The 72,089-nt window shown below is 36.7% G+C and overlaps 3 long non-coding RNA genes across 3 annotated transcripts; 2 read left to right on the top strand and 1 right to left on the bottom strand.

The window, feature by feature from the left end:
* The first annotated feature begins 21,668 nt into the window (after positions 1 to 21,668).
* On the top strand, positions 21,669 to 22,436 carry LOC145813759 (uncharacterized). Its single transcript, XR_014357011.1, has 3 exons — positions 21,669 to 21,848; positions 21,964 to 22,236; positions 22,348 to 22,436. It is a non-coding gene; the product is annotated as an uncharacterized LOC145813759 (long non-coding RNA).
* A 22,844-nt stretch (positions 22,437 to 45,280) lies between these two features.
* LOC114255942 (uncharacterized) lies at positions 45,281 to 51,002 on the top strand. Its single transcript, XR_014356226.1, has 2 exons — positions 45,281 to 45,588; positions 50,409 to 51,002. It is a non-coding gene; the product is annotated as an uncharacterized LOC114255942 (long non-coding RNA).
* Positions 51,003 to 63,192: 12,190 nt separating this feature from the next.
* LOC145813570 (uncharacterized) lies at positions 63,193 to 64,168 on the bottom strand. Its single transcript, XR_014356723.1, has 2 exons — positions 63,529 to 64,168; positions 63,193 to 63,494 (listed from the first exon to the last, which is right to left on the bottom strand). It is a non-coding gene; the product is annotated as an uncharacterized LOC145813570 (long non-coding RNA).
* Positions 64,169 to 72,089: the final 7,921 nt, after the last annotated feature.

The raw sequence follows: 72,089 nt of genomic DNA, 5'->3' as shown, positions 1-72,089 counted from the left end.
TCTGACAAGAAAATAATGCAGCAAAATGAAGAGGATGTTTGCAGAATTATGAAGGACGAAAATTAGAGTTACCAAATCCAAATGAGGGCTGTCCTATTTATAGATGTAATGGTGGCTGTAGGTTTTGAATTGAATAGGTATGAAACCTGTTGGTTTTGAATTCAAACAGATTTGAATCTGTTGGATTACAACCAGTTTAATTCCGGTTTAAAACCGGGAAGGGCCATGTTTGGATGTACAGTAAAACCAAACCAGTTTAATTTTGAATTCTGGATTTTATTTTACCAAAAATAAAATTAAATTCAAATATTTTTTGCCCAAAAAGATTAATATTGGGCCGAACAAACCCAACTCAACCACACACCACGCACCCGCGCCCAAGCCCAGGCCCAGCCCAGCCCGCCCGGACGAACGGCGGCGGCGACGCGCGCGTGCGTGTGTGGTTTTTGGGTCTAATGGGTCTAACCCATTTTGCCTATAATCTCTCCCTCTAAAACACTTGGGTACCCCTTGGGGCACACCTCAAGTACCAAACCCAAGCCTTATAAATCCATTCAAAACTTCCCACCAAATCAATGTGGGACAAGCCATTTTACAACTTTAAGGAATTTCCACCAAAATTTCATTTCCATGGAGCACACTTTGGCTTCAATTTTTCATTCACTCGGTAATGGTTTTGAGCAACCAAATATACCACGTGAATCACAACGCGGCATAGAACGCGTTACCACTTTGACCCGTGAAAATCGACACACGGGGCCCACCTAAAAAATAGACCGAACTTAGGATAAAATTCTGGTTTTATCTAGAATTTATAACCATTTCCAACAATCCCCCACATGAATGGAATTTGATGACAACAGAAATGCAACAATATGCAAATTTATCGAAAGAGTATAAGTCGAAAATATCTTGCATCAGGATAGGTAGTTTTCGGCCTTGAACCTTCCCTAGTGATAACCTATCGAACTTACTAGCTAACCAATGGACGCGATGCCTTGAATTGTTCAGCCGTTTGTGTAAGCCAAGACAATAGATTTCACACAAAATATCTTCTAACACATCGTGGTTCTTACTGTTGTGTTCATTTTGACCTTGAACGCTCCTGGTTTTCATGAATGTTTCTAGAGAATTTAGCCTTTTTATTCTCATAGAACCGGCCCCAGATCAACACTCACATAGGTAATTCTTATTGTGAGTATCTCCTTATACTCGTCTTGATTTTATGCCTTAATCAAGATATAAGTAATCATTAAAAGCAAAGCTTATCCTTATACCCCTGCATACAACATATGTTGCAGATATCACTCTCACCATAGGAATGGGTAGGAAATTTTGAATCCCTTAGTGATTTCTGGCGAGCCATACCTAACTTAGTTGTCCCTTTGAACTTAGTTGTTGGGATCTCCAGTCATATAAGTAGGGTTACCATTATGACGACTCTTATGTAATAGGCTTTAATCCCATCCCCTTCGATGAACTATACACTAGCTGTTTTGTCAAACCTTTTGTTAACAGATCCGCAATATTTTCTTTAGATTTTATATAATCTATTGAGATTATTCCATTTGACAACAATTGCCTTACGGTATTATGTCGACGACGAATATGTCGTGACTTACCGTTATACATATGATTCTGTGCCCTGCTTATTGCAGATTGACTATCACAATGAATGCAAATAGTTGGCACAGGTTTTGGCCACATTGGAATGTCTTCTAAGAAGTGACGAAGCCATTCGGCTTCTTCTCCTGCTTTGTCCAAAGTAATGAACTCGGATTCCATTGTGGATCGTGCGATGCATGTTCGTTTCGTGGATTTTCAAGAAACAGCAGCGCCTCCTAGAGTAAATACATATCCACTAGTGGATCTTGAATCTTTAGTATCCGATATCCATTTAGCATCACAATAACCTTCAAGTACTGCTGGAGATCGAGTAAAGTTCAAACCATGATCACAGGTGAATCTTAGATATATAAGAACCTGAATGATCGCTTTCCAATGGTCTTCTCTGGGGTTACTAGTGTACCTACTCAATTTACTGATAGCATATGCTATATCAGGACGAGTACAATTCATTAGGTACATCAGGCTTCCAATGATTTGGGAGTATTTTAACTGAGACACTGCATCACCTTTATTTTTCGATAAATAAAGATTGACGTCTACAGGTGTTCTAACTAAATTCATATCATCCTTGATAAATTTACCAAGAATTTTCTCAATATAATGTGATTGAAATAATGCATATGCGTCAGATGTTTTAGTAATTTTCATTCCTAATATAACATTTGCGACCCCCATATCTTTCATATCAAATCTTTTGTTAAGCATCTGCTTAGTTGATTTGATCATGTTTTGATTGCTTCCAATGATAAGCATGTCATCCACATAAAGACAAACTATGACATATCCTTGGTCAGTGTTTTTAACATAGACGCATTTGTCACATTCGTTTATCTTAAACCCATTAGTAAGCATTGCATGATCAAATTTTTCATGCCATTGCTTAGGTGCTTGTTTTAATCCATAACGGGATTTTACAAGTCGACAAACTTTCTTTTCTTGCCCTGATACTACAAACCCTTCGGGTTGCTCCATATAGATCTCTTCATTTAGATCACCGTTTAAGAAAGCTGTCTTAACATCCATTTGATGTATTTCTAAATTAAACAACGCTGCTATAGAAATAAGCATGCGAATGGATGTTATTCTTGTCACAGGGGAATATGTGTCAAAATAGTCCAGATCTTCCTTTTGTCTGTAACCTTTAACTACAAGTCTTGCTTTATACTTGTCAATTGAACCATTTGCTTTCATTGTTCTCTTGAATATCCATTTATATCCAAGAGGTTTAGAACCTGGTGGAAGGTCCACTAATTCCCAAGTATGATTTTGCATAATGGATTCTTAACAGCCTCTTTCCACAAAGGTGCTTCAGGACCTGTCATTGCTGCCTTAAAGCTTTGAGGTTCAGTTTCTAACCGGTATGTCAGAAAATCTGGACTAAAGGATTTTGATGTTCTCGCTCTCTTACATCGTCTTGGTTCATCATCAGTTAAATCCTGTTAGTCGAGACCATTACTAGTCTCTTGTGTTTGATTGTCATTAGTCTCTTGACTTTGTATACAATCATAAGTTCTTTTCTGTGAACTTAATTCCTGTCCTTTCTTGTAAGGAAAGACATGTTCAAAAAACACAGCATTCCTTGACTCTATAATAGTGTTCACATTTATATCAGGTATTTCTGATTTATAAGTCAGAAACCGATATGCACTACTATTCTGAGCATAACCAATAAACACACAGTCTACTGTTTTTGGTCCAATCTTAGTCTGTTTAGGAACAAGAACTTCAACTTTTGCCAAACACCCCCACACTTTTAAGTATTTGTAGGAAGGCGATCGACCTTTCCACAATTCATAAGGAGTGCTGTTTGTTTTCTTGTGGGGTATTCTGTTAAGAGCATAATTAACAGACAATATTGCTTCCCCCCACAAGTTCTGTGGTAAGCCTGAACTTAGTAATATGACATTCATCATTTCTTTTAGGGTTCAATTCTTCCTTTCAGCAATTCCATTTTGCTGTGGAGAATAAGGGGCTGTAGTTTGGTGAATAATGCCATGTTGTGCACAAAATTCATCTAATGATGTATCATATTCATCACTCCTATTACTTCTGATATAAATCAATGAATTTCAAAACAAATTCAAGAAAAAACCAAAATAATTATGACTACTCAAGCCAGAATTAATGTTTTGACAAAATCATATCCTCACAAAAAATTTTGCCTGAGAATCAAACAATTCAAAAACCCATTTAATTGTATACATTCTTGCAACTCAATAACAAATAAGTGTCACTGTCATAAAAATATTTGCGACAGAAGAAAATTAAATTATCTCAACTAATGCAAGAGATACACCCTCATATTAATAAAATGGTTCATGGTTTAACAAATTCTACTACGTAAGTAAAATAATTATTAATGACATCTCATGTCACATAATTCAAAATAAACTAAAAATCAACATAAAAGATTTCTTAAATTTACTTTCCAATTAAATGGAACGATATAACTACATACATTTTCATGATTAAATTTCTCTGGTGTTTAAACACCCATTCAAAATTGATTGAAAAAACACAAATTAATCAACATATCAATTTAACATTTCAAATCACATGAAATTTTTATTAAAAAATAACTTGAGTTGACATCATACATGCATATCAAACGCATCAACTAAAAATAATGAATTAACAAAATAAATTAATCATGCATGATCTCAAAATTTGCATCATGAAATAAAAAGATTCTCAACTCATAAATAAAATTCAATGCGTTTTGAATTTTAAATTCCAAAATGACAAAACATACATTCATTTAATAAGTTTGATTTGTACATAAATAAACTAATTAAATATGCATGCAAAAGTCCTTGTGAATATATATATATATATATATATATATATTATTTCGACTCATATGCAGAAACTATTCACGACTACAAATTCACAAACAGAAATGCAAAAATGATTCAAAAAACCAATAAAGAAACTAAACTTGCCACAAAGGTTTCTTTGTAATAAAAATGAAATTTGTTTGTAAATTAATATTTTACTCCAGAAACAAATTCTCTCATGTACTACGATAAAGTCAAAAGAACTATGATAAATTAACAAAATTAATTTTCTAGTTACTAAAACCAGAAAATAAATTATAACATAAAATAATTTTATTTTTCTTGTTACTAAAATTAGAAAATACTGTAATTTTATTTTCTTTGTTACTGAAACTAGAAAATAAAATACCACAAAACTATCTGATTACAAAAATCAGAAAAAACACAAAATAATTTTCTAGTTACCAAAACCAGAAAATAAATTAAAATAGAAAATAATTTTATTTTCCTTGTTACTAAAACTAGAAAATAATATAATTTTATTTTCCTTGTTACTAAAACTAGAAAAATAAAATACCAAAATAATTTTCTATAACACCAAATAATATTCTGCAATTGTTAATGACACAAGTGTATTACTACTAGTTGTCAAAGAAAAGAGACAGTATATTACTACTATCTGTCAAATTGCATAAATCATTATTTATTTTTCCAACCAGAATATTACTTTGAAAACACAGAAAATTAAATACAATGAAGATACCAAAAACAAAATACGATTCTGTCTTAAGATTGTTGGGCAATATTCACTGTATTTAAATAAATTAAATTTTGTTGTGTACTAAACAACAACCAGAATATAAAGAAATAAAGGAAATGAGAGAATATGTTTGATTATAAAAATCAAACTCGAAATAAAAATAAATAAATAAAAACAGATTTTATTTTGTTACAAAAACAAAATAAAAATCTGATTTAAATAAATAATAATAACACTAAAAAATAAATTAAATAACTTACTTGATTTAATTTGTTTGAATTATAATTTGATCAAGTCCAGTGTTTGACACTGTGTCCTTAAGACAGATTCGTCCTCTCCACGATACTTTCAGAATTTGGACGTCTATCTTCCAAGATAAATTGATCTACTACAAATAATAGCAACACTACAAATTGTTTGCCTAACGAACACACTAAGTGTCTATACTCTCTCTGACAAGAAAATAATGCAGCAAAATGAAGAAGATGTTTGCAGAATTATGAAGGACGAAAATTAGAGTTACCAAATCCAAATGAGGGCTGTCCTATTTATAGATGTAATAGTGGCTGTAGGTTTTGAATTGAATAGGTATGAAACCTGTTGGTTTTGAATTCAAATAGATTTGAATCTGTTAGATTACAACCAGTTTAATTCCGGTTTAAAACCAGGAAGGGCCATGTTTGGCTGTAATTAAATTCAAATGTTTTTGGCCCAAAAAGATTAATATTGGGCAGAACAAGCCCAACCAAACCACACACCACGCACCCGCACCCAAGCTCAGGCCAGCCCGCCCGGACGGACGGCAGCGCGGGTGTGGTTTTTGGGTCCAATGGGTCTAACCCATTTTGCCCATAATCTCTCCCTCTAAAACACTTGAGTACCCCTTGGGGCACACCCCAAGTACCAAACCCAAGCCTTATAAACTCATTCAAAACTTTCCACCAAATCAATGTGGGACAAGCCATTTTACAACCTTAAGGAATTTTCACCAAAACTCTATTTCCATGGAGCACACTTTGGCTTCAATTTCTCATTCACTCGGTAATGGTTTTGAGCAACCAAATATACCACGTGAATCACAACGCGGCATAGAACGTGTTACCACTTTGACCCGTGAAAATCGACGCATAGGGCCTACCTAAAAAATAGACCGAACTTAAGATAAAATTCTAATTTTACTTAGAATTTATAACTATTTCCAACACTGAGGTGGTAGTGTTGTAGGTGGCAACAAAGATAGTGGTGGTGATGGTCAGAGGTAGAGGTGGTGCTAGGTTATGATTTCAAAGGTTACATTTGAAGGTTATGAATAAGATTAAGATCAAAACTTTACATTATAATAAAACAAATATTGAGAGACGGGAGTCTAAAAAGGTTGGTTAAATTACACTGACGCCTCTAAAGGTTTCTGTTTAATAAAGATCCTTCTCATATTTGAAAAATTATATTTATCTCATTGTCAGATTAAAATGACATATTTTTTCTTTACCCTTTATATATATAAAATAATAAAATAATGTGGATATTTTGTTCATGTCATTTTAAAGGAAATAACAATCATTTTCTTTGGTTTAATTCACACAAAAAATTGAGTTTTTTTTTTAAATTTTTTTTTACTGAATTTTTAAAAATATTTTAAGCAATTTTTTGTTTTTTTATTTTTTAGATACACCTAATCTAGATATACTTAAGAAGTATAATATTTTGGGTTTTTTTTTTTAAAATTCACCAAATACAAAAAAATAAAAAATATATAAAAATTCAATACATTATCTTATTTTGTTATATTGAATGAATCTTTTTTAATTTTTTTTGGTACAAATTTTTTATTTTTTAAACATATCTAGATTAAATTGATCTAATCTAGATATAATGGTGGAAACAAAAATGAAAAATTATATTCATATATAAAATATCAAAAAAATATTGTAATAGTGATATTGTTGTAAATATAAATCATGTTTACGAGTGTTTTGTTTTAAACTGAAAGGTTACCATTAAGTTATATCATTGTGTTTGAAAATTTTAAATAAAATTTATGTTTGCATGTCATCATTCAATAAGAATATGTTTAGGTAGAATTTAACACTACAACAAAAACACACTTTAGTGGCACTACACTAGTGGCATATTTTTTGAAATTGCCACAAAAAATAATATTTGGTGGCACGTTTTTTAAAAATGCCATTAAACGGCAAACATAAAGACTCTAGTGACATTTCAATAAATAAGTGGCACAAAATGTAACGCCCTCAAAATAATACATAAAACCCATCACTTTAGACATGCATTGATATAAAAGAAACTAACCATTTCTATTTATCAGAGTAATTCTTACAACTGTATTACATGTTAACAACAAAAGTAAATGCCTTATGGGCTTACAGCTTTCCAAGTTAACACTTAGTTACAAAAAGGAGAGTGCTAACTCAATACATATTAAGCCCTTGGTTAGAATTTACAAGTAATACATCAAAATAAACAAAAAAGAGTCTTCAACCCTCATCCTTACCCAAGCTATGTCCTTGGAGGTGGCATACTACCTGTACCTGAAAATAATGTCCCATAAAGGGTGAGCCAACGCCCAGTAGAGATATGCTAAACACAGTATGAGCAATAACTAAGACATTAGCAATTGATAAATGTTCAATTTCCATAAAACAATTCATAACCCGTTTCCATTTCTTATTAGTTTCACAATTTACATTAACGGCTCAGAACCTGGCCAACCACTTATATGAGACAATGACTCATATTAAACATTTCCCACTTTACAATAGATAAACATATTAGTTGTATCAACATCTCAACAGATAAGCGTACAAGCTGTATCCACAGTTCAACAGATATGCATATTAGCTATATCAATACTTCCAATGATAAGCATATGAGCTGTATCAACACTTCCAAAGATAAGCATATGAGCTATATTAACACATTATCTGACAAGCATATGAGTTGTATCAGTGGAGTCCATCCCCTATCTCCTCCCAAACAACATCTGGTTTAGAGGTTCATCCCCTATCTTCCCCTAAACCGTAGAGTACATCCCCTATCTCCTCCCACACACACAACGTATATACACAAAGGTCATATACACAATCAATCAATACATAACGTTAATGTATTCTATCAACCATCATACTCTATGATATATCCAATGGATTAGTTTTAGTTTGCCTAATCATCATGCATTGTCTACAACAATCAAAACTACCCTCCACCGGTAGCCCAAGCAATTATTTCTAAACAGATAATAAAAGCTCCAACAGATAAAATATCAATGTTTTCAAAAGTGAGCGATTAATAAATCCAACTCCACTATTCTACCATACAATGAACCAATTTCATTATTTCCAACTCAATTCCATATAGCTACAATTTTCCCAAATTAATTATACCAATTAATTTAAACAACAAATTAGGGCTTTTTCCCCCAACTCTCAATATCACCTCAAAGGTTCAAATATCACCAACCAACAACTATATCATCATTTTGAAACCCAAATTACATATTATGAGCCCAAAATCACAAAACCCTCTTTAACACATTTTGAAATCCTAAGTCCCAAAATCAACCATTTAAATAATAAGCTCAAAATCTAGGTTAAAACCCATAAGAGTGAGTAGGAATCCCTACCTGAAATTCGGAGCTCAAGGAAAGAAGATGGAGAAACTCGACGTGCTCCAAAACTCAATATACTCGGATTAAAACGTAGCCCTCGACGATCAACCCAACTCTTACAAAGGCCGAAGGAAGAAGAAACACTCTAACTAGATTAAACCCTAGAGAGAAGGGAGTTTCTAGAGAGAGGAACTCTCAAAACGGCTTTTTAGAAAGTAAGAGAGAGAGATGGAGAGAAAGTAAAAAGTGAATTTAAAACGCCCAGCTGCCAACTGATATACGACATTCCCGCTCGAGCGGAGAACACAACGCTCGAGCGTCAAGAACAAAAAACTAGGTACGCTCGAGCGCAAGAGGGCCCGCTCGAGCGCCAAGACACAAGAATAAAACACATTCGCTCGAGCGCGAAAACCAGTCCGCTCGAGCGTAGATTTCCCCCTCCCAGAACTTACACCAAAAGGTACTTCCCGCTCGAGCGCTAAAGTACCCGCTCGAGTGCCACCGCTCGAGCGTAAAGAAACCCACTTGAGCGTGAAAAACATGCCTGCAGAATTTCTGCAGCGCACCAAAATACTGAGAGCGTGCAATCTCCGCTCGAGCGCAAGAAGACCCGCTTGAGCGGGACTCCTAAAAACTGGGCAACAAAGAATTGAAACCAAAGCTTAACCAACCTGTAACAACTCTGCCCAATACATCCTAAAACTCAATCAAGCGGAATTAAAGGACGACAACAAGATAGATGCAACTACCAACTTCACGGAACTGAGTCCGGAATACAACAGAACAGTAAAGGGACAACCGGGATCGCTATACAAAATTAAAACAAAAACACATTTTAGTGACACTATATTAGTGGCATGTTTTTAGAAAATGCCACGAAAAAAATATTTGGTGACACATTTAGAAAAATGCCACTGAACCACAAACATATAAGGCTCTAGTGGCATTTCAATAAAGAAATGTCATATCAATTTTATGGCATTTTATAAAAAGAATGACACAAGAAATTTGTTTAGTGACATTTATCAACAGATGTCACTAAACTTTAGTAGCAATGTCATTTTCTTAAAAATGTCACTAAGCTAGGTAGGTGCAAGTTACTTTTTATGGCATTAGGCAAACAGTGTCATAAACAATATTTATAGCATTTTGAAAAATGCCACTAAGCCAAAAACTTTCCAAGCTATATAATGGCATTTTTTGTAAAACAAAAAATGACAATATATTTTAAAAAAATTTAAAATGAACAAAATAAATTAAACTCAATATAACATATTTTTTTAACTGTACTTGTTACATGTATAAAATTGATCAACGACTTTATATGACTAAACAGGAAAAAAAAATCCAAATTGTTCTCTTGTACAATGATAAAGTTTCATGAATTTTAGTCCCTCTAATTTCAATTAACTCGATTTTCACTCTGAAATTACGAATTTATCTCAATTTCTTTCAATTGCTTATAATTTTTGGGTAAATTACATCAATAATCCTTACATTTTGTTCTTCCATATAGTTTTAATTGATTCACTTTTGACACTTAATTTTAGATTTTACCCAACAATTTAGATTTATAATTGTTGGGTAAATTAATTATTTTTTATTTCTTAACCAAATTAATTTTTAATTTTTAAATTTTCTTTCTAAAAATCAAACTGTACGTAGCCTAAGAATCTTTTGATAAGTCATTTCTTACGTTGGTAACTTATTTAATTATTTGTTAATTTTACCACATTTTTATCATCTGAGGCTTGTTTGGTAACCATTTCATTTTCAGTTTTCAATTTATATTTACAAAATTTAAAAAACTGTCATAAAAACTTGTTTGATATTTTTTTTTTGTTTATAAATTGCTGTCTCAGTTTGTAAATTTGAGAAAAAAACGTAAATTCAAAAAATGAGTTTATGTTGATTTTTAAACATAAATAAAAAAAATTTACTAACAAAATATTTTTTCAAATAATTTTTTTTTTCAAATAATTTTTTTCCCAATTAAATTTTTTTTCCAACTAATACTAAACGAGGGGGCAATTGGTAATGCTACTTTAAACCTTAGGGAGAGGATTATAATTTCTAAAATGTGAGGGGTGTCAATGTAATTTACCTAGTGAGGGCAAAATTGGTATTTAAAAAAATGAAATTGTTGAGGGGGAATCTGTAATGAAACTTTAAATCTCAAGGGGAAGTGTAATTTCCAAACAGTGAGGGGGAGCTGTAATAAACATAAATCTCAGGGGGGGTGTCAATGTAATTTACCCATATTTTTAAATGACAAATATGCATATAAGTGACATATGTCATACTTTAAAATAATAAATTTGCTCAACTTGTTAAGTTAACCACAACAAATTCAGTGATAATTTTTTATTAAAAATATTAACAGTATTATTAATTACACTAAATTGACACAAAATTAAAAATTACAAGTTACAAGTGATTCAATAAAAAATATAAGGACCGAATATTTACTTTTTAATTTAAGATAAGTTTTTTTCCCTTCTATGTTATACAACAAAGTAAATAACGAAACTGAAGAAACAAACCAAATTTGATACAGCAAAATCTGCACACCAGATTGACATAGAGACAGAGAAGGAAGTCCAAAAATTCTGAAATTGGTGAAGTAAATTTGATTTTGGCGGGTTAAAGAGGCGGGAGCCAAATCATGAAGCAAGGGTTTATCAAATGCCATCGTTATCTACCATCTACACCACAAATTTCCTGTGTTTTCATCTTCTACGATCAGAGTTCATTAGGTATTCTTTCTCTCTTTCTCATTCTCATCAAACACACACAATACCTCTATCTTTCTTACTTATTTATGATCTTCTTGTTTTAGCCATATAACTTGATACAATCTGAAAATCTAATTTTGTAACTCATGAATTTATTAATTTTCATCTTTTAATATAAAAGGTTAGCTGTAATTTACTATTATTGTTTTTATGTTGTGATTGTATATAATGTCTTGCAAGTGTTTGTTTAAATGCTTCAGTGGGATTTTGCATTAGGTTGCTTTGTTTTGTTTTTTTTTTTTTTTTGTTTTTTTTGTTTTTTTTTTTTACAAATTACTCAGTCAAATCACATAAACAAGCATCAGTATACCAAACTATGTGGTCAAGTTTCTTAGTTTAACCCTCAAGGTATACTTATAAAGTAGTTTCGTTGATGAACTTATTATTGTTTATTAAGATTTATGAGTGGTAGATGTCCATGATTTGTGAGATTTCTATAGGCTAGCTTATCATTAAAATGAAAATAATAATAACAATGATTCTCTTTCTTGTGATTGTCAAGGTGAATTATTAAATTTCCAATCTACATTATCTGTAAATAGTATACGAATTGAGATTATACATAGTATTGCCCTGTAAAAAATGAATTCTATTAGATCATGTAGTCATTATTGCCTGTGGGGTGCAAAACATATATTAAGTATTAAAAAGTGGAATAAATTAAAGAGAGGCACATAAGTGAAGTATTGGGTATTTGATTAGACCAAGAATTGAATTTCATTCAAGATAGGTGCATCTACTAGTGGACACAATCAAATTTAACAAAGATGCATCTAGCAATGGATGCAATCAGAATTCAGAATACTTCACCGAAGGGAAGAGAAAAAAAAAAAAAAACTAAATAATAGATAATAATAAAAACTATAGCAACACTACATTAGGTAAGGGTTATTAGAGCATGCATAATAAGATATATCTTTGTATTTATCTCCCAGATGCTGCTGAACTGAGGTTTAGAACCTTCTAAAAGATGCCAAGCAGAGAGAGAACTTTGGCTATTGAAAAAATAAAATAAATCGTTGATGTACACAGGGCATTTGTTCTATACAACAGTGATCTACAAACTACAAAAGACATGAATATAGATCAATAAAACAAAAAATTAAAGGAAATAAAATGCATAAAAAAGGGAAAGGAGGAGGCCCACTAGCCATGGGGGATGGCGGCACGGGTAGGGTGTCGAGAATATTGCCCTCCAAAAGAAAACCAAAGAGCAAGTCAACTATCATTCAATATTCATAAAACAAAGCAATTAAATATAATTTTGGAAAATTAAATCGTTGCGTTAAACCTATACTCGAGCCACAAATGACCCAACAAAACCATATGCACCTTACAAAACTAAATCATAAACGAAGTCAAGAAATTGATCTGGGTTCAGTCTAATCATCAACAAAGCCATGCTCTTCTTCTTGAATATCTTCCCCACACAACCGCCCCTCCACACATGCATGAATTTCACCACTCCAGAAAAAACCTAAGAGATCCAAAATATCAAGAAGCTCAAGTCCCATAACTCTCTTGCCACTCTACAACGTAAAAAACATGGGCCTAGTTTCTCATCACTTTCGCACATGCCACCCTAATTAACATAAAGATTCCTACACAGAGATCAACATCTGCATTGCACTGGGCCATGACTATAGCTTTCTATTAGATGCAATTGTATAGAGCCTTAGACCATTGACAATTTGACAATGTCAACCTGGCTTGACCAACAAGGCAACTTGGGTTATCATAAAATAAGATATATACCTTATAGTTCTAGTTAGTTCTTTTGATCCACCAAACAAACCTAAAAAACAGTCACCAAAACAGCCACCAAATCAAATAATAGGTTGCTTGGCAGACCAACAGGTCAAACAGAGATCAGTATAGATAGATAGACAAGCCAATTCAAATAACAGCCACCAAATCAAATAGAACAAAGTAAACCAACTTACCAGACCAACAGACCACAACCTAAGCAGCCAAGAAGCAAAAGGTAGTAGAAGCAGAATTAGCAGAATCAGCACATATGAATAGGAAAACAAAGATCCACCAAAATCAACAACCCAGATCAGTCACTGGCCTTAGCAACCAAACAACGCCACACCAAACCTAAGGCAAAATTTGACCAAAGAGACCGAAGAAAACACATCAACAACAAAAGCACAACAAGATCTACCTACAGCTTAGCATATCAAACCAGCAAATCAGTTAAGCCATCTATCCTGTTTAACAATCACCAAAACTTGCAGCTAGCTGCTTCCATATAGAATCTGGAGCAAAAGCAGCAGCAACACCACAATCAGCAGACTCAAAAGTAGGTAGCTGCTTCCATACCTAACAGCGGAGCAATACCTCCATTTTCTGATGCAATACCTCACTTGCTGCAGGTTAAATACCAAATCATTTATAGATACTCAACTACTTTAAGTAAGGTCAATCACAGCACAAAAATCAACTACTTAATTCGATTTGATTAAATCAGTTCACCATACAAGCACAAAACAAATAGCCTCATGACCATATATCAGTACAGCCCAGTATGTCAGTAGTCCACAGCATTTCAGCCTAAGATTACTTGACTTGTATTGGACTGTTGAATTGTATAATAATCCTCACATTGGTATAATGGATTGATTTGTTGTTGTTGAGCAAGCATGAATGTTCCTAACTCATTTGCAATTCCCATTGCATATGGTTATTCTCTTGAAAAACGGGGCTTTATTATTTTGCTTGTCCATTGACATTATAACTTATCATCTTACCTTGCTGTATGCAAAGATTGATGACTCTAGTACACCAACCTGACATTCCTTTAATATTTTGTGCTGTACACAGGTCGATTTATTGACACTTGCTCTGCTAGTTGAAATTTTTTAATTTTCTGGTTTGAGAAGAAGTCCTTTGTATTGTGTATCTGTCTAACAGACCTTTCAAATTTTTAAATTTGAAGGTCTGTTAGATATGATAGTTTAGATATGGGTTTCAAAATTGAAATTGAGAGCTTTACCTTACATATATTTTTACTCTATTTAATCTTCTATTTGAGTTTCTCAATCTATCTACAATCGTTCACTCTATTAAATTTTAATCCAAATTTAATCTCAAAATCCTTTCATTTGCAACTCACTATCCAAATAAAATCAAAAAGTTTGCAGCAGTAGGATACATAACCCAGCAAAGATGCAGAACTCTTGAGCACACGAAAAGGGGCATTATCACCAATCATAATCTTCCTTATTGGTGTGACTACTCCAATTAAAAGCCCAATAATCTGTGACACAAAACAACAACAAATGTTAAGCTAGAGGAAAGAATTGAACAACCTACTTGATTAGCAACACAAGGATGTAACTCTTGAAAAATATTATAAACATCAACAGGATTGTACGGATGCAATGGTTGATGGTGCAAACAACATCTTCAAGTTGATCTTTTCCACAAAAATCTTCACATACTTCTTAATCTTATTGAAAATCAGCACATGTCAAAGGATAAGGTTCGCGGCTGCTCTATAAGTAATTATAAATCAAATTGTAGATATATCCATGTTAAATTAATACATATTACTTCCTCCATTTTTTATTATCATTATTTTTTTTTAAAGTTAAAAATTGAAGTCTACAATAGGTTTGTACTGGTCACTTGAGTGCAGATCCTCTCCCTTTGCATTACTCTGCACAACCGCATCTAAAAAACAATTAGAATCAACTGAATCATCTAGTGGGTCAATTTGATTACATTGAAGCCTTGTAAGGACATCTTGATTGAATTTTTCTTTTATTACAAAAAAGAAAAGACATTTAAAGACACTCCAAAATTGCCCAGAAAACCAAAAAGCTTTCTCTGACAATAGGAGGCTAAAAAATATATCCTACGCAATGTTCTAGAAAAGGAAACTCTCACAACCCGAGAGCCTAGGAAACAAGCAAACAAAACAATAACTCTCACAACTCGAGAGGCTATTTTTAGTGGTTTTTTAATTTTTTTTACAAAAAAAGCGTGTAAAATAGTAGAAAGAATGGGTTGACTTTTTGAAGTGAATTTTTGATTTTTTTTGTGTTGTTCCCTAACAACACCTAAGTAACCTTTAAAATTTACCAAGGTTGGCACCACAACTATCCACAGGTACAAGCTTTTAAATGGCCAAGTGAATACACATTTACAATTTGAGAGAAATATTTTTTCAATTTTTTTGGAGATGTTGATATACCTGCGGAGCAGCAACCAATCACGAGGCCATGAAAATGTTTAGGAGTTTTGGTGATTTTAACAAGTATCCATCCAAGTGCTGAACCAATAATAAATGTGAGGAGGATATTCAGAGGCATGAACCACCTACACATTAAACCCAAAAATTAAATAGCAAAATAAAGAGGAATTTAAAAAAAAAAAAAGAAGAAGAAGAAGAAGAAGAAGGTAAATAGAGAATATACTCACAAAGAAACTATATCGGTTGCTTTGATTGTACTGGACAGATTGCTAACAATAAGTGCAGGGGTGAACACATAGAATACCAGCTATTCACAATCATGAAGTAATCGGATTAAAAAACCAAATTTTTGAATCAATCCTAGCTTCAATAGCAACAACATGTGCTATTTTGCTAATTTACTGGTTACTAATTAGATGTAATCGGTATAGAACCTTGATGTCATTTTCTTACACTGTTATATAGAATGAATTGCTATTGAAATAATGTACAATGCTTTCTTCACATTCCCAATGCTCCACTACCATATGATTGCTATTGAAATAATGATATTGCATTGACTTTGTAATACTTACATTCTTTTACATGTTTTCTCTTGACATGAGTTGGCTTATAGTCATGCACCAATATATTATTAGAGTTATGTTCTACATTATTGTTAGTATCTTATAGTTCTTGCAAAATAAAGTTTAGTTGTTTTTGTCAATCATAACTTACAAATACTTGTTATTGATATATTCATTTTTTAATGTTCTAGAAACACTTTGGACACTTGTTTAATCGAGATTGTTTACTTATGGATAAGACATGGATGTATCGATCAAGATTAAGTGATGCATACCAGAAAGGAGTTGACATGTTTCTCGATTTTGCATTTACCAATGCAAGTTATGATGATAAGATCATATGTCCATGCATCAAGTGTGGACTTACACTTCCCGTCACTCGGTCAGTTGCATATGATCACTTAGTATATGATGGCTTCACAAAGGGTTACACTAAATGGGTTTTACATGGTGAAGCATCATCTGTTGCTACAACAGGTCTTGATACGCACATGCAGAATAGGCCACAATTAAATATTGATACACATGGATTAGTACACGAGGCATTTGGAATCTCAAATGACGATGATAGAGTTGATGGAGACAACCCTGAAGATTTGGGAGATAAACCAAATCCACAAGCAGAGAAGTTCTACAAGTTGATACATGATGGACAAAAGGAGCTTTATCCACAATGTAGGAATTTTACAAAGCTCTCATTCATCCTTTAGTTATTTCATATCAAGAATTTAGGCAGATGGAGTAATAAACCGTTCACCATGTTATTAGAGTTATTGAAGGAGGCATTCCCAGAGGATGTAACACTGCCTAATACTATTTATGAAGTTGAGCAGATAGTCATGGAGTTAGGACTTAGTTATGAGAAGATTCATGCATGTCCCAATGATTGCATGTTGTATAGGAATGAGCACAAAAATGATTCTGAATGTTATGTTTGCCATACATGTAGGTATGTAACAGAGCAAAATGATTCAGGCAACGAGGCATCATCTAAAAAGGGCAGCTATAAAGCACCTTCTAAGGTTCCACATTACTTTCCTTTGATACAAAGGCTACAAAGGTTATTCATGTCATCCAAAACAGCATCATCTATGAAGTGGCATAAAGAAGGTCGCACCAATGATGGTTGTATGAGACATCCTGCCGATTCTCCAGCTTGGATGACTTTTGACCACCTACATCCTGATTTCGCAGCAGATTGTAGAAATGTCAGACTTGGGTTAGCGTGTGATGGTGTGAACCCTTTCAGAACATTGAGCAGCACGTATAGCACCTGGCCTGTAATTCTTATACCGTATAATTTGCCTCCGTGGATGTGTATGAAGCTGACAAATTTTCTATTATCATTGATTATCCCTGGTCGTAGAAATAATATTGATGTGTATTTGGAACCTTTAATAGATGAATTAAAGGAATTATGGGTGGATGGAGTAAAGACATATGATGCATCAATTAAACAAAATTTCCAATTGCGTGTAGCATTAATGTGGACTATCAGCGACTTCCCTGCTTATGCTTATTTGTCAGGGTGGAGTACTAAGGGGAAGTATGCATGCCCTTCATGCCACAAAGACACATGCTTCCAGTGGTTGAAGCATGGCCGAAAACATTGTTACATGGGTCATCGTCGATTCTTGGACAAACATCATGCATTTCGAGATGATGAGCGATCTTTTGATGGTACTAAAGAAAAAAGAACTGGACCCAATCCTTTAACTGGTTCTATGGTATTAGATATGTTACATGGCTTCAATATCACTTATGGAAAGATGAGTACTAATCTAGAATTACCATATAATTGGAAGAAAAGAAGCATATTCTTTGAATTACCATATTGGAAGGATAATCTAGTGCGTCACAATCTTGATGTGATGTACATTGAGAAAAATGTATGTGAGAGCTTGCTTGGAACACTACTGAATTTAGAGGGGAAGACAAAGGATAATCTAAATGCACGTCTTGACTTGAAACTTCAAGGTATAAGGCCTGAACTCCATCCAAAATAAAATACAGCAAATAAAACCATCTTGCCTCCTTCTTGTTTCTCATTAAAGAAACAAGAAAAAGATGTTTTTTGTAAATTTTTGAAGAATGTTAAAGTTCCTGATGGTTATGTAGCGAATATTTCACGATGCATCGACTTAAAGAAACGTAGAATCTTTGGACTTAAAAGTCATGATTGCCATATTTTGATGCAACAATTACTCCCTTTAGCAATTCGAGGAATGTTGAGTTCACATGTAACTTCACCTTTGATTGAGTTGAGTAATTTCTTTCGAGAGTTATGTTCTAAAGTTGGTTTGGCACAAGACTTTATGCGTCTTGAAAGGCAAATTCCGATAACACTTTGTAAGTTTGAAAAAATATTTCCCCCTAACTTTTTTGACATTATGGTGCATTTGGTGGTTCACTTAGCATCTGAGGCTAGATTAGCAGGACTTGTGCATTATCGTTGGATGTATTCTGTTGAGAGGTAAAGTTTATATTAAATTACATATTTCTTTACCATCGTTATTATATTTTACTTTTGTTATTATCGAACATCATTCAAAATTTTGTTTTTTGAACTTACCAAAACATAGGTACTTGAGTAGATTAAAGTCATATGTGCGAAATAGAAGTCGATCGGAGGGTAGTATGGCAAAAGGATACCTTGCAAATGAATGCTTGACATTTTGCTCGAGGTATATGGAAGGTGTTGAGACACGATTCAACCGGATGTCTCGAAATTATGATGAGGGGGGTAATGGTACCGAAAGATTATCTATTTTCTCAATGCCTGGCCGACCATTAGGTAAGGGCATGATAGACACAATGGATGATGGCACAAAAGAAAAGGCACATCGATATGTGCTATTTAATTGTGAGACAGTCAACAAATTTATTGAGTAAGACACTCGACATCTGTAATCAATTTCATTATTATTATTATTATTATTATTATTATTATTATTATTATTATTATTATTATTTTACATACTTTTGCCACACCCTTACAAATCTTTTATATGGCATATAAACAACACCGTAGACTTGTTTCCATACAAAATCCACGTCTTCGTGAAATGGCCATTGATCGCATTCATAGTGAAACATTTCCAACATGGTTTGATAAACATGTAAGCAGTGTTTTGAAGTTCCTTAAAATTTGATTTGATATTAACTTCAATTTCATTCCATACTTACAAAAGTTATGTCGTCAATTGTTTGAAAACAGGTTGAGGAATTGCATAATGCAGGGGATAGTCAAATAACTGAAGAGCTTAGATGTTTGGCTCATGGTCCAAATAGAATTTTCACAAAATATAAGCGATACTTGATAAATGGTTTTGGGTTCCATACTAAGGAGATTGAGCGAAAGAGAAAAACTCAAAATAGTGGGATTATTGTCACGGAAAAAACACGAAGCTTTGCAAGTGGTAGAGATGGAAATCCGGTCTCTGGAGATGTTACATTTTATGGCGTGTTAACAGATATAATTGAGTTAGATTATTTGTTTGGGAAGATGGTCGTGTTATTTAAAGGTGAATGGGTGTCACAATCAGGGAAAAGACAAGATAAAGATTGCACACTAGTCAATTTTGCACGATTAATGAAAGATGTTGAGCCTTTTGTTTTGGCTTCTCAAGCAGAACATGTAATGTATGTAGAAGACCTGAAACACAAAGATTGGCAAGTTGCTATCAAGATAAATCCAAGAGATTTTTATGATATGAATGCGGGGTCTTCTGTGGACAATGTGGAGGCATACTTGCAGAGTGTTATATGTAATACACAAAGTGGTGATGGGGACAATAATTTTGATTTGGTTTGGACAGACATGTCTGCTGCAATTGTAGATGCACCACTTTCTCAGGTGTTGAGAGACAACAATTTTCATGATGATGGAGATGAGGAAGAATTAGATCTTATGTGACTGTTAAACTTATTGAACATTGCTAGTTATTTATATTTGAAAACAATTCTATAGTTTCATTTTGTTCTCTTTCTTTATCATTGTTTTTGTTAATTTAATTGATTGTTTGAAGAATGAATAATGCGTTTTTAATTTAACTATGTGATTTGCATATGTGACTACAAAATATTTATTCACTATATGTTACATTTAGTCACTACCAAGATAGCAACGCAATAAAGGTGAATTCACAAAAAAAAAAAAATTGTTAATTTTCTTCAAGTATTTTGTTCATTTGCAAATAATTTATTTGGATCATTCTAAGTTTACAATTTGATTTGTCTATTTTACTTGAATCATACTAGGATTCATCTATAAAGCAAAAGGCCTATGGACCCATATCTTCAGTTTCGCTCAGGCAATGTTGGTGAGTTTAGTGAGTCAGCTCCATCTGAGATACAGCCAAATTCTAGTCAACCCAATGATAATGCAAGTATGCAAGTTCAAACCTTATAAAAATGTTATTATTTCTTCGTATATAATTTATTATTAGTATTATTATTTATTAATTTTTTATAACTAGATGGTGCTAGTGGACAAAAGAAAACTAGAGGTCCCACGCAAATGCGTAATATTTGGGGTACTCGTGATGATGAACGCCTAACAGTCAATTGGAACAAACTTGGCCAAGCTGATGACAAATTGGCAACAAAGTTATCATCGTTCATTGGAACTATTGTGCGTGATGGGAAAAATGCACCACTCACTTACAAGAATTGGCATAAAGTCCCAGAACATTACAAAGATCACATATGGGCACTTGTACAGGTAAATGACACAATATTGTGCGAAAGATGATCACATGTGAAAAATAGTAAACATGAGTAATGTGATTAAAACAACACTCTTTATAATTTTGTTTATTTTTAATTTTTTATTATTGTATTCTTCTCTCTCTCTCTCTCTTTCTCTCTCACTCTCTCTCTCTCTCTCTCTCTCTCTCTCTCTCTCTTTTTTCTCTCTCTTTTCAGTCAAAGTTTGATCTTCCAAGTCATGCTAGGAAGTGGGTTATGAAGTGCTCTAGTAAGAAGTTAAAAGACTCGAAGGCAAACATAAAGAAAAATTATTATAAGAACCACTTGAGTTTTGACGAACAAAAGCATTATAAAGATAGTAGAGTATATGCTGATCAGTGGGAACACCTTATTAAGTATTGGGCCATCGAAGAAGTAAAGGTATACTCGATCTGATCATTATATGTTATTTTACTTGTTGTAGTTTGGACATCATTAATTTATGCATTTGTAATTTTAGGCACAAAGTGATAAAAACAAAGCAAGTCGTACAGAGCGAAAGTATAATCATACTACTGGAACAAAAAGTTTTCCACGTGTTCAAAAGGAGTAGGTTAATTCATCTTTTCATGTTGTATATTTAATATGATAAGGTATACATAATGTGACATAATGATATAATTTATATTTTGGAATATATTATTTTGTAGAAAAATAAGTTGGGACACTCTCCAACTCGTGCTCACATGTTTAAAGTATGTTATACAAAGGAGACAGGAACCCCTGAGGCAACGAAAGCAATGATAGTATGTATCAAATAATTATGTCCATTTGAACTTGTAGATTAGTTAAAATTTCCACATTATAGTGTTGAGTTATTGAAATGTATATATTAAGTTATGTTTTTTTGCAGCCTTATAGGATGAAATGAATGAGAGGACAACCTTAAATGCAAATTTATCAAATAAGGGCCCAAATGATGCATTTGGACAAGTGATGGGTAAAGAAAAACATGGATGAGTTCGCATGTATGGATTAGGTGTCTCCCCGTCTAATTTATGGAGAGATACATCTGGTCATAAAGCAAACCAAGACACAACAATGGATGTTATGGAAGGTGAAAATTCGGAGCTAAGGTCCAAAGTTTCCCATGTTCAGCATGCTCCGAATAACTTGACAAACACATCTAATCAGGTAATTTTTTTAATAGGATTTATAAGTTATTAATGTTTTCCTACACTTATATATGCATACATATGTCTATGTGTGTGTGTTTGTAAAATTAAATAGCTCAAATTTGGTTAGGCCACAACAACTTCTACTCCTCTCGACATGGCAGCTTGACATCAAGCATGGTCTTTGTCATCGATACAAGATGCTTCTCTTACTCAGGTACCTACTAAGAGCTAATCATATATATCACATTATTTCCAACTTTATTTTAGAATACCATGCAACACTTATTTTACAATTAACCAAAGAATGAATATTGCGAACATAAATTTCATTATTTAAATCTAGACAATATGTGCTACATAGTCTAAATCATGACATGACAAAGTTTGTGCTATTTTTTAAAAAAAAATTAATTTAATTTTCTTCTAAAGCTTTAACAAGACATCTCTCCATCATTTATTACCACATGGCCTCTTTCTGATTCTCTCAAAATATTGCTTTAAAGTAATTAATTGATTGCCATTTTTCACAATTACATTTGATTTACATCGTTGAGGTTAGGTGATCCTGATATTGATAATGGACATGGTTTTGATTGTCGTTGATTGGTGCTTTTGGTTGTTATTGATTTTTGAAGCTATTGTTTGATATGGTCTAAAGTTTTACAGTTGTTACTTTTATATAATTTGTTGTAGTGTAGTGAACCAATTAAGTGATTAAAGCATTTGGCTTGCATATCTACTATAGAAATCCGTTAGCACTTTGTACTAGTTTTTTTTTAAATATTATTTATTAATTTTAAATATACAATTACTTAAGTAGTTAAATCTTGATTTACAGGTGCAAGATATAGTTGTTCTAAAAAGTATCATTAGGCCAACAGAAACGGTTGCAATCGGAGTACTTAAAAGCACAGACGCATCTAAAGAAGTAGAAGGGGAAGAACTAGGACCTGTATAGCGATCCCGGTTCTTTCTTCTTTGGTTGTAGTATCCGGACTTAGTTCCGTGGATTCCGGTTGTTGTTTTGAACTTGTTTCTGTCCTTCAATTCTTTAAATTTGAGTTATAGAATGTTTTGGACTTGTTCGTTCCAGGTTGGGTGTGATTGGGAGCAGGTGGTTGCTGCCTAGGTTTTCAGTCCTTCGCTTGAGCGAGCTGTTTGTCGCTCGAGCGAGCGTGGAGTTTTGTGTCTGGTGGGTCGAGCCAGGGTGGCTTCGCTCGAGCGAGCGTTGCGTCTGGTACTAGGACCTGAGCATTGGAATTCTTGGCTCGAGCGAGCTTCTGGTTTGTTTGCCCGCGCGTGAGTTTTCTGTGTCTGGTCGCTCGAGCAACCAGGTCTTCGCTCGAGCGAGTCTATCGTATTTCAGTAGGCAGCAGCGGGGAAAAAGATCATTTTTCTCCCTCTTTCATTCTTGAAATCCTAGCAGCCGAGAGTCTCTCTCTCTAAACTGATTATCTCTCTAGATTTCATCTCCTTCTAGTATGAATCCATCCTAGGTCCTTTGTTAAAAAGGTAGAGGGTGTCGAGGGCATCGAGGGCTTCGTCTTAATCAAAAAATTGTGGATTTGGAGCACTTTGATTTCGGGTCAACATCTCCTTTTGAGTTATCCTTTGAGGTAGGGATTCTCCTTGTTCTTTTTCAATACTACGTCTATAGATAGACATGTGGTAATTTTTGTATTGCATGAAAACCATTTTATGTTGGATTTTTGTATAAATTCATGAGGTTGTACTTTGGGTTAGTTGTTGGATTTAGATCTATTATCATTAGATGTGTTTTGGGGCTAATTAGGTGTTAATTAGCATGTTGTTGTTGTAAGGAGAGGAAACCCTAATATTTATTTGGTTTAATAACTCAATAGAGGGGTTTTGATCATTGGGTAAATACTTGGGTATTTTGGGTTTTGAATGAAGCCATTGTTGTTTGTTGTAGATGATTGAACCTTTTTATCAATATTGGGAGAAGGGGAGGGAAATCCTATTTTAGTGATTATGATTTAACTTGTATAATTAAATTGGAATGGCTTGGAGATGAATGTAGTAGATTAAAATGAGCTTTGGCTTTATTGTCCTTGGATTTGATTTTGTGAAAACAAAAGGAATAAAACCGGTTTTGAAAAATAAAGAGAGTTGGTTTTGTGAAATGGGAAAGGTACTTTGAAATGAGTATGAATGTTGGATTGTTGTATCTTATACTACTATGTTAGTATTAGTGATAAGTTGATGATCTCATGATATTTGAGTCTGTTAATAGATGTACAATATACATGCATCTAGAGGTTTTGTCCTTGGTCATCGGTGGAGGATGACATGGTTGTGTTGAATTGTAGTGGATACATTACACCTATGTGTTTATCTACTTTAACTCGTTGTTAGATTTTTGTTGGTTATGTATATGCATTATACATGTTGGATATGCCTTGTTGCATGGTTGTTGTTGGCGTTATATGCCGCGCTTATAATCAAAGGTACCGTTACCTTCCAGCTAGCGCCTGGAGAACTGTATGCGCTAATAATAGAAGGCACCATACCCTTCCAACTAGCGCCTGGTAAACTGGTATTTTGGCTTACTACGCACATAGCTAGTAGAGCGAAGTTGGTTGTAATTATTTCAGTATATATTTGGCTTACTAAGCGCATAGCTAGTTGAGCAGGGTGGAATTGTTGTTGTTTAGTTGTAACTGAAAATATCATAGATTTGATTGGTTCCAGTTCGGAGAACCGAGTTACTCCATTGATTGATTGTATACATGTGGGTGGGTTGTAAATTTATATTTTTACAAGGTTATGTATGTATAGGTATGATAGTAGTGGAAGTGAACCAAAATGTCTTTTTTTGTCTTTTGGAAAGTGTGAAGGAGAATGAATGTTTTAACGATAAACATGTTTTGAAAAGGTACATCTGGGTATGTATAGGAAGTGGAAGAGAGTATCGGGCTTAGTGAGATTATTTTCCTAAGTAATTGTTACTGTTATGAAAGAATGGGAATGGGGATTAATGAAAGGAATAAGGAAAGATGAATCGCTTATAGCGTTGAATGAAACGGCTGCTTTCAAGAAAAGTTTATATATATATATATTTTGTATAAACTGTCATATTACTATTTTAGTATGAGAATGAGTGTGCATGATCATAGCTATCTGTAAGTTGTTATTGTTGAGGATCATGTTGAGATCCCTACTGGACTTTATGTTCATCTCACGTTGTTGAATCTTTTTCAGGTGTTTAGCAGGTTGTGCTACAGGATTTGGATCTTCTTATTTGTTGGCCACAGGGTCTCTTTGTTGTTGGCGGAACACCATATGTGTAAAAGGGTTACACCCCTTCATTTATTTATTTAAAGGTTGTAAGCCCAAGGGCAATTTATAGAGTATGTTCATGTAACATTTACTTTTCATACGAATGAGAGTATTTAAATTCATTTCTATGGATTGAATGTATGAGTTTATTTCCGCATGTTATCTCTGAAATTGAATTACGTTAATGAATTTGGTAATGGCTCCGAGTAATAAAAAGTGGGGCGTGACAACCTGACTATTGGGAGGTACATGTTCAAGTGCCAATCAAACCTAATGAGAGCTTGATCCGATCATATGGACTGGTCAAAACAATTGGACAAGCTATTGGAGCTCATGTTGCTTGGCCTGCTCCATTTGTGGTATATTTCTTTCGTAAATACTAATTTTATTCACAAATTTATATTAACTTAATATAGTTTCAATTACCTTCATATGTTTATCTTTTGGATGCAGATTTCACAAGTTATGGATGCTAGCCGAGAATATTTATACAAGTGAGGTTGAGAATTTGGGAACTAATTTTATTTTTGATAATTTTTCTCTCCGGAATATGCATATCACTATGGCTTTTCAAAACTTATGGTCGGAATAATTTTCTTTTAAATGGTTTTTGCTTTAACTTTGTTAGTGTGGTAGAATATTTAATAATTTTGGATTGAGATTTTAATGAATAATTGATTGTGGTTTTTTTTTTTTTTTTTTTTTTTCTTTCTTGATGTGATGATCTTATGGTGGTAATATTTGTTTATTATTATGAAAATATTACAGGATGAATGGATGTCAAATTAATATATGATGTGGCAATTAATATTTAATTGTTTATAAAATTGATTCAATTTTTATAGGTATTTACGCATGCATAATTGTAGCTTTTAAAAGTGTCAATGAAAAAAATATATAAGTGGCGTTTTATAGTAGTGATAGTAGCTTTGCAAAGTGTCACTAAAATAAGTTCCAATGGCACTTATATCTCTTTAATGGCACAAATGAATTGGATTTAGTGGCATTTATGAAGGTGTTATAAATATCAATTGTGGCATAATAAGCGTCATTAAAAATCCAAATCGTGGCATTTTTTAGATTGCAAGTTTTCTTTAATGGCACTTGATAGCGTCACGAATAGTGCCTACCATGACATTAAAGTGTCACTGAAAGGTTTTAGTCTTGATGGTGTAATGACACTTGTAAGTGTCACTAACTCTTTTTTTAATGGCGCTTGATAGTGCCACAAATAATATCTACCACGACTTTAAAATGTCATTAAAAGTTTTTAGTCATGATGGTGCAGTGACACTTGCAAGTATCTACCATGGCACTCGTATCTACCGTGGCACCAATAGAAGTGGCACTTGTTCAAAATGCCACAAGACTAAAAAATGTCATTAGAAGAATAGTTTTGTGGCACTTTCAAATGTCACTAAACTAAGAAAATGTTGTAGTGTAATGATGAAAAGTTATAGAATGTAATCATGATGACTAGAAAAAGAAATGATAAAAAAGGACAAAATGGTCATTTAAAAAATTTTATGACATGACATCAACAATTTAGGAGACAATTTGTAATGAGATTACAAATTTTAAGGAAGGGAACGTAATTTTTTAAATGCGGGAGAAAAATCTGTATTAAATAAAAACCTCAGGGATATCATTGTAATTTACCCAAAAAAGTTTGGTAAGGGTGAGTAATCAATGGGAGCTTCTATTTGCACACACATAACTCTCTCTATGCACATCATTCTGAGTACACACACATAAAAAAATTAAACTTAATTTGTTTTACTCACTGCACACACCTATTTTCCAAATATACCCTCAAAGCCAAATTGTGCACATACACACACACATTGTGCACACACACATAGACATTGCAGCGGCTCCCCGTTCCGTCTCTCTCACACACACCCATCTCTCACTCTCACAGTGTGTACCGTCCGTCCCCCACCTCCATTGAAGACCTCCTTATTGAAGAAGTGCCATTGAAGAGCAGTAAAGAAAACTCTCTGTCCATTACTGTCCCTCACATTTGGAGATTTAGGTTAGTTTATTGATCTTAAAATCCTCATTTGTATGTCATTTGTACTTTGGGGTTTGTTTGAACCATTTTCCGATCGAAGAAATAGCCCACTGTCATGGATGATTTTGTGCTTCATTCGGAACTGGTTTTCCGAAATGTATTGTTTTTGCCGAAAATCTTCGAAATATGCCCAATAAATTGACAGTCAACTGCCGAAATTTTGAAGTTCATTCGGCATACAACTTCCGAAATATGTTAACTAGTTCGACCCTGGTTTTTTGAACAACGCTGGGAAAAAAAATGGAGCAAAACTCACATTTCCTTGGTTACCTTTCTCATAAACAGTTAGCTGCTTCTCAAAATCTGAATTTTCAGAAGGTAAATCTTCCATAACAATGAGTGAGGATGAGATTTAGTGTGTAAACTAATGAAAAATGGAATGAAGAATAAGGAAGACAGCTTGTGGAAGGAGTGTGGAGCTTGTGCAAGGAGTGTACACTAATGAAGAATGGAGTAACTTTGGAGCTTTGGTATGGAGTAACGTGTGTATGTGTGGATCATTTAGCAAAATGAGGAAGCAGAGGCATTGCAACGTGTGTGTGTATTGAGAGGATGTGTGTTTATTTGAATTGTGTGAGATGTCTATAATGGTAATTTTATTTAGGGATAAAATTGTAATAAAAATAAAATTCATTAAGTGTGTGCAAAGAGTGGAATTGGTGTGTGAAAATAGAGGCTCCCATAATCAATAAATTTTAGCGGTGTTTGAGAATTAGATATTTTAATTTTCTTATAAAAAAAATATAAAAAAATAGAGAAAATGGTTTAACACTGTTGGCTACATATTTTGTAAAAGCCAGTTACAGTTTGACACGTGGCAGAGTAAGGGTAATAAAGGAAGGTTATTCAAGCCTTTAATCCTGATCGTACACGTGGCAATAAATATTGGTCCTCACATGATCTGAGTAACACTAGATCAATAACGGGATGCAAGATGACATATTTTCAACGGTTACTCATATTCAAATTCAAGTACAAGAGGGAAGCTCAACGGCCAGTAATGGCGTAATGGAGCTACTTGTAAGGAAGCATGATTAGCGATCATGGAGGAGCAGTTCGACGGTTCGAAGTGCAGTTCGAAGGTCATCACTGACGAGTATAAATAGCAGGGCAGCCCCCAGAAAAAGAGGACGGACTCAGATCATACAAATCAGTCATTTACTTCATATATTTTCTTTTCCAGTCTTTTACATTTCCAGTCTTTAAATACCTGTTCTTTAAATACCTGCACTTTAAATACCCGCACTGCACTTCGATTTATAGGAGTAGCTTCAAGTAGATTCAAGTAGATTGCTGTTGTAAACCTCTCCGAGGCTGAGTTCGGACCATTGTAAGTGCTCATTTTTATGAAATACTTCAATTGTTCTTCATATTACTGTTGTTTCTATTAACTTCTCCTAAGTCAAGCCACCAGTAAAAGTCCTCTTCATTGAGGCTGAAAAGAACTAAAACACAATCGTCTGATAATTGGTTGGCAATCACAATTTCTGTAAGGACTGATTGATTCTTGCTGGCACGCTCACATTCACAAAAATACCCTTCGAAAAGCCAAAAAGCCAACATATATTTTTGGCACGCCCAGTGGGACATAATTAAAAATGGCTAGAAGAAGACGACAAGGAGAAAATGAACGCTTGGAAGAAGGCGTGGAAGGAGAGGTAGAAATACCAAATCCAGAGGATAATGTGGTAACACATCCTGTGGAAACTCCTATATTGTCAGAACCTATGGTCGAACAGACCAGTACTTCTGAACAAGAACCATATGTTCATATTATTGGACAAAACCAAGGAATTGGACCGTCCACTGTGCCATTTATTCAACCAACAAATCCATGGGATGGTTTAGTAAATGCCATGGGACAACAATTAATGAACACAATGGAAAGGTGGGCAACATCCTTTTTGGATCGAATGAATAACCACCAACCAACAAACACAAGACACACGGAGGAAGTCGTAAATGTCCCCCAACAAAGATTGGCTAGAGAAAAACAACCTATGCAAGCTAATGGACAGTATAATGGTCAAACTAATAATCAGAACTATGAAAGACCATCACCTCAGTCTTGGTATGAACCCATTTCAAGGCCTATAGCAGGCCAAAATGCCTCAGTACTTAATAATGAAGCCACACAAGTTGGTGGATCTGGCCAAATACAAGAAACTGGCATAAGAATGGTTACAAATCCCATGTTCGAAGCCATACCTGGCACAAGGGGGTACACTAATCCCTTATTCGAATTTAGACCCGGGGGGTTGGAGGGTTTTCCTACAAATGGCAGAGACACAACACCTGTTCCAGCACCTTTTGCAGGTCCTTTCGCAGGTCATGCTCAAAGAGGCTACCCATACCCTCAACAGCAACCTGCACCGCAAGGACAACCAGCCCCAAATTTACCACCTTATGGACCAAGAGGACCACAAGCACAAGTTTGTCCACCAAATCCTGTGTTTGCCCCTCCAGTAGTGGTTCAGCAGGCACAAAATATGGTCCCTAGAGACCAGATTGCTGATATTGTTAGGGAGATATGTGGACCAATGGCTCGGGGGGTCCAGACTCCTATATACAGAAAACCATATCCAGAATGGGTGGATAGGGTACATGAATACCCAAGGGGATTCAGGATACCAGATTTTACCCTTTTTTATGGGACTGGAAATCAATCAACGATAGAACATATTGCTAGGTTTGCTGCTCAATGCGGTGAATTTACTAACCATGACTATATGAAACTAAGATTATTTCCAAATTCCGTAACAGGGGGAGCATTTGTATGGTACATCAACCTTACACCTGGCTCCATTCAAAATTGGCAACAAATGGAAGAGGCATTTCATGCCCAATTCTTCCAATCAGAGCCAGAAGTATCTATGGCAGATTTGGCTAGATTGAGTCAAAGGCCTAAAGAAAAGGCTACTCAGTTTATTGCCAGATTTAAAAGGGCTCGAAATAAATGTAGAGTCATCCTGCCAGAGCCAGAATTCGTCAGATTGGCTCAAAATGGTTTAGAATTCAGGCTTCGAAAGAAGTTTGATTCAACTGAATTCAGAGATTTGGTCGAACTGACCTATAAGGTGTCTCGATATGAAGCATTATTAGAAGAGGAACAAGATCGAAATAATGCATCATATAAGACATATTATAGAGATCCTAATTATGAAAAAGATGCAGCAGAGATTGTAGGCAAAGAACCCGTAATCTGTGAAGCATTAGTTCATAAGGATACAACTATAGACCAGCAGTTTAAAAAGAAAGACTTTCACAGAAAATACTCTTTCGATTTAACAAAAGCAGATGACATCTTTGATTATTTGCTCGCGGCTAATTTCCTTAAGTTACCAAAAGGAGTAAAACTACCATCTCCAGATGAACTGAAAGGAAAAGTATACTGTAAATGGCATAATTCTTGGTCTCACTCGACTAAAAACTGCATTGTTTTTCGAGACAGGATCCAAGAACAGATTCGGAAAGGAAGTTTGAAGTTCCCAGCTAAAACAGAAAAAGCCATGGGAATTGACAGTGATCCGTTTCCAGAAGTTGGAGAAGGCACAGCTAATGTGGTTGTACCAAACTTCCAGAATCTATCTCTGCAAGAGTTGGAAGAGGTCAACGTGCAAATGCATACTGCCAACCAGATAACTGCTAAGAAGGAGGCTAGAAACCCACCAGCTATTGGATAAGGTTTCTCACATCAGGAGGAGCAATCTGACGAAGAAACACTAGATGACAACTCCTTGGAAGCAGCGGTGATGCAGAGAATGTGCCCCAGGTGCAGACTCAGTTACAAGTGGTTGAAGGGGCTTCCAACTGATGGGAAGCAATACTACAGGGATGTTCAGAGACGTCCTAAGTTAACCAATGCTTACAACAAAAGGCCGTATCCGGCTAGTGATAGGCAGAGACTACCAGTGGTTGAGCCTGTGGTGAACAGAATGCATGACAAAGGCAAGAAGCTCTTGCATGAATCCAGGCCCCATAACTATTATAGAATGGAGAGTAGCCATTCTGAAAGAAAACTGGAGAAGGGTTCAGTTCATGGAATCAAAGCCAGAGATTGGCCCCCTAGACCAGTTTCACGCAGGACAGAAAATGGTCACCCTTATCGAAGGTCTGAATCAGATTCAAAACATGAGGACAAAACCAAGCACTTACCTTCACGGCCAGTTTCGAAGATGGCTTCGAAGGTGGAAAAGGGCAGTTCAGCGTCTGAATCAGCAAGTTCATGGGTACCTGGAGTCCCAGACTGGTTTGTAATGCAAAACAAACCTAGAGAATTGCCTGTTCGAGGAGATGTTGTAAACCAAGGTAGGATGATCAGGCCTCCTATGGTGGCTCCGAATAACTGGGTGCTGCTTAAACACCCAAAGACAAGGGAACCAGATATGGTCCCAGTCATCTCAAGATCACAAAGAAGAAAAATTCAGCGCAGGTACACCCAGTATCAGAAAGATCTGAAGGAAAGTGGAGAAAATTCTTCACCAGTCAAAACGGAAGGAAGGAAGAACCCAAAGTCAGACTATGCTCCAAAGCCAGTTCCACAGAGCAAAGTGGTCTGCAGCCGAGAACAGTTGGCCAAGGTTCATTCTGAACTGAAAACCAGAGAGAAGGCTAGTTTGGTAGGGTTGGAGAAAGCTCTGATGGAGACAGATAGCGAGACCGAAGAATAGATTAGCATAAGCCAGAAGAAAGAGGTCGTGGAGGAAGAGATGTTCGAAGCCTTCATGGCTGAGCAAACGTTTCTGACTGAAGAGCCAGTTGAGAAAGATCCTTCGAAAGGATCAGTTAGCAATGAAATACTAGAATGCATCATGCAGGATGTTTCTGAGGGAGTCAACCAAAGTAACCAAGAGGGGGAACAAGTACAGCCAGCCATCCAGTTTGGCTCGTTTCCCCCAGTATCAGTGAACATGGTACACATACTACCACAGGAATTCCAAGCTGGAGATGAAAATCAAGAGGGGCAGGAAGCTGATCCAGTTCAGATCTCTAGTGAAGACTCGCAAGCAAGCATGGTGCAAGATAATTTCGAAATGGTTACCCCGATGGAAGATGAATATGAAAGTGGGGAAGTGGTAAGCATCAATCTATCGTATCCATTTGAGTACCCCTCAGATTCGATGACGCAGCACGTCAGGCCTTTGTACATCAAGGCTTTCTTTGATGGGATACAGCTGAACCGAGTCCTGATAGACAATGGGGCAGCAGTAAACCTACTCCCGAAATCTTCTTTGAAGAAACTAGGAAAAAAGAATCCCAGGTTGATACCAACCAGCACAACCATTGCTGGTTTTGCTGGAGATAAGCAAATGGCTCAGGGGATTCTACCCATTAATTTAAGTGTGGGAACCAGGGATTGTATGACAGCATTCTTCGTAATCGACAGTAATGCTAAATACAATGCTTTGCTTAGAAGGGATTGGATCCACACTAACAAATGTGTGCCTTCTTCTTTACATCAGAAAATCATGATGGCTTTAGGCAATGGAGAGACAGAGGAAATCGATGCAGATCCTCAACCCTTCATAGCCTGTGCAGACTTTGCGGAGGCTAAATTGTATATTGAGGGAGTGACACCTCTCAGTATACTGATGAAAGATGACAGCTCAACCGAAGTGACGGCTGATGAGGAGGTGACGCACCTGAAACACTTAGTTCAAAAAAGTGCTGATGAAGAGGTTGTCCTTAGAGATGACAATGATGCCTGGTTATAGGCAAAGAGAGGAACCACAAGAAGCCAATTCCTTGGCTTTGATTAAATTTTCAGCATCGGACATAAAAGCAATAGTCCAGAAAGTTCAGGAGCAAGAGAGAGAGGCCATGATAATTGGCTGCAAACAGCAGAAGCAACAGGCTAGAGTCTTGACTCTTGGTAAGTACTGTGCCTTGGACATTGAAATAAAAGTCCAGGAGATACAGGAAGAGGAAGCCTTGTGGACAGATTTTGTCTATGAAGAGGAGGGCAGAGATATTGAATTGAAGAACCTGGGGGCAGAATCAAGCTTGAAGATCACTTCAAAGGTAGAAGAAACCAGAGGGAGTTCTCATGCACAAGACCCTTTAGAAGAAGTAAATCTAGGGGAAGGTTCTGTACAACAGCCCACTTATATAAGTGCTTGTTTGAATGCTCTGGACAGAAACCAGCTATTGGTTGTTCTGAAGAAATACAAAGATTGCTTTGCATGGTCTTATAATGAACTACCAGGATTGGATAGGTCTTATAATGACCTACTAGTGGAACATAGGCTCCCCATGAAGCCTAATTTCAAGGCTTACAAGCAGAAACCAAGGAGGATGAGTCCAGAAGTAATTCAGAAGGTTAAGGAAGAGATCCTTAGACTCCTCAAGGTAGGTTTTATTAGAACAGCCAGGTATGTCGAGTGGCTATCTAATATTGTGCCTGTAGTCAAGAAGAATGGCAAAATGAGGGTATGTATCGATTTCAGAAATTTAAATCTGGCAACTCCCAAAGATGAGTACCCTATGCCTATAGTGGACTTGCTGGTGGACAGTTCAGCAGGTCACCAAGTCTTGTCAATGATGGATGGGCATTCCGGCTATAACCAAATCTGCATTGCAGAGGAAGATATCCACAAGACAGCATTCAGATGTCCTGGGAATATTGGCACCTTTGAATGGGTTAAAATGCCATTTGGTCTAAAGAATGCTGGAGCTACATATCAAAGAGCCATGAACACTATCTTTCATGATCTTATTGGAGGATATTTGGAATGTTATATTAATGACATTGTGGTTAAGTCCCAATCCATAGAGGAGCACCTGTTTCACTTAGAAGCAGCTTTTGAAAGGATGAGGAAGTTCAAGTTAAAGCTCAATCCTCTTAAATGTGCTTTTGGTGTATCATCTGGAAATTTCTTGGGCTATGTTGTTCACAAGAAAGGAATACAGATTGATCAGAATAAAGCCAAAGCAATCATTGAAGCCAAACCCCCATCAAGTAAGAAAGAATTACAAAGGTTCCTTGGGCAGGTTAACTTTCTTCGAAGGTTCATTTCTAACACTGCAGGGAAAACTAAAGTATTTTCTTCCTTGTTAAGGCTGAAAAATGAAGAGGAATTTGTGTGGACAGCAGAGCATCAAATTGCTTTCGAAGGTATCAAGGCCTACTTGGCTAACCCTCCAGTGTTGATGCCACCAAAGGGGAACAAGCCCTTGAAGTTGTACATAGCTGCAGCAGAGGATTCATTGGGAGCTTTCTTAGCCCAAGACAATGAAGGAGGCAAGGAGCAAGCTATTTATTACCTTAGTAGGTTTTTAAATTCTTGTGAATGTAAATATTCAGCTGTTGAAAAGCTGTGTCTTGCTTTGTATTTTGCTGCAATAAAATTAAGATATTATCTTTTTCCTACAACTGTCTTGGTAATTGCAACCACAGATTTGGTTAAATATATGTTATCTAGACCAATGTTGAGGGGAAGAATTGGCAAATGGATACTTGCCTTATCAGAATTCCATCTAGAATATGTCCCTCAAAGGGCAGTAAAAGGGCAGGTTTTAGCCAATTTCTTGGCAGATCATCCATCTCAAACAGAGAGCCAGGAGATAATGGAACTTGGTATGGCCAGTGTTGAGCCATGGCAAATGTGGTTCGATGGGTCGAAAGCAAATGGGTTAATTGGAATTGGTATTGTAATCAAGTCTCCACAGGGGACAGAAACTACCCATGGTTTTAGAGTGGATGAAGCTACCTGTTCCAATAACCAGGCTGAATATGAAGCCTTAATTGTGGGACTAGAGATTCTTATTGGATTACAAGTACATGCAGTTGACATATTTGGAGATTCTCAATTGGTGGTTAACCAAGTGAAAGGAATTTTTAAGTGTCAAAGCATAAGTATCCTGCCATATTATGTTGTTGCATTACATTTGCTTTCTCAGTTTCAAATAGCAAATGTAACCCATGTTCCAAGATTCTTGAACAATAGAGCCAATGATGTGGCTCAGAAAGCTTCGAACTTCAAGAGAAGGGATAATACACAAAGGGACATAAGCCAAACAACATATCAGAGATTAATACAACCTTTGAATAAAAGGAATGTGATCTTGGAAGTCAATCATAATGACTTACAAGAACAAGATTGGAGGCATCCAATAATGCAGTACTTGGCTGGTCCATCTTCGAAGGCCAGCAGAAAAGTCAAATTGCAGTCTATGCAATATATGATATATGGTAATGCTCTCTACAAAAGGGGAGGAGATGGCTTATTGTTAGAATGTCTAGGCCTGAAAGAAGCGCTAACAGGCATGGCTGAGGTTCATGAAGGCATCTGTGGTGCTCATCAACCTGGTGTAAAAATGAGATGGTTGCTTCGAAGGCATTCCTATTATTGGCCAACCATCCTTAAAGACTGCATAGAATATGCAAAGGGGTGTCAGGCATGTCAAAAGCATGGCACAATAAGGCACGTGCCCATAACTGACCTACATGCAGTAGTGAAGCCTTGGCCATTCAGAGGGTGGGCCATGGATATGATGGGAAAAATACACCCACCTTCTTCGAAACATCATTGTTTCATTCTAGTGGCTACTGACTACTTCACAAAATGGGTCGAAGCTAAGCCATACAAGGCTGTAGACCAAACAGAGGTTATTTGTTTTATTAAAGATTTGATCCATAGATTTGGCATCCCGCAAACCATAACAGTTGATAATGGAACTGTGTTTGATGAAAAGATGGTGAAGTCTTTTGTGGCAGAATTTGGAATTAGTCTTGTTAATTCCACACCCTATTATGCACAAGCTAATGGTCAAGCTGAGTCATCCAATAAATCCTTGAAAAAAGGAATACAAAAGGTTGTGGATGACAATCCTAGGGATTGGCATAACCTATTATTGGATGTTCTGTGGGCATATAGAACCTCACCGAGGTCAAGCACATGAGTCACTCCCTATGCCTTGGTGTATGGACACGATGCAGTCTTACCAGTAGAGATTAATGTTAAATCTTTGAGAGTAGGATGTCAAGATCAATTGAATCCTGAACAATACCATCAAAGTATGTGCTTAGAATTAGAAGGCATAGATGAAGCCAGAATTTTGGCATTGAATAGCATTCTTTTCCAAAAGAAGAAAACAGCCAAGAATTATAATAAGAAAGTCAAACACATTGGCTTTGATGAAGGTGATTTGGTATGGAAGACAATACTCCCAATTGGGATTAAAAGCCATAAGTTTGGCAAATGGTCACCTAACTGGGAAGGACCATATCAAATTCATAGGGTTCTGCCTTTTGGAGCATACCATTTAAGAAATTTGAATGGTTATGTACATCCCAAAAAGATTAATGGCAGATATTTAAAACCTTATTTTCCAACCATTTGGGAAACACAAGGGATAGAGTGAACACCATATGCAAAAACACAAGCTTGTTCAAATGATATTCAAAATATTGTGCTTTCATAAAGAATCAAGTACATTGTGCCACAAATTGGCCCAAAAATCATTACAATGCTTTAGTTGTTTTTGTACAATAGCTTTCCTATTGCTAAGGGAAGGAAATAATTGGATAGCCACAGCCATGTCTTCTTTTCGATTAGCCAGCCCTTGATTGGTGATGTGCAGTTTCTTATCAGTTCGAACCAAGGCTTGGTTTACTGCGGCTAACTCCTCTTCGAGCTGAGCTTTCTTCTCCAGAAGTTGGACTCGAAAGTGGGAGGTAGAAGAGTGTTGTTCTTTCAGAGTTGATACTTCGGTATGCACTTGAGAAACAAAACTCTGGTCCTTAGCCAGCTTATCATCCGCAGCCTTAGCAGCATGGCAAATGTTGAGATAAAAATCAATAGTAGCTGCAGCCTGAGATAGATGACTTGAGACACTCATGGCAGACTGCTCAGCAATGTTACAGCATTGAAGGAACCCATTCCTGATGATAGGCCTTTGTAGAGCCTCGAAGGGGATCCTTGAAAAGGAAGTTAACAGTTGCAAGCATGTGTCCAAATCTACTGAAGGTACAAAAGGCTTGTTGCTGGAGGAAGGAGAACTCTCGAAGATTTCCAATAGGGAGTCAGCCAAGGCTAATGGCTCAGCTTCAGCAGTAGAGGTGGGAGAGGTAGAAGGTATGTCAAAGAGACTAGCTAGTCTTCCTTCAAAAATGTCTACCTCATCCCTTGACATGAAGGGCATAGAGAGTGTTGTGGTGGAAGACGCAAAGGGCTGCATAGGGATGGAAGAAACGGATGGAGCATCTTTGGCAGCCTCTATGGTCTTGGCCACCAGCAAATCAAGAGAAGAGGGGCCGGAAGTGGGCATTGGTGATAAACCATGAATTGAAGGGCTACCAGTGTCCTCTGTGGGAGAATCAACTGCCATTGGGAATGGAGTAGCAGTTGGAGCTTCAAAAGTAGACTGAGGTAGGTCACGAGCCAAAAAAGGGAGGTATGGCTTTAATCCAAGAAAAAGAGATGCAGGAATACTGGAGTTTAAAGAAGGTACGACAAATATAGGCTTTGGAAGTGGAAGTACGACTCGAACAACCCTGACATTCTGCATTTGGTCAACCTCAACCGAAATTGAGGAAGGTCTCATTGGAAAGGTGAGTGCAGTAGTTGTCGCTGCAAAAGGAAGAAATGCAGAACAATGTTAAACTTCAATACCACAAGCTGACAAAGTAAAAAACAGCAGAGGTATGAAAGGAATTACTTGTTCCAGAGGCGCTAGTACTGATGGGAGAACTGCGGAGAGAGTAATGTCCAGCAGTCTGCTGCCTTCTTACCATTTCCCCTTGTGTTGCATCGGCAGTAGCAGCTTCCTCTCTTAGCATTTGCTCTTGCCATCTTTTCTTGGCCCTCTCAAATACAACGATTGCCTTGGAATGTTCTTGTTCGACTGCCTTGGCAGCTGCTTTATGAGTAGAGTCCTCAACATGGGCAGTGACAGGAACAGTCATTTTCTTTCTCTTCTCCCTTGGCAGAGATACAACCAATTCTTTTCCAACCTCCCCTTCTTCAGATCGAGGTTCAGACTCTCCAGAGATAAGTTCTTTCTCCGCTATTATGGTGGTTGCCTCGCTAACAGGATTTTCAGTGGCATCAGATGAAGATACAGCTACCTTTTGTCTCTTTGTTCTTTGTAAGGGCACTTCCTTCTCTGGCTCAACCTCTCTTTCTTCTTCAAGAGATTCAGGTACTTCAGGAGGAAGGACTAGTCTCCTTTTTGTTTTTTGTTGTTGTTTCTTCTTGAGAATAGCTAAAGTCTCGGCTCTCTTGGGAGACTCTTCTTGTGGAGACCCTACACCAAAAGCGTGAGTATAAGGAAACCAACAAAAGATTCAGAAATAAAAGGGGAGGAGAAGAACTTGAAGATACTCACCCTTCTTCGAAGCAGCTCTAGTAACCCTGGCTAGAAGGGGTAAAGTGGCAGGAGTGGTGGTGACAACTTCAGGAGGGGAAGAAGTGTTCTGGGCTGTTGTTGACTTATCCTTCGAAGGCAATCCCAACCCCACCAACAAGTCATGAGGGTGTGCAGAGAGGCGCACTTCCATATTGGCTGTCCACCAGTTCTTAAACCTTTTTAAAACTGAGCCAAAGGGGCGAAAGGGGATAAATTGGAATTCACTCAATTCCTTCAACAGTCTGAGTACTGCTGCCTCTGGCTTGGATTTGGGTATTCTCAAATCCCTGGCAGTGAGATGGACATTTGAAAGACTGCAAAGAGGAACAGGTATCCCTTGAGAGAGCCCAAATTGCCTTGCAAATTGAGAAGGGCAGTATACTTCAGATATGCATTTATAGGCTCGAGGGTTCAGAGTGCCAATGAACAGCTCCCTTGGTAATAATATAGAGGCCCACATATCTTTGTGGGGAGAAGTGGAACATTCCTTATCAGCCAGAAAAGATTGTAGCCAGGTTGGCCCTCTATTGGCTTCGAAAGGACAAAAGAAGGAAGCAGATGGAGAGATAGGAAGTTGATAAAAGAAGGTAAAATAATAAGCAAAGGAAGCAGGGTAAAGGGCAATCCTGGCATATTTTTCCCCGTAAGTACTAGGATCCTGAACAAGGAATCCTAAACACTTGGGATGTAGGTCAGTGAAATAAGCAAAGAGCCAGAGTTGGAGCACCCAGAGGGGACCTCCTTGGTTAGCATCGAGGGGTTTTTCGCAAAATTGGGAGCAGGTTCTGTAGACATGACCTAGAAGATAAGGAGCAAGAGCGATATGTTTCTTCAAGACGAGTGCCTTCGCAAGTGGAGCAAACTCAGGCATAATCCTCTGAGATGAGGTGCAAAAGAGGAATTTGCATAACCAGTATAATATGAAGGAGAAGAATTCTCTGTCCCGCACAGGACCTTCTCTTTTATTTTCAGCCTTTACGAAGTCACTATAAGAAGAGCTTAGGGCTGGAAGAGAAAATTTGACAGGAAGGTCTGGATAGTTGGGAGTAAAAGGAGAACCATGGGGTGAAAGCCCTAGGAGATGGCAAATATCAAGAACGGTGGGGGCCATCATACCGCACCGAAACTGGAAGAAATTGAAAGCCATATTCCAAAAACATAAGGCAGCAGGAATCAAAAAGGGGTCTTCAGGAATAATGAACCTGGAAAGTCGAAGGGCATCGAGGATATAAAGCTCTTGCAGGTCATCTTCTCTCGCAGGCACCACTCTGTCATACCATTCCTCCCATTCAGTCCTCAATGTCGGCCAGCAACGATGAGGACGATTTACCCTCCAATTTCCCCAATCAAGCCTTCCTTCGTAGAGAAGGAAATGGTCCTCCAAACGAGGGTACAGAGCTGGGAGTTGAGCAGGAACCTCCCGGAAGATAGGACCTAGGACGTACTCCTGTTTGTTGCTATGGCGAGGAACGAAAAGACGACCATCGATGTTACTTGACTCACCAGATGTCAGCTTGCTGATTTCTTCATCGATACAATATTTCAAAGCCATGGTAGGACTGATATGGTCGCCAGCAAGTACTTTTAGAGAGGAGGGATCCATTGGTAGTAAGCAAAAGAAGAGCAAAGAAGATCAGAAGAACCAGTAGAGAGAAGGGTTTGTAAAAGGCAAGAGATTTCGGAAACACGAAACGAGAGGGTTTTAAAACCTTTGTGTCCGAAATTATACCCCGTAAGTCGTTAAGTACTAAAAGTACGAATGCGAGGAATTTCTTCCAATATTGATAGTTTTGGAGGGAAAAGCTTATTCCGGGGATTGGGGCCAGCTTCGAAATGAAATATTTGGCTTCGAAAACAAGGTCTTGGCGTCAAAAAATCAAATAACAACGGCTTCGAAATACATAAGTCGGCTTCGAAGCCTAGTATATGCTTAAAGGTGCTAAATTGCTTGATTATGGGTCTGTTTAGGGGTTATAAATCAAAGTAACGACCTTCGGAGCAAAACCTAGTATTCTCTGAGTATGAGAAACGCTGTTCGGAGCATACTACATGCTTAAAAATGCTTGAATGCTCAAAGTATTGGTCTACTTCAAAAAATCTAAAGACCTGTTTGAAGGTTATCAGTCAAAATGACAACATTCGAAGCAAACCCTAGGACTCTTTAAGGAAGAGGGGCACTGTTCGAAACATCCAAGACCAATCATTGGTTTCTATATGAGCAAGAAGGAATTGCCATAGGTTGCCCTTCGAAGCCAAAAGAGATCAGTTTAAAATTGATTGGCTTTATCAACCATGACCATATATTGGTTACAGTTAGTGTTGAAGAGTAAAGTCATTGAAATCGAAGTACTAAAATAATATCTGCCAGAATTGTCAATTTTACTCCATGAATTGGAAAAAGACATGATTGGTTCTTTTAGTACTTCATTAAACAATTGATTCGAAGGATGAGATTGTTCAAATTCGAAGTTACGAGTTAACTGTTAAAGATAAAAGGAAACAGAGTCAAACAGTGTTAAGTACAGAAAGACTTTGTTTATATTAAAGCCAAGACGATTACATTAAGTGACCCTATCTGGGTACAAATTCAAGTTCATAAAAATAAGGAATAGAATAAATAACGAGGTCATGAAATTTTGTCCAGCAATGGTCAATAAATTTCTGTTCTTTCTTTATTATTTCTTCTATCTCTTCTAAAGTTGGCTGCATAAGCTAATGAGCTCTCACTTCATAATAGAGTTCTTCAGCCTTGGTTTCGAAAGCCTCTTCCCTCGATTTTTGTTCCGATTCATCTATAACCAAATCGTCCCAGTACGCAGAATCTTTATTCTTGAAGTCATCGAACTCTTCGATGAAATTTTCTGCTTTATACTGGGCATGAATTCGGAGAGATAAAAGTTGATCCAGATTTTGGGTGGTGATCTTAGAATTCCGATGCCAGTAGAGGAGCACTGGGAGTTGGTCCAAAAACAAATAAAGCTCTGCTTGGGCAAGAGGGTTGAGGACATGACCCCTAGTCAGAACATCACAAGCCCATTGAAAGTTCTTAAGAGGAATGTCATCCTCAAGAACATTGAAGGGCAGGTGGGAGAAAGCCGCGAGCAAAAGTTGAGCTTGCTTTCGCTCGGCTGGAGAAGGGGGTGACGGAGGTTGGTAAGGTGGAAAAACTTTGTCCATTGGAAGGGCAAGTCTTAGTTTCTCTGTCCAAGAAAGAATGGGAGAAGGAGAAGGAGAAGATGATCCTGCTTCGGAAGATGGGAAGAGAGTAGATGGCTCTGCTTCAGAAGACAAAGGGGAGGGAGTAGATGTTTCTATCTCAGAAGATGCAGAAGAGGGTGTGGATGCCTCTATTATGGGAGATGGCACGGGAGCAGAAGGAACAAAGGCATTAATGTAATAAAGCCAATCAGAAGAACAAATCTTTGCCTTCTTGGCTAAGAATGAAGGGGTATACCCTTGTGCTTCTTCTGGACGCCGGGCAGGGTGCATTATCTTTGTAGGCATGAAAGAAGTATACCAAGCCACAAGTAGAGTCTCTTCCAAGCTACGTCGAAGGTCAATGGGCACGTAAGGGTAGACCACTGAGCTTCGAGCGTAGGAGGGAAACTCCAAGGGGTCAGTGAACTCAACAAAATGGTGATTGATTCGCTCCCTTAAATCGTAAGTCTCAGGAGTTGACCAGCTTGTCCACCCAGAAGCCCCAGAGGGTGAAGAGGTTACAGTTTCATCCCATGCAGAGGTCTGTGAAGAAGAGTTTCCTAAGTCCATATTTGCAACTTGTCGAAGCAAAGGTTTGAGAGTAGTTCGGTCAAAAATACAAAGGGAGCTTAGGGGAAGAACTCTTTGTGTCTGTAAGTTTGTAAACCAAGGGATTAAAGGCAATGTGTTCGTAGTCCAAAGGTTTATAATCTGCAAAAGCCTCCATTACCTGAATAGAGAAGGGCGGGTAAAGGTGGCTAATGAATGCGTGGAGATTCTTTCGAGGAGGAATAACATCACTCAAAGACTCTTCATATGCTTGATCAGTAGTAAGGGAAGTTGATGCAGCCATAGCCTGTTCGAATACTAAGGTATTGGGATGTTCAACGAGTTAATGCAAATGATCACCAAATGGATGACGGTTGCATTTCCAGAATTTGGACTCCATACACGATCTAGAGGCGCGGGAAAACTATAATCCACTAATATCACCAAGTATTGGGTATATTAGTGCGGGGGGTAATGTTGGCTACATATTTTGTAAAAGCCAGTTACAGTTTGACACGTGGCAGAGTAAGGGTAATAAAGGAAGGTTATTCAAGCCTTTAATCCTGATCGTACACGTGGCAATAAATATTGGTCCTCACATGATCTGAGTAACACTAGATCAATAACGGGATGCAAGATGACATATTTTCAACGGTTACTCATATTCAAATTCAAGTACAAGAGGGAAGCTCAACTGCCAGTAATGGCGTAATGGAGCTACTTGTAAGGAAGCATGATCAGCGATCATGGAGGAGCAGTTCGACGGTTCGAAGTGCAGTTCGAAGGTCATCACTGACGAGTATAAATAGCAGGGCAGCCCCCAGAAAAAGAGGACGGACTCAGATCATACAAATCAGTCATTTACTTCATATATTTTCTTTTCCAGTCTTTTACATTTCCAGTCTTTAAATACCTGTTCTTTAAATACCTGCACTTTAAATACCCGCACTGCACTTCGATTTATAGGAGTAGCTTCAAGTAGATTCAAGTAGATTGCTGTTGTAAACCTCTTCGAGGCTGAGTTCGGACCATTGTAAGTGCTCATTTTTATGAAATACTTCAATTGTTCTTCATATTACTGTTGTTTCTATTAACTTCTCCTAAGTCAAGCCACCAATAAAAGTCCTCTTCATTGAGGCTGAAAAGAACTAAAACACAATCGTCTGATAATTGGTTGGCAATCACAATTTCTGTAAGGACTGATTGATTCTTACTGGCACGCTCACATTCACAAAAATACCCTTCGAAAAGCCAAAAAGCCAACAAACACCATACCTTTAAATACAACTTGATTCAGACCCAGATTCGACTTCAGGTCCATTTGAGCTTCGATGGTTGGATTTGAGTCCTCCGATTTACTTCGAAGAAAAAAAGTCCTCAAATCTAGTTCAAGACTTTAGTTTTGGTGCAACTTAGGGTTCGTTTGGGATGTAGATTTGCTTTTTAACTATTTTAATCTGTGACTAAAAAATTTTGTTTGTGATAGATTTTTTTGACTTTTGTAAGAAGAAAATGAAATAATTATGAATTGAATATGACATTTTATTATACTTGATTAAAATAACTTATTTTATTTTATATGACTATTTTAATCCCAATGGAGCATTCCAAATGAGCACTTAGGCCTTGTTTGACAAGTGACTTTTTTAGTCAAAAAGTCATAAAAAAATTAAAAAATCCAATAACCTATACTAAAAAATCTAAGATTCTCATTTTTTTTCTACTTTTTGCATATCTTTTTGTAAAAAATCAAAAATTATTCCAAATATACTAACTTTTTTACATTATATTTTAGCTAAAAAACTAAAAAATTACTAAAAAAGCCAAACGAGGCCTTAGTTTGCAACCTTCATATCTGTGTATCACAAGATAGATGGAAGCCTTTTCTTGGATCAATTTCTTTCGATAACAAAATAGAGGAATTGCATGCTAATATTGTAGGACAAATTAACGTAATTTTCTCAAGCGGAATAAATTTTACCAAGATTAATACAATAAAATCACTTGTCAATCAGTTCTATTAATTAGATTTATTTATATACATATTTTGACTGATAAATTTATCACTATAAATTTATTCATAAAAATAAGAGAGTCTGATAAGTTTATCAAGTGATAAATTTATTAATAGGACTAATAAGTAATAAGTCTCAAAGTAGAACCTATTAGTAATTTACTCTTATAAATTATTAAAAAAAGGAAAAGACAACAGAAGAAAATAATATAATTTTATACTCTGCGTGAGCCATTAAAAAAAAAAAAAAAAAATTCATAACCAAACACAAATGAGATCTAACTATAAGTAAAGAAAAAATTAATTATAAATAAAGAAGAAAGTTATGTAAGGGTGCATAGATAAAGAGAAATGTTTGTATATCAATAAGGCAGTGTATAGTATTACGTTTTACTAATCACAAATATATATATATATATATATATATGTCTTTTATTATTTTTTAAATATTAATATAAATATAATAAATTCTATTATCAAAATTAACTATAATAATACAAGATGTGACGTATTCCTATACAAAAATTACTCATTTAACGGAGGTGTATAATAAAATTTTCTGAAAAAAAAAAAAAAAAATCAAAACGCGGAATTTGCGTCAAACTCTACAATAAATTTGGTACTTTCCCACAATCATACCGCATACTGCGGCTACCGTACCCTCCAGTTACTTACCACTTCTATCTATCTCCCCTCTCTCTCTCTCTCTCTCTCTCTCTCTCTCTCTACCTTCTCTCTAATTTTGGCAAATCACACCAAAAACATTGATTCCAATTAATTAATTGATTAGTTTTAATTCATTTCATTGGTAAAAACCAATTCAACACCACCACCAACAGCTCTTCGTTCTTCGATCGCGATTATCTTTGAGGTTATCTTCACCCGTAAGTTGGTCCTATTTTCTGATGATTTTTTTTTCTTATGATGCAGATCTATGCTCTTTTTTCATTTTTTTTTGGTTTCTAGGGGTAATTTCAATCATTTTCGTGAATGGAAATTTTGATTGTGATGTGCGCTTGTATCATTCAATAGATCGCTGATAGATTCGAATTAGATGGCTCTCAAATTTGTAGAAATAATTTGTTTTGAAAAATGAACCAAACGATCGAGATCGGCACAACAGTAGATTCCGCTGCGAGCATGAATCTCTCAAGGTAAATGTAAAGATTTGATTACGATTGCATGTATATTGAATTTGCATCATTAAAAGGAAGTTTGGAATGTAACGCTTTTGATACGTGGTGTGCCTTGCAATTCTATTGCTTATATACCCATTATTTATTATTTTTTCTCATAAAGCAACCAAATAGAATTGGAATGACACACAGGCTAGTTGGAATTCCTGGAAGATAGGATAATTCCTCCATAAGAGCATCTCAAGTGGTTTGCCATTGGCTCTGCTATTCCTATAATTTGGCAGCTGGATAAGAAAAGCTGTGCTCCAATGGTTAGATATGGCATCTGCCAAATTTGTCAAATGCTAAAGCTTGTGCCAAATTTGACAAAAGCTTTGGTAGCTGCCATATGTTTCAACTTAGGCAAAACCTTCCTCCTAGCAAAATAGATAAATTTTTGCAAATGACATCGGATCATTGGAGCACCATTGCTATAATTCTGCTATTTATTTCCAAATTTTAGCAATGGCAATGCTATTATAGCATTTGCCATTGGATATGCTCTAAGCATAGGGGCACAAGATGCAGAATTCATATATTGGTCTTATTTGTTGGCTATTTAGCTTTTTGACTATTTTAGTCTGGCTAAAAAAGTTATGTTTGGAAAGTTGATTTTTTTTTTTTTTATTTTGTAGTTGATTTGATGGTTGTGAGGAAAAAAAAAAAAAATTATGTGTTGGATGTGACATTTTGGCCTTGTTGGGAACGTTGGTGTTTTTTTTTTTTTTGGGGGGGGTAAGTGATGTGATGGTTGTAAGAGAAAAAGTGAAATGATTTTGAGTTGGATGTGACATTTTGTCTTATTGGCTATTTTAGTCTATTTTGTCTTTTAGTGAGCTATTTTAACTCAACCCTCTTCCCAAACACTCCCTTTGTCATATTGACTAGTTTAGTTTATTGTCGTTTAGTGGGCTATTTTAGCCCAATCCTCTTCCCATGTAAGTAATGTAAAGGGTTTTTAAATGTAATGATGGTGTGTACCTTGAAGAAAAGGATCAGATTTAACAGAAAATATATTCCTGGGGAGACTAGAGATTTATGGCTAGAGTAATTGTCAAAATGGTTGGATAGATAGAGTAATTGTGTTTAGGAATCTGCCCTTAGTCTCTCATATAATGAAGGTTTTGTTAATTCTTTTTGACCAGGGGGGTGAACTTTTAATTATTTTGGTATATTCATCGGTCAAGATGGTTGAATTATGTTCACAAAATACTCTGTGTAGGGTATGGATAATAGGCAGTATGTGTTTCTCTTTTATTCACTTCTGAATTATATTACTACGTTTGTGCAACTAGTTCAAAAGAAGTTCTACAATTTGCTATAAAAGGTTTTATGCCCACACAGGATGTGGGAGTATAACCACCCAAAGGTCATTTCCTAACACTAGTCCTTGTTAGAAAAATGCACACACATATATATATATATATGAAAGGAATGGACACTTGATGGTTTTAAACAGTCAGTTTAATTAGAAAATTGACCATTTGGTTTAATCACAAAATCTTATGCTTTATTTAAGAAAACTTTATGCATATTTTAAATTTTTACTAATCAAGAAAATTTTTGTATTGTTTTTTGTATTTTACCAATTAGGGAGAAGCTTTAAGTAGAAATACAATTCATATAGGAAACTTATCAATCAGTTTAATTAGCAAACTTCACTAATTATTTAAACTTTATTATTTGAGTTATATTTATGGCCTTGCATTTGTAGCAATGATAGTAGAACACATGGTTTTGTATAATATATATATATATATATATTCATTACAAAAAATCCATGAACAGGAATAGCGGCTTGGAGAGTGGGGAGGAGTTTGCCTTGCCATGTGGCATTCAAAGAGGGCATAACACTCCTCTATGCAACATAATATAGATATTATGCGGCTGTATGATATCTCAAAAGAATCATTAACTCATTGGATTTGTTCAACAATTTTGTATGTCAATTATGTGATCACCTTAGGTAGATCTTGTGAAATAATAAACTTCTATTGAAGTTCTGTGTGCTATCTTGGTCCATGGTCTTGAATTTGGTCCAAAGTTGGTGAAATTATCTGTACTTGTTGACTTTCTCAATGAGTAGGAGGATAGCTGTTAAAGCTGTACAGTAGTTACTTTAAATCATGGTCCAGTTGTTCACTTTGGTCCTATGCAATAGACTGGATTTTCTGATCTTTAGACTATAAAGGCTTGGTATTTATTGAGAATTGACAAGCAAGTATATGATCTCCTAGTGTTTTGAGTTGTTTATTGCTAAGATCAGGCTGTTATTTTGTGTTAATTACATCTAGCTTAGGGCATTTTTGGCTTTCCATTTTTATTGTTTGACAACTTCAACTGGGATGTGTGTTGGATTTGGCATCAGCATGGAAGTTATAACAATATGGCATGATTTAAGTTAAAGCAGTTTGATGAAGTTAACCCGCAGACTATAACACTTGATTCAAATTGTAAAAATAAACTATAGGTGTAATTCATTGGCTTGAGCATACCAAAACATGTACTGGGAAGAGAAATTGAGGATCTCAAGTAGCTTTTGATGGATGTTTATTGTGTAATAAAAAGCTGCAAAACTTTGAAATTTATGAATAGAAATCCTGCATGAACAGTTGTGTCCTGAAAAATACAAGAGAACATAGAGATGATTGACTCTGTTATCAGTATTCCCAATTTATAAAATGCCTGAATTAACAACTAGAAATGCCCCCACTCAAAATGAAAAAAGAATTTTTCTTGTTTTTTAGTGGAGTTCTATTCTCATTCTTAGGAAGGTCTGTCGCAGTTGTTCTTGACTATCAGTTCTTATAAGCTTGTTCATTTCATTGTTCATTAATAACTTGGGCTATTATAATTCTTTTGCCGGCTTCTGGCACATGAATCCTTTTGTCCTAATGTTTGAATGTGTTATCAATGAGACCAGACAGTTAAGTGTATGACAACAGTGTCTCATGTAGTGACTCATGTGAGGAAGCTAGCTGCACATGGGGTTTTGTCATCTGTTACCTTTATTTGATACATCTGTCTGGTCAAGCAAATTTGACATATGGCTTGTCTATGATTTAATTTAATTAATTTTTTTGGTTCTTTCAAAAAAATGTAGTTTTATTATCTATCACAGCTGTAACTGGTAAGTGCCCCCACCATGCTGTTGCCTCTTTGTCATGTTAAATGAGTAAAACCTTTGCCATTTCAATTTGGGTTAATTTTACTTTTATGTCTTAAACTATCGCCATTTTTTCTATTTCATTCTTAAACTATTAATTTCATTTGTTTTGTTCCTAAAATTTCTAATTTCAGATAACGTGGTTCAATTGGAGATGGTTGTCCAAGTCTTTGACAATTAAAAGACTAATTTGATGGGCAAAAATGTCATTTTAAGCTTTGAACAAATTAAACCATCCAACCAAGCTCACATTTTTTTTATTCACTATTTTGAAATGAGGACCGGAGAAGATGAGTGTTTGATTGTATGGTGTAAGTTGTCCAATATATTGTGAGCAAGAAAATAGGTGTTGTATGATTTAGGTTGTAAAATTGTAAAAACTACTTTTTTGCCCATTAGATTAGGTTGCTGTCATTATTTATTGGGTAAATTACACTTACACCTTCTGAGGTTTGGGTTTAATACATATCATCTTCTGACATTTGTGAAATTACACTGACCCCTTGTCATTGTAATTATTTAGACGGAATTAATGTTGGTATCAAAAAGATATTGAATTCATGTACTCTTTTCTTGCTTTATTTATTTATTTATTTTTCAATGTAATTTCCTCTGTATTTTTAGTAGGAGTTGTTGCCTTTTATATAAGTAGGAGGTTTGTGAAATGAGACTAGTAACCACAACGGTGAAAATGTATTTTTTATAATGTCAGAGGGTGGGATGTAATAGGACTAAACCTTAGGGGTGTCAGTGTAATTTACCCTTATTTATTTGGACGGATTGTCTCCAGTTCGACCATATGAATTGAAATAAAAAACACTTTAGGTTGTATTTGGTTTATAGATTTGAGGAGAGATTTGCAAAAAGAAAAGGAAAAAGGTAGATGAAATATGAATGAAATATATCTGCATTTCATCTACGTTTCACACATCTTTTTCTTTTCCTTTTCCAAATCATTCCCTAATACCCTGAACCAAACACAGCGTTAGGGACTAAATAGATGAAATTGATACTTTATGGATGAAAGAAAAAATGATAATACTTCAAGGGATAAAAGCGAAATAAACCCTTTCAATTTTTGTGGTGAGTAATACATATTTTTTTCCTCTCTAAATTGATGTCCTCAGCCTACTTGTAGCTTGGAAAACTACCATGGAGCTGGTGCCAGTTAGGCTTGTAAAAATTAAACATAGTGCTTTGCTTCCTTTTTTGTAGTTCTAAAATAATGCTTATATTATAGTAGCTGTGCTGTATTGTGCTTCTTCGACAGAAGATCAATTATTTTCTAGAACTATTCCATACAATATTCTTGGGGTTTTGAAACTTTGACCAATTTTGTACCTGTCATATTTGATTCAAACAGGTACATATATTCTACTCTGGCTGAAGTGAGTGCATAAGCTATGGCCCTTGAAGGCATAGTATCCTCTCCGCACAGAAGGACACAGAATGCGCAAAATGCATTTTCTGCATCTGCACCACCAATAAAAAAGCACTACTCAAAGGGGGATGAATTGGAAAGCTGTTCGGGGCTTGTCCAGCGGCATCGGTTTCTCCTCACGGCTCTTGTTCTCCTGGCGTGTCTCTGTACTATTTATCTCTACTTTGCCATAACTTTAGGGGCTGGTGAATCATGTTCTGGGTTGACGGGAGCTGAGAAAGCGTTGTGTCGCGTGGAGCAAGCAAAAGCAACAATGGCCAAAGGAAAATTAAAGTTTTATTAGTATATAGATGACATCGCAGAAGATGGTGGTGGTGATTCTCTTCCCCTAAGGGTTTAAATTTAATTTTAAAATTATGTTACTAGTAGATGTTAGAACCTCTCAGGAGCTATATAGCTCCTTAGTTTTTAATCATGTAAACATGAATTGCAGATGAATTTTGTTTTTGAAAACTTGTATAACAACTTCAAACAATTATCTTACTTGTGAAATCCGAAATTTTGGGTTTTTTTTTTTTTTTTCCTGGAATATTTGTTACATTTATTGAGGACCATTTTGTGCTATTTGATTTTTATTTTGCTTCTTTCTTCTTCATTCTTTCTTTTTGTGGTTGGTTTGACTTATGGAGGTAATCTGATTTGGATTTTAGCATCAGCTTGAAGTCGATGATTGATGGAGCAGATCTATACCTATGGAAATAGGAAAATGGGATTGAAAATGAGAGTACAATTCTGTAAAAATTAATCCTAATATATTTATGGGAAAGACTTCTCAAAGGGTGTGTATCATATGTATTTTATAATTAAAGAAAAAAATAACATAATTTTATTTTTTTTTAGTAATAAAAAAAAGAAAAAAAAGTTATAACCAAACACTCTATGAGATATAATCAGAGATATCATGAGCTATAATTAAAGAAGAAAATTGATCGTAATTAAAAAATAAAATGATATAATTAAAGATGCATATAGTATATTTCTTTCAAGAGGTGTGTAGTAGAACTTCCTGTTAGTTCTACCCTTTTTTTTTTTTTTTGGTACATGTAGTTTTATTTAGACTCACACAATTTGTAATTTGGATCCCAAATATGTTGTTTTATATCTGATGATCTGATCTTTTGTATATTTAGGTTATTAAATTGATTTACCTTTCTTTTTTCCTACTAATAAAAAAATAAAAAATAAAAAGTCAATTTGGCCGAAGTATAAAATTGATGATTCCTTATGCTAGTCTATGTCCACGTTACAAATAGGCACAATTTCAAATTCCTTTGACTTTTGTTTTTAAAATCTTTCGAATTTATCTTATTACTTTTCACTGTAAGGAAAGAAAGCCGAATTTATCACATATTTTCAGTAGTAGTTCTCTGTTTTTCTTTTGCAAAATTTCTAAATATAACAAATAAATTTAGGAAAAACTACACATAAGTGGGGTTTTGAAAAAATATTTACAAATTAATAAAAAAGTGTATGAATTTAATTATTATTATTTATAAATTTTACCATTATTTTGATTTTTCTTTTAAAAAAAATACGCTAATGTGTAATTCTCCAATAAATTTATCTTTGGATTTATTTTTACAACAGCGTTACATTTACATAATTTTTTTCCTCACAAATGAGGTAGTAACAAAATTTTAAAAGTTAACCCACACTCTAACTGATAACAGTGGTGATAGATCCCACTAAAGATGGACCACTAAGCCAGCTCTAATGAGCTGGCAGTCCAGAAAATAAAAAAATAAAAAAAAAACAAAGAGCAAAACATCAAATCAATTAGGGGCACAGTGTTTTTAGAGCTATTAGAGCTCATTGTTTTAGTGGTCTCAAACAATTTTCAACTGATAAAGAACTTGCATTATGTCTTGTCACTTCATTTGTGGGGATTGTAAGTAAGAAAATTGTGGAAAAAATATTTTTCTTATTTTTATTTTCAAACTACTAAAAACAAATATAGAATAAGGAAACACAGTTTTAAGGCTTCTTTACACATTGTTTGTTTAATCAATTTTTTATTTAATTTTTTTGAAACATATAACATTATTATTTATAATTTGAATTTATTTGAATACGCAAATAAATTTATAGGAGGATAGTATAATTTCGTAAATTATAATAGATGGAGACATTCGAAACTGTAATATCGTAGCATATCATCATCGTATCATAATCATTATTCATATATATTGACAAATTGTTAAAAGTGTACCGTTATTCTATTTTTTTTAACCATTAATACATTTTTAATAAATTAATCTTCTCATTTTATTTTGAGAAAAAACTTATAAATCTCATCTTGAAGAATGGTAGCGTTTAGTCCTAATAATTTTTTTTATATACCAATTAGTACCATTAATTTTAGAAAAATAGATTTAATATATGTAGGAGAGGGTTCAAGAAAGGAGTTGGAAAATTCGAAGATCGAATTCTCTAGAATATGATGAGAGGCTTAGATTCTTCAATAATCTCAACTTAGGAACACAACAACAAAGGAGATGATGGAGATAAGAGATTGGGTGAAGAAGAAGGCAAAATGGCTAGAGAATAGAATAATGGCAAGGCTCTCCCATTGATCTCCCACTTTCACTCTCAAGGTCGATAATGGAGAAGGGAAATTAGTTCTTTCCCAAGAGTTAAAAATCTCCAAAATCCATCCCTTGTAAAACTATGGGTGGGTGCTATTTATAGGCACCTCATGATGTAGGATGGAGCCCATGTGCAAGGCACATGGGGGATATTTTCTCTAACCACCTTGTCCGAGGGGGTGACCTCTCCGAGGAGGTGACTTCTCCGAGGAGGTGACCTCTCCGAGGAAGTGACTTCTCCGAGGAGGTGACCTCTCCGAGGAGGTGACTTCTCCGAGGATGAGAAAACCCCGAAGAGGAGATCAATCCCTCGGCGAACCCTTCTTCTTAGCCACACCTAACCAATGATCCCCAATCATCCCAAAGGGTCAGGGGTAGTCCCAGAGGACGTCCTGCCGCAAAATATTGCCGAGTCTCATGGACCCCCCGGGGTCGTGCCACCTCGACCCGGGTATAGGCTAGTTTAACCGAAGAGTGAATTTATCTCCACTCACCGTCCTCGGGATCGGGTCCTTTGTTCGAACTCCATTACGCCCATGGTTCTGGTGCGTAAATCCCGGAAAGCTCCGAGCCCGCAAGTGTTCTGGGACTCATTAACGGAGCGACTTCTAGATTGCGTCTGAATCCGTTCGAAGCCAAGTACTTCAGATCTCTAGATTCGTGGATCCGAATCCTTTCGAGTCCGAGTGCCTCGGATCTCTAGGCTTGCTTAATACCCTTTCGAGTCCGGGCCCAAGTAAGTCTCTAGGTTCGTGGACCCGAACCCTTTCGAGGCTTACAGCGATTCAATCCGTTTGATGGCGATAAATCTGGGCCCACCAATTCTTGGACTTGCGATAAATTCGGGCCCACTAATCTTGGGCTATTGGGCCTAAATAATTTAGTGGGCTCAAATTAGCCCCTCTTACATTTGCCCCTTGCGTGTATGAGAAATTTTAAATTTCTCAGACATGCATACTGTCATTTCTTCGACCCTGTTTCGCATCACGTTCCCCAAAAAAAAAAAAAAAATGTTTTGTCACGACAGAGCCTATGGATAAAGTTAAGGACGCACTTCAATTTACAGAAAAAATTGACAAGCAAAAATTTTAATTTTTTGTACTTTTTTTTTTTTTTTTTTTTTTTTTTTTTGATGGCCCAAAACCCTAAATCTCACAACTTATTTTTGCCTCAGCCGCCGAAATCACCCAAATTTCTTCTCTTAGCCTACTCTCTTTCTATATTGAGAGACCCGGTTCTTCATTTCTTCTTCAAGCAGCTTTCCTTCTTCTTCTTCGAGTTGTTCTGCTTCGGGTTTGCTCACGGAGGGGCTTGTTGATTTTATCTTACGGCTTGTGCTTGTGCTTGAAGGGCTTTGCAATTTTCTCTACGTTGAGTTAAAATATTTGTTCCATAATGCTTAATTCTGAAGTAAACAGCAATGTGATGGGCAACAGTGGGGCTGGCATGCCTTCTGACCATAAACAGTCACCGCTACTAAGAAAGATAGCACGGAGAGATGTCCAGAATGATAATAGAACTTTGATACGTAATCATCCAGAAAATTCCCCCATTCTGGGTGGAAAATCCATCACAGATGCAATCAAGGTTTCTGGAACTAAGAGACTCACACCTGAGTGCCCTTTAAGCCCCCCTTTTGGCCCTTCCTCGAGCAAAAATGGTGTAAAAGATCATTTCATGAATGCCCGAAGAAAGTTTGATTCAGAACCAGGCAAAAAAAAATTCAGGACAGTACGGACAAAAGTGCTGATAACCGTCAATCAAGCTCAAAGCATTCTTGCCACAAGCAACAGGAATTACCTCGACAGCAGACTCAGATGAAGGAGAGCAATTTGTTTTGTTCTCCTGTAGTTAGACCAAATCATATGGCTTCAATGATGAACTTTATGTGCGGTGGATCTCCAGTTCCCATTGAGGTCAACTCAGAGATCTGTCATTCAACTGATTCTAAGGCTACCAATGATCAACAAAAAAAAAACAGAATGGTTTATTCATTTGCAGAAGGTCTTGAAGCAGTGCGACGAGTCTAATCAGAGGGATTATATCCAGACAGACACGCAGTTGAGTTGGAGAAAAAAAAAAGCAATGCAATTTCCAGGCACCGTCTTCAGCCGTGATCTGGCCAACGCCGACCACGCCCGCCCTTTCAACGCGGCGTCGGTCTGTCCAACTACTCCGTCGCTTGCACACCGCCTGCTGCCTCCGGCTTCGGATTGTCCGACACTGACCATACACGTCCGCCCACTCAACGCGACGTGTGTGGTCTTGCCTAGCACTGCACAGCTTGTCGTTGGCCTCGAGTGTGCTTGCTTCATATCTACAGCCCGTGCTTGTGCGTCTCACACTTGCGGCCTTGCCACTGCCTCTAGCCGCGGCTTGCTCCGGCTCCGGTTTGCACCATTACTCGGTTTCCTTGTTCATTGTTGCTTTGAATCTGCTCTTGCTTTCTCTGATCTGTGGGTAAAATTTTGTTCAAACCCACTTTTCTTTCTTGCTTTGATGGATCTTTATGCTCACGAATTTAGATCTGCTGGGCCTTAATGCTAATGTCTGTGATTTTAAATTCCACTGATGCTAAAATTTGTAAAGTTTGAGATCACAAGTTTGTGGGTGAATACTTAAACCCACTGTTTTGAACTCTACATCTGATATACATATATATATTGTGAATCTTGATTTGGATCTTGATTAGTGCTCCTTGTGAAGGCAAAGCAGCAGTTGATAACTGCAACAAAATTTGTAGGTAGCTTCAGAGATGGGGAATCTCATTGACTCCACACTCATTCACAACAAAAAAGACATGAAGACTTGGGTAAATATTGGACAATGTCTTGCACAAGGGGCGATCAATCACACTGGAGCCACTGTGACGAAGGATATCCTTGATTTGGTTCATGGAACCAGTTAAATCATGCCAATATACTTCAGAAGGAGAAAGAAATACCCCAGGTACAACATCATCATGCCTCGAAACGCATGAATATGGAACAAAAAATAAAAGGGTCCCATAGACAATTCCTCAATGATTTTTTTGCTTTGAAGTAGCCATTTCATTTCAAGTGAATGTGTAAAATTTGGACATCTGTGCTATGCTAGACATGAAAGGGGTCTTGGATCTTCTCCAAACTTGAAGAGCTACCAGCATGTCATCAAGCCTAACTTGAGTCTTTAACCCAATATCACAGCCCCGACTACTGCAAATGTCATGACCCAAGCTGCTACTGACCTCTCTTTGCTGAAACTCTTCCTCCAACTTCGACGGTCCAATGCAAACCACACACGTTCGCCCTCTCAACGCAACGTGTGTGGTTGCTGACTCTTCTGTGGTACCAGCGTTGATTCCGGCTTCAACTTGTCTGACGCCGACCACGCACGTTCGCCCACTCAACGCAACGTGCGTGGTCTTGCCCAGCCTAGCTCAGTCCTGTTGATTACAGTCTATAAAACCTTTCTGATTTCAACTTGAATTCCAACATCGGCTTCGGACTTCACCCCTTTAACAGTCCCAAATTTGTGAGTATGAAATTCGGCTCCCTCTTCCTCTTGTTGAATATAAATTTTGTTATCGAATGATTGATTGTTGCAACCCCGAGAATATTAGATATCATGCTCGAACTCCTGATGTAGAACTCATCGTAGGACTTGTTGATATGATGAAATACCTCGTTGAATAATAAAGATGATATATTGTTGTTTGTTTAACTTGTGGATGCTTGAGAAATACATAGCTGATGCCAAAATTTTGTGTGACCGTTGTAGTTTTACGTCGGCTTGAGAGGAGCCGGCCCGAAGAGACAAAAACTTGATTGTTGCATTTTCATAAACTTGCTCAGAGTAATAAAATTGTTGTAACTTAAATAGATCATTATTATTTGTTGATATTGCCCCATTCCGATAATGCCAGAATCAGGATATGAAATTGATATTGCTCATCTCATTTGTCGGTTTTACTATTTCAGACAAATAAATTCTTGATTGAGATCCACGACCTCGGGGCCCTTAGAACCCGCACTAATGAGAGCAAGGGCTGTTCCTCGGAAGTCCGAATAGAAGCAAGACTGTCCCTCGGGAGTCCGAAAGTAGCACACACCCTACTTTGGCAAGAAAGATTCCTCTGGAAGATAACCGAGTCTACCAAGCTTGCACCAACAGAAGTAAAGATTGTCTCCCAGAAGTCCGAGCAGAAGCAAGGCTGTCCCTCTGAAGTTCGAGCAGAAACAAGGCTCTCCCTCAGAAGTCCGAGCAGAAGCAAGGCTGTCCCTCTGAAGTTCGAGCAGAAACAAGGCTCTCCCTCAGAAGTCCGAGCAGAAGCAAGGCTGTCCCTCTGAAGTTCGAGCAGAAACAAGGCTCTCCCTTAGAAGTCCGAGCAGAAACAAGGCTGTCCCTCGGAAGTCCGAGTGGATGTGCACTTCTATTTCGGCAGCTAATGGAAGCAAAGGCTATTCCTCAAAGCTCGCACTGATGGAAGCAAGATCTGTTCTTCGAAAGTCTGAGGCAGAGAACACACTCTACTTCAGCAAGAAAGATCCTTGAGGCTCGCACTGATGGAAGCGAGGTCTGTTCTTCGACAGTCTGAGTGGGAACACACACTCTACTTCAACAAGAAAGATCCTCGAAGCTCACGCTGATGGAAACAATAGCTGCTCTTCGGAGGTCTGAGTGGGAGTATACTTCTACTACGTCAAGAAAGGTCTCTTCAGGTTGGTAACCGAGTCTACTATTCCTCTTTCTTCTTCGAGGGGCAGTAAAAAATTGAAAACTGTTTCAAGTAACATAACATAATGAAGATATACAATGTAGAGAAAATAACTTCTAATGGAGATACATAATATGGAGGAAATAAATTTCTTCATAACATAAGAAAGATAGAACTTCTTGGACAATGTAGTAAATGCAAACTGTAAATGTCATAGATAGACTTCTTCCACGGAATGTTGAAATTTGCCCCTAGAGTTGCAAGATCATTTGGAAAGCTTTCACCAGCTGCTCGGGTTATGGCCGTCATGCACCATCATAGTCATGTTTTTGGATCCTTCTGTACAGACTGATATCCCCATCTTCGCAGGATTTTTCATGAATCTGTTGTAGTCGGAAGCTTGCTTCTTGTTGGCCAACACACCAGGCTGGGAATCCGGTACCTCCTCGGAAATAAAGTTCACCTTGAATAATTATGAATTGGGCAAGCTTGGCCATAGTCAATTTTCCAACTTTGCTTCTGAGTTGTTCGAGGACTTCTCCTCTCCAGTCCTCCGGAAGGCCTTTGTCTTCAGGTATTATCGAAGGCTCTATTCTCTTCTTGATAATAATTGTCGCCTCCTCCTCTGGGATATCAACTCTTGCCCCTAATGTTGAGAGGGCATCTGAAAACTTGTTGTCGGAGCGAGGCACATGCTCTATTTCGACCTTCTGAAATTTGTCAAGAAGCTTTTGGACTGCTGTTCGATATGTGGCCAAGGCAGGTTCCTTTAAGACGAATTGTCCTGAAACTTGCTTCACTATCAGCTTTGAGTCCCTCCGGATCCGAATCTGATGTGCTAAGAAGTAATGTCTGAGCTTTTGGGCGGTAAATACCCAAGCTAAGCAATGTCTCTCTATCGGAGTATATTGGACTTCTGCTCCTCGAATCTTCTGGCTGATGTAATACACCGGACGTTCTGCTCCATCTACATCTTGGACCAATAATGCCCCTATGGACTTGGGGGTTGAAGTTAAGTACAACATTAGAGGCACCCCGGGCTGCGGGGCTATCATGGTCTGAGGCGAGGTCAAGGCTGCCTTGATTCTCTCGAAGGCCTTTTGGTGCTCCTGGTTCCACTCGAACTTGGCATCTCCTTTTAATAAAGAGCCGAAAGGTGCAGAGATCTCTGCCAGTGCTGGGATAAACCTCCGAATATAAGACACCTTCCCGAGGAACTTCTTTAACTCCTTCTGAGAATGTGGGGGAGGCATTGCTTTGATAGACTTGACCTTGTCTTCATCTGTCTCGATACCATGCCTATGTACAAGAAACCCGAGGAACTTCCCGGCCGTCACCCCGAAAGCACATTTGAGAGGATTCATCCTCAATTCGAATTTCTGGCACCTCTTGAATACCTTCTCAAGGTCTCGGAGATGGTCTTCTTCTTTCTTGGATTTCACCACTAGATCATCAACATAATCTTCCACCTCATGATGGATCATGTCATGAAAGATTGCAGTCATAGCCCTTTGGTAAGTTGCACCGGCATTCTTGAGTCCGAAAGGCATGACTGTATAGAAGAAGTTTCCGAGAGGTGTTCTAAAAGCAGTCTTTTCTGCGTCCTCTTCAGCCATCTTAATCTGATTGTATCCATTGAATCCATCCATGAATGAGAACATCTGGTGTCCCAAGGTAGTATCCACGAGGGTGTCGATGTGAGGAAGAGGGAATTCATCCTTCAGGCAAGATTTGTTCAAATCTCGAAAGTCTACACATACTCTGATTTGGCCATTCTTCTTCTTTATTGGCACGATGTTTGCTAACCACGTGGGGTACTGTATTGGCCGGATGAAACCAGCCTGTTGAAGTTTTTCAATCTCCTCCTTAATCTCCTCTTCGAGATCTGGATGATATTTTCGAGCAGCTTGCTTAATTGGCTTGGAGTTTGGGAACACATCAAGATAGTGGGAGATTAGGTCAGGATCTAGTTCGGGCATTTCCTTATATGACCAAGCAAACACATCTGAGTATCGGCTTATCAACTTTAACAACTGTTCCCGCTTCTCTGGGCTAAGGCTCGAACTTACGAATACCGGCCTCGGTGCATCTTGTCCATCACTCAGATCTATTTCAATAAGTTGTTCGGGCTGAGGCTTCGGCCTATCTTGCATACATTCTGGAGCCATTTCAGGCTTTATTACTATATCATTGTCAGGAGGCTCTTCTTTTGACTCGGAGTCGGTGACTGAAGAAACCGACTCCCCGCACCTTCATAAATAGTACACCATCTTGCCTCCTTCTCGAACTTTCATCACCTTCCGAGGAATAGGCGGACTTTCTGGTCTAGACATCGCTCGCTTACTTGATTCTGTCATCGGCTCCTTGTCATCTTTGATATCCTCCCAACGAGGAATTTTGACCCCTCGAGGCTTAGAGGTGGTGGGAACTTCTTCGACAGCCAGTTCGGTGAAGTAGATGGCATCAGAATAATGAGCTTCATGGATCTCGAACGGCCTTTCTGTAGCCTGAATTGTCACCGTCTTCTTTCCCCATTTAGCCTTAACACACTGATGATAACTTGATGGTACAGCCCCATATCTATGCATCCAGGTCCTCCCTAGAATGATGTGATAATTTGCCTCAGAATCGATAATATGGAACTTGGTGGCCGAGCGAATCTCTCCAACGGCTAAATCAACTGTTACGCATCCGATAGTAACTCTCCTTTCTCCACCGAAGCCAGTGATGACTATCGGCTGCTTCACAATGCGTTCTTCAGAGATTCCGGCTTTTTCTAGAGTAGCGCGAGTCATAATGTTGATAGAGGCTCCACTATCTAGAAAGGCCCTTTTGAACTCAACCCCGTTAATAAAAACAGTCACATAAAGCGGGCGATTGTGAGAAAAAGGATACTTTCGATCAGCCTCGGAGAAAGTAATGGCACTAGATTGCTCTTTTGCCTTCCTCGGGATAGACCCCTCAGTCGACATGCATTCCTCATGGTGTGCCTCGGCTATATTAATGATAGATTTGGTGATTTCCGTTCTTGCCTCCCTGGAAAGTCCAAGCTGGTCAAAGAACTGCTTGAACTTTACACAGTCTTGCAGGGTTTTGGCATAGTGATCCGGATCTTTTTCCACTCTTGGAGGCTCGTAGTTAACCATCTCCTCGGTCTCCTCAAAATAAGATGCCACATAAACATGGTGTCCTCCTCTTCCATAGTATTCTTCTCCTCCTTCTGTATCAAAGGGATCTTCGCCATGAGTCATAAATGTTCTGCCCTCTGGATCGAGAGCACTTCCATAGTAAACTTGCTCACCCTCTGGCTCGAGGATGTCGTCCAGATAACAGTCATCGTCATCGAGATTAGCGATAGCCTCGATCATTGGGCCTTCATAAGCTATCATAGCAACATTCTTGCCCTTGTCTCGGTGTTGAGGATATGGTTGTTCTCGGATGTCTTGAGTCCCTCGCTTTTTGAACCTCAATTCGTCTGCCTCGACTTTATCTCTGAAGATTTTCCTGAGAGTCCAACACTTCTCTGTCGGATGTTTCAATGTACGATGGTAGACACAAAATTCAGGGCTCTCACGGTCCTTTTTTGATGGCATTTCTTCAACATAAGGCAATTTTAGCTCTCCGTCAGCCACCCATTCCTTAACTAGAGCTTTCACTTCCTCGATTCCACATGGATAAGAAACATTCCCCTTTTCACCATTATATTGCTTTCTTTTCTGGCCTCTATGACCTCCTCCTTGTGAATTTCGGGTATCCGGGGCAGAGGCAGCAGCAACGGTAGGTCCGCGAGATGACTTGAAACTAGTCTTGTAACTGGCTTTAAATCCGGACTCCTGAGCCTGAGGAATGCTAATGTTCCGAGCTGCTTCTATTAATGCCGAGAAGGTGGGTAGCTTGTGGTTAACTAGAAACATTTTGTACCTGCTCAATGCCCCTTCTAGACAAATTTGAACCAGATAACTCTCCTCAACTGCTTCATGACAATCCACGGCCTTGTCCTGAAACCTTTTGACGTAGTCAAGGATGTCTTCACTTTCTTGCTGCTTCTCTTTACACAATGTAAGTGTGGTCACCTTCTCCGCCACTTGAAAGAACTTGGAGTGGAATTTGTTAACCATTTCCTCCCAACTTCGGACAGAGTTTGGGGCCAAATTAACATACCAACTATATGCTCGGTCGGTGAGGGACTTAGAGAATTCTCTCAGTCGGAGGACGTGGTTTGAACCATGAATACCTAGAGTCTCGATGAATCGCACAACATGTTCTCGGGCATTCTCTTGTTTGCCGTCGAACTTGATGAACTTCGGCACTGTATACCCCTCAGGGTATGGATAGCTCAGCATCTCAATGGGGTAAGGCGGCTTGACGTTTGGATCAGGCAAAGAGGGTAAGGTCCTCTTGCCCCGTTCGAGATCGAACATGGCCTGCACATCGGCGAGAGTGAGAAACTGTTGAGGGAGAGAGTTTGATGGTGGTATTCCCGGGACTTGGCTTATGTACCCGAAGATTGAGCTAGGGGCGTCTTGGCCATTCTGGTGCTGCGAATTCATCATTGGTGAGGACATTTGACGATACTGGCCATCAGCGCCTATAGACAAGCCAGTTGGTGATGGCATATTGAATTGAGGCCCATAGAGTCCACCGCACGGCGCCGTTATACCGGGTTGTGCTTGCAGATTTGTTGTCGGCACCAAAGGAGGCCCACTTGGTGCTTGGGTAACATTCACTGGTGGCGTAACAAGATTAGGTACGGGCATAGCTCCCTTTTGCGCCATCATGCTCCTTATGTTTTCCTGGACACCAGCAGTCGTTGGAGCGCCATTCATTACACCAGAAACTCCCCTAGTCACCATTGGATCTTGGCTCGGCACGCCATGGAGCCCGGGCATGGGCAAACTGCTGCCGCCTACTGTGGTTTGAGCATGTGTTACTGTGGCCGTGTTGCCATGAGCCATAGGCTGATTGGGGCCTACTTCTCCTTGGATTTGATTTTGCGCTCCGGCGGGAATAACTCCACCACCAGTTTGATTTCCGTTTGGCGCCGGTGCAAAGTTAGAACTCATCACCAACATGGTGTGAGTGAGATTCTGAAGAGTGGTAAGAATCTCTTGCTGAGTATTTTGAAGTCCTTGAATGGCTTCAAGCAAAAGTGGTTGATCTGGAGCCATGGTTCTGTCATCACCACCATTAGAGGATCCTTGTTGGTGAACTTCATCTTCTCCCGCCATCCTTGTTGGAGTTGTGTGGATTCCAGATCTCGTTGAGACCATTAAACAATCCGCCTCCCCAGCGGAGTCGCCAAAATGTAGGAGAGGGTTCAAGAAAGGAGTTGGAAAATTCGAAGATCGAATTCTCTAGAATATGATGAGAGGCTTAGATTCTTCAATAATCTCAACTTAGGAACACAACAACAAAGGAGATGATGGAGATAAGAGATTGGGTGAAGAAGAAGGCAAAATGGCTAGAGAATAGAATAATGGCAAGGCTCTCCCATTGATCTCCCACTTTCACTCTCAAGGTCGATAATGGAGAAGGGAAATTAGTTCTTTCCCAAGAGTTAAAAATCTCCAAAATCCATCCCTTGTAAAACTATGGGTGGGTGCTATTTATAGGCACCTCATGATGTAGGATGGAGCCCATGTGCAAGGCACATGGGGGATATTTTCTCTAACCACCTTGTCCGAGGGGGTGACCTCTCCGAGGAGGTGACTTCTCCGAGGAGGTGACCTCTCCGAGGAAGTGACTTCTCCGAGGAGGTGACTTCTCCGAGGATGAGAAAACCCCGAAGAGGAGATCAATCCCTCGGCGAACCCTTCTTCTTAGCCACACCTAACCAATGATCCCCAATCATCCCAAAGGGTCAGGGGTAGTCCTAGAGGACGTCCTGCCGCAAAATATTGCCGAGTCTCATGGACCCCCCGGGGTCGTGCCACCTCGACCCGGGTATAGGCTAGTTTAACCGAAGAGTGAATTTATCTCCACTCACCGTCCTCGGGATCGGGTCCTTTGTTCGAACTCCATTACGCCCATGGTTCTGGTGCGTAAATCCCGGAAAGCTCCGAGCCCGCAAGTGTTCTGGGACTCATTAACGGAGCGACTTCTAGATTGCGTCTGAATCCGTTCGAAGCCAAGTACTTCAGATCTCTAGATTCGTGGATCCGAATCCTTTCGAGTCCGAGTGCCTCGGATCTCTAGGCTTGCTTAATACCCTTTCGAGTCCGAGCCCAAGTAAGTCTCTAGGTTCGTGGACCCGAACCCTTTCGAGGCTTACAGCGATTCAATCCGTTTGATGGCGATAAATCTGGGCCCACCAATTCTTGGACTTGCGATAAATTCGGGCCCACTAATCTTGGGCTATTGGGCCTAAATAATTTAGTGGGCTCAAATTAGCCCCTCTTACAATATATTATTTAAAATTTGAATTTACGATTATATCCTTATTTCTATTATATATATATATATATATTTTTTTTTTTCCTCTTTTGTACTAGAAATGTAAGATACACAATCTATGAAAATCAAATTCGGGATGAATTTTTAGAGAATCTTTTTTATTTGGAATGACTTGAAATGTAACATTTTAAGAGGAATACTTTTCCTAAACGTAACATTTTAAAAAATTTCTTAGTGTAACGCTCCAATATAACACTCCAATATAACACATACATAAATTTTTTAGTGTACTTTTTCTAAACAAAACACTCTAATGTAACACTCTAAAAAACAGATGTGGGATTCTTCAATCCATTCCACAAGATGTGAAAATTTTCAAATCATTCCAAAATGAATGCAAAAATTCGTTAGTAAGTTTTGGACAAATATATAATTTCAAATTGTGAATATTACATTTGGAAAAATATAGTAACGAGTTTTTTTTATTGTTTTTGTGTGTTATATTAAAGTGTGTCACATTAGAGTGTTATGTCTGAGAAAAGTATATTAAGAAATTTTTTTGAAGTATTACGTTGTTACATTTAAGAAAAATATACTAAAGAGTTTTTTTGAGTGCTACATTAGAATGTGTTACATTGGAGTGTTACGTTTGAGAAAAAATATACTATGGAGTTTTTTTTTTTTTTTTTGGAGTGCTACGTTATTATGTTTGGGAAAAGTACTAAGGAAATTTTGTGTGTGTTGCATTGGAGTATTATATTTGGAAAAAAATATAGTAATGATTTTTTAAGTGTTTTGGTGTGTGTTATATTGGAGTGTTACGTTTGGAAAAAGTACACTAAACAGTTTTTTTTTGCATGTTACATTAGGCTGTGTTACATTGGAGTGTTATGTTTTGAAAAAGTATACTAAAGAATTTTTTTAGAATGTTACGTTGTTACGTTTAGAAAAAATACATTAATAAATTTTTTTGCGTGTTATATTAGAGCGTGGTACATTGGAGTGCGTTACATTGGAGTGTTGTTTTGGAAAAGTATACTAAAGAATTTTTTTGAAGTATTACATTGTGACATTTAGGAAAAATATACTAAGAATTTTTTTTATTTTTTATTTTTTTTACATTAAAGTGTGTTATAGGTATGTTTGAGAAAAATACACTAAGGAGTTTTTTTATGTGTTACATTAGAGTATGTTACATTGGAGTGTTACGTTTGGAAAAAAATACATTAAAGAGTTTTTTTGTATGTTACATTGGAGTGTGTTATATTGAAGTGTTACGTTTAAGAAAAGTATACTAAGGAGTTTTTTTGGAGTGTTACGTTGTCAAATTTGGGAATAGCGCACTAAGGAATTTTTTCGTGTGTTATTTGGAGTGTTACGTTCTTATTCGTAATGTGAGATTGATTCCAGAATGAGGGAACATTCAAAAATTTTATAGTGTGGATTGCCCAAATGTGTAATTTCATATTTGGACAAACCCATTTTTATTCTTAAAAAATTAAACTCAAATATGTAACATTTTGTATAATTTTCACTTTAATGAGACCTTTAGGTTCATAAGAAAAAAAAAAAGACTAAACAGTTTACAAGATCACATTTTTAAATTTATTGGTGCTTCACTATTTTATTTTTAGTTTTGAGTTTAATAATTTAATTTAATTTTATGCATAATAACTTATAATTGAAAAATGTACCCATAAATCTCATGTGGAAATGTTGATCCATTTATCCCTAAGAATTTTCTTATGAACCAATTAGTCATTTTTATTTTAGAAAGTTGTATTTATTTAATTTGATACCATTTGAGTTTAAGTGAATGCCCTTTTGTGATTCATTTTTTTTTATTTTCTGATTCGTTTTTGGGATGTTAATGGAAAGGTAAGGTATGGAAGATTCTTTTTAGGAGGATTGGTGGCTAAAGTGTTGGTTGTCGAGCGTGAAAATCTACATTTTTGTTAGTGTGTTATTTTGGTGTTACATTGGAGTGTTATATATGAGTGTTACATTAAAAAAAAATACATTAAGGAGTTTTTATGTGTTACAATGATTGGAGTGTTGCGTTTAAGAAATATACAAAGAAATTTTTTAGTGTTACATTGATTGGAGTGTTATGTTTGAAAAAAGTACACTAAGAATGTTATGTTGTTACGTTTGAGAAAAATACACTAAAGAGTCTTTTAGTGTGTTATATTAAAGTGTTACGTTTGAGAAAAGTACATCAAGAAATTTGTAAGTGTGTTACATAGATTTGAGTTTTACGTTTGGAAAAAATATACTAATGAGGTTTTTTTTTTTTTTTAAATGTTACATTGTTACGTTTGAGAAAAGTACATTAAGAAATTTTTTAGTGTGTTATATTGGAGTATTACGTTTGGGAAAAATACGCTAAGAAATTTTTTAGTGTTACGTTGATTGGAGTGTTACGTTTGAAAAAAATACACTAAGGAGTTTTTGTGAAATATTTTGTTGTTACGTTTGAGAAAAATATACTAAAGAATTTTTTAATATATTATATTAGAGTGTTACAACGTATAATACACGTATATTTATACTTGATCTTTTATGAAATTTACACTAAAATGAGATTTTGGGATTCAACAAAAAAAAGAAGAAGAAAAGATTAAGCAATTCATAGGATCTGAGATTTATTGTTGCTTCAACTAAATTGGGATGAATATTAAAAGAAATTGATTAAGCAAATTTCTTTCTCAGGGGCTACCACGTGTTATGTCCAATCAAAACTAATGGCTCATGAGAAGATCAAAAAGGCAATTGAATGGAATGTGTAGGAAGCAAAATTCAATTGGATCAATGATGCATGATGCAAATTCCAATTGAATAGATGATGATAGATGATATATGAAGTAACAAGCTATTTGTTGAATGATGCATGAAGAACAATTCTATTGGATGGCTGATTGCATCTTCATGGATGGCAAATGTTTAGTGGTCTGCTGATGCTAGAACCGGCAGGAAGACTACGAGCTCTATTCATGGATTTATTGAGACCGAGGGCATTCCGGAAAACATTTTTCTGAGCATGGATTTTCTTTTTTTATTTTATTTTTGTTTTTGTTTTTGTTTTTGTTTATATGATGTTCTAATTTTCTTTGTTAAGGTTTGGAGTGAAATGTCAATGGTTTCTTTATAAATATTTTATAATTCAATTATAGTTTTTAATGTCAGATTATTTTGATTGTTTGGTTTATTTATTTGGTGTTGGAAAATAATGGTTTTCCGTTGAAAAATCTAAAATTCTAGAGATATTGATTTATGATTATGTATCAATTTTAACTAGTAAATAAAAATCTCAATCAAACAATCAAGACAAATTGACATAATGATTTTAACGTGGAAAAATCACAATTGCATCGCGTCCAATTGTGATAAAAAATCACGGGTCAAAGCCACAAAACAATTCACTAAGAAGACATAAAGGAATTACACAAGTGTATTCTCAATTACCTAGCGAATCCACGCTCAAATCGAACCGACTCCTATGTGCCTCTTCTAGCCCAGTCTTCACCTCGGAATTGTCTTGTCCAACGTTGAATCCATAACGCCGATGTTGAATTCACAACAATGAGTCACTCCGGATTCCACTAAAGTTTCAGGCTCAAATTTCACGGAATCTACCGAAGAACAAATCTGTTTTTTTTTTTTTTGAATGAAACAAACTAAACAAACCTTTTGATATAATCCACTCAATTCATGATTAAACTCTCACAGATATCAAAGGAAACAAGTAAAGAAACTCCAGATAAAAATCTTAATACCCAAAAAGAAGATCTGGCAGTCATACCCTAAAACCTAACTGAACTGTAGCTTTTATAACAAATAGATCCGCAATCTCTGCTTGAGTGACCATTCTTGCGCTCGAGCGGAGTGACTAAAATGCGTGTGACTAAATAGGGTCTACGCTCGAGCGCAGGAATGGCCGCTCAAGCGGAAAAAAGAACAATTCCCAATACTTTTGTAGGCGAGTAAAACTTCTGAAAGGTCATGATTTCTGCTCGAGTGCAAGAATGACCGCTTGAACAGAAAAACAACTTCGACTGCAATTTTGTTTTTTGCTTTGGGGACACACATGATAGGATTACGATCACAAACTCCTATATATAGATACAATTCAGGTTGGATTCGCATCTAAATACTCATAGCCTCACTTAAATAAAAGATAGAATAAAATTATAAGTGAATGGAATTTTGTCAAACGAGATTGCTAATAACAAAAACTAACTTTGATGACTTTAATGTGATATTAAAGTGAGTGTCAATCTTCAATTGAGGTGGATTAAAATGAGTTTAGATTCTTTGTAATGAGATCTTTACAACACAAAAAGAATGATAAAAAACTATTAAGATTTGAATGAGAAATTAACTCATTTAGTTAGCCTCATAAAAGAAGTGTTGAGTGAGGTGTGTAATCTTCTATTCCACATTGATTATAGAAGAGAGCATTGACGGGTATTTAAATACCATCTTTTGCCTAAGGGTGTAAGCCCTTTGGGGCATCTAAATTTTCCGAAGAAAAGGAGTTATGGATGTTTCAAGGATGGATTTGGGTTAAAACTATGGACCAAGTTGGTTATGCAAAAATTGTCACACGCACACGCCGCCCGCCTGCCCGGGCTGGGTTCATGGATCTTGGGACTTGGGCTTGAGGGACTGGATTGAGTGTGGGGGTTGGGTTGAGTTTATTGGCCCACCCATCTTAATCTTTTTGGGCCAAGCCCGATCTATGGGCTACATGATCATATACATTACACGTGTATAATCGCTGGTAACTCCTCTATTCATGATGGATTAAATCTATTAGTTTTGCAGAGTTTAATTTTGCATTTGTGATGAGCCTTGATGGCATGAGTCCCTTCCTCTCTCTCCATGTATATAAAAGGAGGCCCATTTCCTTCAGTTTTTCTTCCTAGTGAGAGAGTGTTGTCTTAGTTCTGTTCTCCGAAACTACTCAGTACGTGCCCTATTGTAGCTGGTTCAACCGTCGTATCCAGCACCTAACTGGTGAGGCAGCAAATCTGTTTTAAAGGATCTGTCTAGTGCAAGTTTCGGTTTGCTTTCTTTTGCTATTTTATTTTATATGTATTTTTGTTCAAAATCTAGTAATTTTCAGTATGTTTCTTGTTTTGAAATTAAATATAAATTTATTTGTTTATTTAATTATATAATATTAACAACAATCTTAAAATAGATTATGTGTTTTCCATGAAATTGGACAAATAGATTCATATTTCAAATTTCTTTTTCTTTTCTTTTTTTTCTTTTCAGAATGTACATTGTTTACTGCACGGGGTAGTGATTACAGATTGTAGTTCTTTGCTTTGTTTATGTTAGGAAAAATGGAAAAACAGTACTCCGTTTTATTCACTTAGAATTGTATGCTTCAAATTGTTTATGAGCAACCTACTGATACATGGATTCATAATAAGAAATTCTAATTCACCTTGGTAGATTACAATGGGGTGTTTGTTTCAGCTTTTCAAAGCTAACTTATGGCTTTTAGTTTTGAAAAAATTATTCTGGACTGTTTGGTTAAACTTATTTCAAACAGCTTTTGATTTTAACAGCTTATTTTAACTCAAAAAAGTTGATTCTGAGAAGCTGCTCACCCTTTACTTTTGATTACCAGCTTCTGCTGTCGACATGTTAATTTATGGTTATACTATTAGATTTTTTTATTTTTTTTAAAAATAGAAAAAGATCCAAATGGACTATAGATTATTATTATTATTTTTTTATGAGAAATGTAGACCAAAAAAAATAAAAATTAATTGAAAAAGTTATTTCACAGCTTATTTAACAAACACTACTCAGCAACTTAAATTTATAATCTAACAACTACACCAAATAGATTAACAACTTCTGATTAAAGTCATAATATATAATTTGTTAAACTATAATCTATAAGTTATTTTAACAGCTACACCAAACGGGGCCATAGCAGGCCAAATTGACTTGAATTTGAACTTGAGAAAGAGTTAATTAAAAAAAAAAGAAAAAGAAAATCAGTACTACTACATAGTCAAAAAATAATATGAAACAAAAATAGAAGGATAAATTATACGTTAAATCCCTATAATTTGACTTAATTTTTAATTTACTCTATATATTCTTTTAATCTAAACAATTTACAATCTGCATTTTAAGTACAGTTTCAATTTGCTTTTCCTTTGCAACGGGATGGTAAATTAACAATTTTGTAACATGTGTTAATCTCATGAAGTGTGTACACATGAAATAAAAAAAAAATGATAGTAATTTGGACACAAGAGGTAGGGAAATTAATTCCCATAAGTGTTAATCTAACAATTAATAATTGACACCAATAAAAGAAAATCTTTATTTTATTTGCATGGCTAAATACAATTATCTAAGTTTGATATTAATTTCAAACAAAACCCAATCATAGGTAAAAACGTGTAATCATAATTAAATCCAATACATGAAAACACGTATCACCGTCATAGGTGTTTCATTTCAACTAAAACTCAAAAAAACGAAAAAGAAAAAGAGATTATCTAGTGGCATAGTTCAACTTAAAACCCAAATAAATAATTCTCTGATATAGTTCAACTTTCTATAAATAATTCTCCAACAAGTTAAATTTAGATTCATTCATTGAATTTTTAGATTTAATTTACTTATCATGGATGTAGAAAAGTAACTTGTGTCTTTCAATGGAGTACAAGCAGAAGAAGAGAACATCAGACATGGTGTTCCACTAGGGTTTCGATTTTTTCCATCAGATTTCATAGCTTTCAAACATTATCTTCTTCCAAAGGTCCGCAGAGATAACATCTCAACATGGTTCATCAACGACATCGGTGTTTGGTTGTTTCCAAGCTATCCGTGCGGCATTTACACAATCTCAAGTCTTACTTGATGATACTAAGTCAGCCTTACTCACAAACTTATAGGAAAGAGAAGTTAGAAGAATACAAGAGAGTTTGAGAGAATGCCTTGCATTCACTTAGGAGAAAGCTTTATAATTTTTGGATGGTTAATGGAGCAAATGAGCCCCTCTCCTATTTATAGGCATCTTAGGCCTTCTCTAGAATATTCCAGAGCATATAAGAAAATGATTATGGAAAAGCTTCTCATGGAAGCTTTTCTTATCCTACAAGAGAGTTCTAGAATCTTTCCTAAAAATATTTGTACAAACATCTACCTCATTCTAGAGGTGGTAAAAAGGTACAAGGATCTTTTACCACCTCTATTTCTCTAGGAGGTTCTAGAAGCTTCTATTGCTTCCATCCTTCTAATATTCACTTGAATATTCTAGAACCTCTTTCTAGATCCTTTCATGTATATTATAGAATTATGTACCATGTTCTCATATTTTCTGAAGTCTTCCAGGAGCTTCCAGAATATTCCATTAGCCTCTCTTCCTTGAGACTTCTTTTTGGTAGGCAATTCTGTCTAAGTAATTTGGCGGGACATGACATTCTCCCCCACTCATGCTCGTGACGCCCTCGTTGTGCCTTCTTCCTTGAAGTCATAGATTTTCTCCTTGTCTTGTGCCTTCTTAGATTTGCCTTGTCCACTTGCCCTATTGATAACTTAACAACTGTGCATGTCCGTGGACTTTCTTTTGTAGAGCTAGTCATCTTCGTGGTAATGCCTACTACCTCTTTCTTGTCCGTCCCTGACTTAATATGCATAGTTGACAGAAGTTTGAGTTTGGTATTCAACTTACTCACCATTGGCACCATGTAAGGTCCACCCTCCATAATGCACATAGTGTTGTTGCAAGGTAACAGTGCTACGATGAATTCCCAGAAAAACTCCATTCCTAGCACCACATCATAGTCATCGAGTGATGCTATCAAAAAACTGCCTTTTTCGTGCCACCCACCAAGGTGTAGCTCAACCCCTCGAGCCATGCCATCTACGGGCTTTGCCTTGGTGTTCACT

This window comes from Camellia sinensis, chromosome 15 (assembly GCF_055761805.1).
Source record: "Camellia sinensis isolate YWXY chromosome 15, ASM5576180v1, whole genome shotgun sequence".
NCBI classification, from domain to species: domain Eukaryota; kingdom Viridiplantae; phylum Streptophyta; class Magnoliopsida; order Ericales; family Theaceae; genus Camellia; species Camellia sinensis.
The sequence above is the reverse complement of the archived record's forward strand: the minus strand, read 5'-3'. Positions and strand labels throughout refer to the sequence as shown.